The 71,729-nt window shown below is 40.8% G+C and overlaps 2 protein-coding genes and 1 long non-coding RNA gene across 3 annotated transcripts; 1 reads left to right on the plus strand and 2 right to left on the minus strand.

The window, feature by feature from the left end:
* Nucleotides 1–2,704: 2,704 nt before the first annotated feature.
* On the minus strand, nt 2,705–20,265 carry GOT2 (glutamic-oxaloacetic transaminase 2). The gene is made up of 10 exons (XM_031949956.1): nt 20,044–20,265; nt 11,459–11,615; nt 10,751–10,879; nt 8,245–8,304; nt 7,746–7,907; nt 7,361–7,465; nt 5,979–6,129; nt 5,281–5,446; nt 4,331–4,481; nt 2,705–3,872 (listed from the first exon to the last, which is right to left on the minus strand). Exons 1-10 carry the CDS (start codon nt 20,127–20,129, stop codon nt 3,750–3,752), a joined length of 1,290 nt encoding a protein of 429 aa, XP_031805816.1. The 5' UTR covers nt 20,130–20,265; the 3' UTR covers nt 2,705–3,749.
* On the plus strand, nt 20,139–41,196 carry LOC116421276. Its single transcript, XR_004231580.1, has 4 exons — nt 20,139–20,219; nt 25,253–25,319; nt 31,074–31,244; nt 41,070–41,196. It is a non-coding gene; the product is annotated as an uncharacterized LOC116421276 (long non-coding RNA).
* Nucleotides 28,180–56,995, minus strand: CALB2 (calbindin 2). Its single transcript, XM_031949957.1, has 11 exons — nt 56,805–56,995; nt 43,781–43,857; nt 41,614–41,703; nt 39,113–39,193; nt 34,752–34,808; nt 33,909–33,986; nt 33,122–33,177; nt 31,651–31,690; nt 31,421–31,474; nt 30,720–30,791; nt 28,180–28,867 (listed from the first exon to the last, which is right to left on the minus strand). Exons 1-11 carry the CDS (start codon nt 56,893–56,895, stop codon nt 28,751–28,753), a joined length of 813 nt encoding a protein of 270 aa, XP_031805817.1. The 5' UTR covers nt 56,896–56,995; the 3' UTR covers nt 28,180–28,750.
* Nucleotides 56,996–71,729: the final 14,734 nt, after the last annotated feature.

Genomic DNA, 71,729 nt, shown 5'->3' on the forward strand with positions numbered 1-71,729 from the left:
CCGAATTTTATATTTATATTTGTTATATGTTAAATGTTAAATATAACACATATACATAGCAGATAATATATATATTTTGCCATCACTCACAACTGTTCCACTCTCATAATACAGAACCCTATTTTTTCACCTGACTCTAATCTCTTTATTATTCTATTTCTCTCTGCTCCTTATTTCTGTCTACATTCTCAACTTTTTCTTATACCTTATCTCAACTCTTCTTAAACTCTTATATCTTATACCTATCTATAAGACACCTTATATCTTATACCTTTTCTATATACTTTGTATTTTTATACTTTATACTAGTGCTTGGCTCCAGGACATTTTCTATGCTTAGAATGCTCTACCTTCTCTATTACAACTAGTGGCTTCCTTTATTTCCAACTAAAATTCCTGATTGAACTCAGCTCTCTACCCATTACCCGGTACACACTTCCTCTTTTCTTACTTCCCACCCTTGTTTTAATATTTCTTCTTTCTCTTTGGCTCTGATTTTCAGGACATCAAATTCTTTGATAAAATTTACCTATTTTTAAGTAAAAATTTAAATATTCATATTATTTTGGGGGATAAGGTTTATCAATTCCAAATATATTATTCTGGTAGATCTCTGCCATCCTGTCCTTTCATCAACTATTTCGTATTTCCTTGCTTCCCTTCTAGGGATTTTCATAGCCATTGATCAGTCAGATCCTATTCCCTCTAGGATCAAATATAGGCCGTTGTTTTCCACTAAAAGCTCTTCAAAGCTCTTCACAACTTTGCCCCTTTCTGCCTTTTCACTCCCCTTAAGTGCTCATGATAAAAACCAAACTGGCTCTCCTGCCTAGGACACTCTGTACCTGTGCCCTGGCTATGCCCCTCAGCCTGGAACATTGCCCACCTCCTTACCCCCATTTCTTAGAATCTCTCATTTCTTTCAGGGCTCAATTCACATGCTGTGCTTTTAAGTGAAGCCTTTTCTCCTAAAATTACACGTCTCCCATCTTTTTATTGTAAACTCTAGGTAGCTGGTGACTCAGTGGATAGTGCTGAGCCTGGCATCAGGAAGATCTGAGTTATATGTGACCCCAGGGGACATCATTGAATTTCTCATAAGTTTCTTCATCTGTAAAATGGGGCATTTTTCCTCCTGCCTTTCAGGATTGTTGAGGATGAAATGAGATTATTCGTAAAGTGCTTAACAGTACCTGGTCCATAGCAGGAGTTTAATAAATGCTTATTCTTCCCCTGGTATGTAAATGCTTGTTGGTTGAAGGGATAGGATGTGGAAAAATAGGAGGAAGATAGAAAGGTTTGGGCAAAAGCAAGTGCTTTGGGAACATAAAGATACTAAAAGGCCTCTGAAGAACACAAAAGGTCAAGGTCAGTTTGTGAAGGATCTCTTATGTTGGGCAAAAGAATAGACCAACTTTATTTTACAGGCAACAAGAAGCAGGAAAGTGATTTGTGCAAAACAGCATTTTTACAAATATCAATATTTCTATAGCTCCCAGGATTCAAGATGCTTACACAATTTTAAGACCATAAATATTCCTCTGACATTAAGTGCTTCTGTGAAATAGAAGCGAGTATGATCACTGTTTTATAGGTGCCAAAGCTCAGAAATAACAAGGTAAAATCCAGTTGAGTTGGTGTTAGCGTTTCAGACCCAAATCTGAGATTAGTTAACTCCCAGTTAGGGTGCAGTTAGGTCCCAGTCTGAGAAATTAGGGAAGAAAAATCATAAGCAAAGATTCTATCTTCCTGAGAAGTGTAACAAGATCAAAATACCATGTAATTCCTTTCAGAAAACAAGAATGGGCATTAGCCCAAGACGAACACATGTACTTAAAAATAAGTCTCTTGGGGTGGTCAAGTTTCTTGCCAAGTTAGAGTGGCCGGAAGCCAGTTTTCAGCTTACTCCCACCATGGGCCCTAAAAACACTAACTGACCATTCAGAGGAGGGAGGCTAGCTCTCTTAGAGCAATACTTCTTAGACTTTTTCCACTTGTGACCCCTTTTTGCTTGAGAAATTTTTGTGAGTCAGATATGTAAATATATAAAATTGGTATATATATATATATATATCAAACACTGATGATAAACCATATTTTCATTACCTACACATTCATTTATGAGATCCCCTCCTGTTCCCCTATCCCCCTTTCCCCCCGTACAGGATCACAACCCACAGTTTTAAGAAGTTAGGATTTAGAATAAATTTAAGGAAGGAAGAAGGATAGAATAATAAATATTTTTCAAAAACATTCGGGTGAGTCAATCCCCATGAAAGGAAAGTTGGTTTTGTTTTTTTTTAACAACCCAAGAGTAACTGTTCAGCAGCTCAAAGGCAGCAGCAGAGAATTAAAGTTGTATTTTGGTCAAGTTTGAAATCTCGAGGGATGCAGGATCAACACTGGCTTCAAAGGAAAGATATTAGAAGCCTGAAATAAGACAAACCAAGTCTTGTTTCCCCTTGGCTCAGCATCCCCATATAGAATATTATGCACACAATAGGCAGCAGTAATTGCAAGCAGGACAGGGGCACTATGTACAGGCCTAAGGTAGATACCAAAAATATTGGTAGCCACCTTACTTTCCTTTCTTATGGTTAGTCCCCAGAGATCCGGTATCTTTGCAAAAGACAATTTGCATGAGAGGAACACACATAATTTCCCACTTCTACTTCCCCTTAAAAAATAACCTTGGAGACAGTGATCCATCTACAATAATTTTATTGTAACAGAGAAACCAGGCTGCATGAAGTCCTATGTGATTACAGTGGAGGGTATCTTTTCAAGGTTGACATTTGAACTCGGCTAGCAAGACAGAGAAGCTTACAACCACAGCTCAGAATACTCTTCTCCCAGGACTGACTGCCCCATACAGACTTGTCATGAGACAGGCTATTTATTGCACAATCACACTATGAGATCTGGTGGAGCAGAAAGGGGGACAATTAAAAACTTTACAATGATGCTGATATTAAAGTGCTGTCATTTTATCAAATTCAGCTCCTTCACCTTTTGCTGAGAAAGGGGAGGAGAGAACATCATTTCCTAAATTATCTTTGACTTAATTCTTTAAGAATATGCATCCTGATGGGAAGGATCTGAGCGAGGGAGACAAACTAGGGTAGATTTGGATCTTTGGGTCAAAGACCAGCAATAAAAACGGGGGAGGAGAGGAAAGTTAAAAGACTTAGACATCCAATGGTGAGAGCTGCCTCATTTTTCTGCTATTTTTTTGAAGCTGAGAGGCTGCACAACAGCACCTTCTACCAGTCATGGGAGGCTAAGAGGAGGTGGGAGTTAAAACTGGGCAAACCTTCTTTGGAAGCTTTAGCACCACAGAGATTTCTGTTACGTGGGCTAAGGGATGTTTATGACCTAAATTAAAGCTCTTAAACAACACTGTTATGTCAGATGAGCTAAGATCAGGGGAAGGGGAGAGGCGGAGAAATTTTGGTTTCAGGGCAGGATTTTTGGTAGAGTTCCTGTAAACATAAAAAGTTTTAGAAAAGTTGGGTAAGATGGGTTGGGGAGTTTGGATTAGACCCTCAAATCTCCAAACACTAGTTTCAGACGTCTTAGCCTACTCACAGATCCTTTTCTGAGATACTTTCAATGGTTGAGCATTAAGCACTGTGGTTGAAAGAAACTCTCATACCACTCCTCGCTTCGCCAGCCCAATCATCTCTCTGAATCTCAAACAGCAGAGTCTGAAGATGGGAAGTTCATCTCTGCTCCATCTTGCCAGGAAATTATTTGGTTACTTGGTGAATGGCATGGGCAAGGTACCCGACATTGCCCGATGTGACCCCTGCTACAGAAATGCGGCCATCTTTTGTCATATAGACAGAGAACTCCTTAGTCAGCCGTTCCACCTGCAAAGAGAAGAGAAATGGGGCACTTCTTACTGCTTAGGGAAGACTCATCTCTTTCTCAACCAGAATCCACAGTGTTTTTATATCTATGACTTTCTCATATATACCCTCTCTGCAATTTCTAACATCCTATGCTGTTTTAAAATGGCAAAGTATATAATGACCTTGGAGGTAAAAAGGTGAAACCGTACACACTCGTACAGGTTAAAAATACTAAATTTAACATTTAATAGAAAAAAACAGGAAAAAACCTGTTCTTCTTGCACACAATCACTGCTTGTTTAACACTGTTTTTCTAAGGAAAAAGACTCAGTCTTTCTCTATCCTTTCTGTTGTCTCTTTCTCATAAGCACCTTCCTCCCCTTTAACAGAACAGCTAAAAATCTTCCATGAAAATCCCATGTGATTTTGGAAGCAGCCTTTCAGCTTGTGGCGAGTAGCACAAGCTGCCCACTCACCTGCTCGGGTTTCAGGCCTGTGAAACAAAACATGCCAATCTGGTCAGTGATGTGCTGCCAATTGTGGGTGGAGCCCTCTTTCTTGAGGTTGGACACCAGCTGGGTGCGCATGCTAATGATGCGATCTGCCATGCCTTTCACTTCCTGCAGCCTAGGAAAGAGAGTCACCGGCCTCAGAAAGCAGCAAGCGCCCTGCTCCGCCCCTTCCCCCAAGCTTCTTCAGACTTCTGCCAGAAGCCACTGGATTCTAATTCCCGCTGGAGGAGACGGTCTCAGCTTTCTGCTGTGTGGGAAGAACGCTATTTTGATCGAGCAGCTGCAGTAACCAATATAGCCAGTCTAAGGAGGAACCCAAAATGTTCAATGAAGCTAGTGAACTGTTAAGTCCTCCTCTGCTAAGAGAAGCTAGAAAGCTCCAGATCCTAGTTAGTGATGGAGAGAAGGCCCTATCAGGAGAAAGAGCAAATCTACAGGCAGCAGAGAACATTTTGCTCAAGCCATTTACTTCTAACAGTCAGGCCTACTTGGGGTCTAGGTCCTTTGAGAATTTTAGAAGGCACCCTTAGTACAATGTCAATTAAAGGCAATCACAGATGTTATCTAAGGGAAAATGTAAACTTCTTTGCTAGCTGCATTCACTATGTCAATTTGAACATAGAAATGTACAAAGTACACAGAAATGCTATGATTGTCTCTCAGATTTTCATCTCTTCTGAAAGTCACATTATGGGAAGAGGTATCAACTTGACTATCGGGACAAAGTGAGGTAGTGTGGTATATTCAAAAGGGATTTTAATGAGAGGTCCTGGATTCTGCTGCTCTGGGCCTCAGCTCTAACAAGGGGGTTGATTAAATGACCTCTCGCTCTCTAACCAAGGTCTTGGATAACTCCACCTCCCACAAGAACAACCACCCTGGAAGCTGGGAGTGCTAACTGGACATTTATTTACCACTGGCTCCTCAGATCAGGATTATTCAGGATCGTGGAGGCAATTCGGGCCCCATTGAGAGGGGGATTGGAATACATGGGACGAATCAGGATTTTCAGCTGGGATTCTACCCTTTTAGCTTCATCAGCATCTTTACAAACCACGGTAAAGGCTCCCACACGTTCACCTGGAAGAGAAGGCAGGTCACACGAGCCTTTTAACAACTTGACCGGCCAAAGCAGACACTGAATTTGCCCTACAGTTTTCTGCAAACGAAAGCACTCCAAAACAATTTGTCCTCAGGAGAAATGTCATTCTGACCAATGTGACTCAGGCCCTGGATGCCTGGATGATCCTTTTCTGCCTCCCCTCCCCAGTTTTAAGGGTTCAATGGGTTTCTGTAGGACCCAAGGATGAAGATTTTACTCAGTCAAGTTCAATTATGTCACTTGGGCCACTTCAATGAACAAAAGAGGTGGCTGGTTATCTTTACCAGATGAGATACTTGTTCCAAAGTTAAAAGGACACAGGAACAAGGACTTGTCTGACAAAACTGTCAATTAATTCCCCTAGATCTCACGTTATTTCTTCTGGGTAAAACATAATGTGAAAAATAAGGTTAAATCAAAGGCATTGCAAGTCCACCTCTGTAGAATACCTGCCACCCCGATTCTTCCCAGCCTAATGAGGAAACCAACCAATCAAGTGTTCCTGCTTACCATACAGGCCCATGTTCTTGGCATATGACTGACAGAGAGACACATTAATGCCCCGATCAATGAAGTGGCGAACAGCCCAGGCATCCTTGTTGCCATCTCCACTGGCAAAGCCCTGGTATGCCATGTCAAAAAAGGCAAAGAGCTTCCTTTGCTACAAAGAAACAGGAGGGAAAAGTTTTAATTAGTCAATTTGAAGAATACACAAAGAGAAACTGCATCTGAATGCATTTCCCTGAGTGGCATCTGGTAGGTACTCCAAATGTGTGCATTTTACATATTGTTACATTTGGAAATTTAGGTAAACTGAGAGACAATGGTCTGAGCACAATCAAATTATCAGTTAGATCAGCAGTAACTAATAAAACGAGTCAATAATATCTCTTAATGACTAACAGATATTGAGACTGGGTTTCTCAGCCTTAATATAGTTTGGGGGAGCTGGGTAGGTGGGTAAAACAATTCATTTGGTTAAAGGGCAGAGAACATTCTAGGGATGGGGACATGATCAGTTATTTTAAAGAAATCAGGCTAGCACCCACATGGGGCTAGTAAGCAGCTCTCTTTGACGATTAAGGAATGTTAATAATTTTATAGGACCTAGCCTATCTTGCAGATCTTATTGTGGAACTGAGTTAGTGATTCCTTGATGCCTAAAAGAATTTGTTAGGGAGATAAGACCCTCCTTAATTGTATAAGGACTGGCAAGGATGGACAATATACCCTGTGAAAATTTGCCAGATCGGCTTTCAAGACAATGGATGGCAGATAACAGCTTTTCTTTTAATTAGACCTTTAAACTAACTCAAAGGGAAAATGGGGCAGTTATATAGCAAAAGTTCAATTACAGAAGAGAATCAGTTTTAAAATGTTGTGGAATCAATTTAATTTCTTCAGGTTGAGCCAACCCTATGCTTTTAAATAATCATGAGTTATAGAAATGTGAGTTACTAAGATATACAAAGAACCATATAAACATGATAACATTTGGTCCTCATGACAATTATATTAGTGGACACTGTTATCCCACACAGATGAGAGAACCCACCCAGGCTCACATGCCCATATTGTGTATAAGGCAAGATTGGAACTCAGGTTTTCCCAACTCCAATTTCAGGCTCTTTAGCAAGCACTTTGTCACTAGATAAATGATTTTATCGACCCGTCTTCAGGAACTCCTGCCAGACAACACTGAGCTATTACCAGATTCTGCTGGCAGACTTCTTGTGACAGGGAATCAGAAGTGAAGGACCACAACCTGCCTGTGCATTAGAACCATAAGCTAGGCCACTATCACTCTATATATATCCCACGCAGTCTCAACTGTAACCAGTTTATGCCAGGATTCTTTTGCCATGTATTGCTGTTCATCCTGGACAACTCACCTTTACCACAGATGCTATTTCTTTCCACTGCTCAGGACGAGGATCCACTCCAGTGGGGTTGTGAGCACAGGCATGCAAAAGGATGACACTCTGTTCTGGGATTTTCTACAAAGATTAAAAACAAGCATCCCATTAACCTTTAGATTGCTTTACAGTGAATGGGCCGTATTCTATGACCTACAAAAGCCACTAAAATGTGAAGAACATCAGCTCCTTGAAGGCAAAGACTTTATCAATATGTATCTTTGTGTTCTCAGAGTCTTGTACCTAGTAAGCATTTAATATAAAACCTGGCTGAATTGAATGGGGCAGGGTATTCTGTGAAGTATATACCCACTGCATCATTTTTTATGTGCATTTTCCTCTTCCCTGAGGCCACACTTACTGAAATGTCTTCCATAGCTCCGGTGAAGTCAAAGCCACAAGTCTTGGGATCATAGTAGCGATAGCCATTCAGCTGCATGCCAGCATCCCGGAAGATGGGGGTATGGTTGCCCCAGGAGGGTTTCGGAAGATAGACATCCCGGCTGAATTTGAAGAACCTTTGCTAAAAAATATGGTAAGGAATGGGAAAAAGGGAAAATAAAAAGAAAAGAAATATCTATGCATCACAGTTGAAACTTTATTTTCCTTCCCTGAAAAGAATCCCTTCTAATAAGACATAATTTGTCAACTCCAATCCAAGGAATTTGAAGAACCTTTGCTAAAAAATATGGTAAGGAATGGGAAAAAGGGAAAATAAAAAGAAAAGAAATATCTATGCATCACAGTTGAAACTATTTATTTTCCTTCCCTGAAAAGAATCCCTTCTAATAAGACATAATTTGTCAACTCCAATCCAAGGAAAAAAGCATCGTTATCAAACCCAAGAGTTCTAGACTCACCAGAAAACTGGCTCCCACCCTCAATGCTCCAGTTCCAGAAATGGTCTGTACGGTGACATACTAAGAACAAAAGACAAAAAAGCCAGTCAAAGAGAGCCTCTATGTACAGTGCTAATCAACATGACTTAAGTTGAGCAGAATCGTTAGCCAACATTGCCCTTAATACCCCATCTCATTTTAGAAACTGAAATCATGTTCCAAAGTGATTACATGCTGTCTGACTTGGTCACTGGACTAAGCCCTATCGTCAATTCACTTGGCAATGAGATGGGAGGATGAAATAGTCTGTCCTGAGCACAAAACTGGAATTTCAGAAGGCTCTTAAGTTTGTAAAACTTTTATGATATATACAGAGTATAAAGGGTCCAAAATTTTTTCTCTGACCTTCTATACAGAAGGAAATAAAGTACTAAAGAGGAAGTCAACATTGCCTTCTTATTTGAGAGTCCTCCAAGAGTGACCAGCCTGCCTCCCACTTCAAGGCCCCAAATCTAGGCTTAGTCACCTGCCTGCTCCTTTCTTCTGTGGCCCTGGCCTCCTCTTTGCAAAAGATGAGATAATCTTGAAAGCTTCTTTTAGCCCTAAGTCTTAGCTATTTGGAGGGACTATTCTTTCCATATTCCAGGTTGGGAAACTGAAGCTCAGAAAGTTTCAGTGGTCTATTCACATTCACACTTGTTTGCCATGGATCTGTGATGTTATTTGTAGGTCTTCCTCCCAATGATACAGACCCTAATTTTCCTCCAGCTAACTAATGTTACTCTTATGAAAGACCCATCTCCTTACAGCCAACTGGATCCTAACTTCTCTGATACTGCCAGGTAGGGTCCTCGGCTGAAAGAAAGAGACTCTTCATGGACCCACAACCAAAGACTTAACTGCTTGATTGGCCCTTTCAGAGTCTGTGTTCTGCTGCCCATGGCTTTCAGAACATGAAGCAGGATTCAAAGAAACAAAACCAGAAATCTAGCAAATAATTAGCTAAGTACTCAGTGGAATCAGAAATATCTCAGTTCAAATCCAGCCTCAGGCACTTCCCAGCAGCATGACCCATGGTGAGTAACTTAACTACTGTCTGCCTCAGTTTCCTCATCTGTAGAATGGTTTGTTGTAAGGATCAAACAAGACACTATTTTGTAAAATGCTTTACAATTGGGGTGGCTAGGTGGAGCACCAGTCCTGATGTCAGGAGGATCTGAGTTCAAATGTGACCTCAGACACTTATCACTTCCTAGCTGTGTGACCTTGAGCAAGTCACTTAACCCCAATTGCCTTGGAGGGGGGGAAGCTTTGCAACTGCTTCAAGTGCTATATAAATACTAGGTATTATTTTAAAAGATACTATACAAAAATGGAAGAAAATATTCATCCTATTAAACTTGGATTAAATTAAAAACAGAACAGAAATCCCAAACCATGAACCTCTACAATCTTTGGCATACTGGATATTATAAAATCATCATTCAGATCACAAGTTAACTCCAGATGCAGAGACAAAGCAATTTCTCAATTGTGGAAGTCTTAATGAATGTTCCTTGAAGATTCTGTGTCTAACACGAAGAGGGGAAAAACTGGGATAGGCCCAAAGTCAGAGGTATTATGCAAACTGGGACTCAAAAGTACTTAAATGCAGTACCAAGAGTTCTGTGGTTCAGCGCCCACAAATCAGTGTTTTCAGTATTGACTCTGAGGTCAAGGAAGTTATTATTTGCTTTTTTCCTGGGCTTATGAACTCTAACACATATGATCTTATTTCAGTTGGTCTTGCAAACAGGACTTAGATACAGCCAGTAATAATTTACTTTGGCCTTGTGTGTTGCCTTTGTTTATTTTGCATAGTTTTAACTGCTGCCAAGTCGGTTGGGCATACCTGGCTGGCCTCTTTTATTACCCAGCTATATATCCGCCTGTCCATATGTGCCAGGCTTCTGTCAAAGTAGTGACTCTCAGTCTGACTAATGTAATTATGCTTAGTAGGACTTTAAGAAATCTCATCTCTTTCTCCATTTCCCCTTTAGGGAAGGGACAGTGAAGAAGCAAAGTAGGCTGATGCCTTCCATGTGTAACAGTTCAAGCAGCTCCCAAATTCTCTGGAGAGAGAACAGCTGCGAGGAGAAGGTCAGTCTTTTCTTCCTCAGCTCTCAACTTGGCCTGAATAAGGAAGGATAGGACCCATGCTCCTCAAATCCCTTCCTAATCCTTTCTTTATTTAGGATTTGGGGGCTTACGATCTCAGAGGTGCGTATGGTCAGATCCTCAGGTCTAAACTGAGATTTCTTAAGTATATTCTATGTAAAAGTAACAGAAACATAGGTTGAAAGACAGGGAACAAAATTTGTTGATTAGCAAATTCCCTCAACACTCCTATCTCCCAGGCAGGCACTACTCTGAATCTTTGATTGTGACCACTTCTGGAGAATCTCTACAGTCACTGATGAATAAAGTTAATGGGAAAAATCAAAACGAAGGCATGGCATTCAAAGCAGCTTAAGTTCCCTTGACTTACTCGTTTGTTTTTCAGAACCTCATTATCTTCTCCCAGGGCCAACTCTGCTGATGCCTTGCAAAATTCTGCCAGTCCTCCTATGGGAAGGTACTCTTTGTCCATGTTCTTCCCTGCAATTTGAGCCTCTGCCTGCAGCGGAGAAGTGTGAAGGCAACAGACATTTAGCTTAAAGTCTGGTTCCCCTTCTTGTTCCTTGCCCCCCAACATATAAAGTAACATTCAAAAAGTGAGCAGGTAATGTCTGAACCTGCAGAAAGCACTGGACAGCTTTCAAATAATAAGCCACAAGGCTGGACGTTGCTCCTTGCCAAAAGCTCTCCTGTAACTTTTATTCTTCAGTGGCTGCCCCGCCTCTGTCCACTGTCAGGATGCTTCTCATAATGCATCCTAATTGAACAAGTCCAAAAATTCCAAAAATTCCAACTAGATACGGCATAGAGAAATTTACTTTGTGGTTAGGTTACCAGGAAATTAAAAATTTCTGGTGGAAAGCGACACATTAGAGGCACAATTTTCTTGTGTGCCCATGGTACACAAATGCTTTTGTTATAACTCCACTTAGCGACCATTGAGTTCAGTCCTTTTACCTTAAAAGCCCAAAGAGACTAAAGTTAGATTTAGAACTCTACTCTTCTGATTCCTTCAATGATCTGTACCAAAGGGACTCTCTTTAATTTATTCCAGCCCTGTAGCATATGCCAAACTCACCTTACGGACACTTGGAAGAACATAAGGCTTCCCATTATCATCTCTGTAAGCACCAACACCCAGGTTCATCTTCTTGCTGTTGGTGTCCCTCTTAAATGCTTCTGTAACTCCCAAGATGGGATCAGGGGGACCCATCTCTACGTGGGTCCACCAGGAGCTAAAATGAGATATATGGCACATCAGTTAAATTATCCACTCTTCCCCCACTCAAGCTACAGACAGATATTCCACAAAATGGAATATAAGGAACCTAATTTAGTAGCTCAATCTCCAGTGAGAAGGCAATCTCTTTACAAAAAACCTAGGTGTCATCCTTTTGGTCTCGTGACCAATATTCTGGCAAAAAGGGCTTTGTAGAGGCCGAAGTGTCTAGGAAATAAAAATGTTTCAAGGTATAAACCACTATCCTAAAAAAAGTTTACTTCTTTATGAGAAAATCTTTTATACCATTGCATATTCAAGACTTCAATCTTTAAAATTCAGTTGTCTCATGTTTCCAGGTGACTCTAGATAAGAATCTTGGCTTACAGGGCTTTTAGCTACCAAAGGAAAGCAAACATTCAGTAAATGCTTATTAGAGAAGCATAGTTCCAAGGATGCCATCTTATGTTCAACCACATTGGCCAGCCTACTGAATTGTGCTGAGTGAAGTGAGCAGAACCAAGAGGAACAGTGTACACAGTTACAACAAGATTATATGATGATCAACTGTGATGGACTTAACTCTCCTCAACACTGAGGTGACTCAGGCCTATTCCAAAAGACTCGTGGTGGAAAGAGCCATCTGTGTCCAGGGAGGACTATGGGGACTGAATGTGGATCAAAAAGTATTCTCACTTTTTGTTGTTTGTTTACTTGTTTTTTTTTCTTTTTTGTTTTCTGCCTTTTTCATCTGATTTTTCTTGCATACACATTTCTTGGAAATATATTTAGAAGAAATGGACATGTTTAATCTATATTGGATTGCTTCATGTCTTGGGAAAGGAAGGAGGAAATTTTGGAAAATAAGGTTTTGCAAAGGTGAATAAAGCAAAAGTGATGAGAACAAAAGTGAATTTGTTTCTTGGTTTTGGACAGTTTTACTACTCACTCATACCTCCACCATAAAGCAGTCCAAGAAAATGTACCAACAGAAGGAAATAGCTAAACAAACTTATACCATAGAAAATGTAGGAAATGTTTCCCAAGAAAAGCTATGGACTTTTGTTATATTTCTCTATCTTCTATATCACAAAATAGGCATTTACTATCTATTGAAGCCAAGTCCCCCAACTACAACCAAAAGTTGTTTATATTAAATAGCCATAATATATTTAAAAATCAAGAATGTAAGCTATATTCTACACCTAATTTTGTATATTTTCAATGAAATACTCTACACCAGAACCAATTCTTTTGAATTTCATGGTTTCCCTGGCTTCCTTCCTATCCCAGTTAAAAACCTCACTTTTATAAGAAGCTTTTCCCACCAATTCTCACTTTCTCATACCCCTCAAAGCCAATTATCACTGTCTAGATCTTGTTTATACATCATTGTCTCATGCATTAGACTGTAAACTCCTAGAGATAAGGGATTATTTCTTGGCTTTTCTTTGTATCCCTTGCATTTAAAACGTGTGCTACAAAGTAACTGAGTTTCATAAATGCCTGTTGACTTGGTAATACCTGAAAACTACGCTTTCCATTTCTAATTATTACTAAATTACCATTCCAGATTCTTTCCTACATGTTACTTTCAAAATTGCCCTGCTCCTCTGGGCTTCTTTCTGTTTTGTGCATTTAAAAAGGCAGAATGGTCTTTTAAGGATATCCCTATTGTTAATATCAACTGCTTTCTTCATTAATTCAGAATAAGAAGGGGACAATTCTCCCCCTACCCCCACCTAGTGCCAAATGAGCCAAGCAAAGGTACTCAGTAGCTATGTCCAAAGATATGTGCCTCTGTACTTTGTACATTATTACATCTGTGAAATGGGTCTTTAGGAGACACAATTAGTCAGTGCTCAGAGTTCTTCAGTGTCCTGGAATTGTTATCTTTATACTTGGATAAACTGTTCTAGTTCGGCTCCCTTTATTCAACATTCTTCACCATTTAAGGTACAATTAAATATTTTACCCCTCTCCCCCTCAGAAGTTTGTGACCTTTCCAATGTCCCTGGGAATATCCTCCCTTTTAACTATCACTGGCCACCCCAGTTTCCTACTTGAATTGGATATATTTCTACACTAATTTTCGTGTCTGTGTGCACAAGTACACATACTTAGCCTTCTGCTGTCCATTTCACTCCAGAGCGAGGTTCCTATTATCCCCCACTCTCCCCAGCCCTTCTTTCATGAATCCCAAAGATGTGATCATATTCCCCTCCTTTCTTGGTGCATACATACTCATGTATTCCTTGAACTCTTCTTTTCCCCTTCTTCAAACCACAAGAATAAACCAAACCCTCTCCCCTCCATTTATCTCATTAAATTTCCTCAATAAACTGGGAAAATTAAATAACATTTATTTCTTTATTTTATCATAAGGATCTTTTTAATTCTTCAAATAAAAAAATATACTTTTGTTTCTCTGGATGCCAATGTTTTTAAAGAATTTTTCAAAGATAATCTGTGTTGTCTCCTGTTTAGCACCACACTCCCCTTGTAAAAAGCAAAACCCTTTTTAAATACATTGTCATACAAAACAAATCTTGATATGAGCCACGTCCAAAAAATGTCTCAATCTGTACTTCGAGTCCATTGCCTTTTTGTCACAAGGTGGGTAGCATACTTTATCATGAAAAAGTACTTAATAAGATAAGTTAATATTTCAAAATTCAAACTCAGCTTTGGTCTCACCACCAGAACTTTTTAAAGCTCTCTCTTCATTATAGGCCCCTTCTTCTCCCTTGAAGGGTTATACTCAGTTTTACTGGGGAAGCTATTATTGATTGTGATTCTATCTCTTCCTTTTGAAAGTGTATTGCAGAGTTTCCCATCAGTCAGGCCACTTTTGTTAAGGACCTACTAAATGCCAAACAGCTGTGCTAAATGTAGGAGGTGGAAGGAGTAGGGCCTGAGAGGTTCTAGGCCTTCACAAAGAAAGGCAAAAGATTACCCTAGCTTTCAAGTACCTCAAAGTCTGATGGAGGAGATAACAATTAAATGTAGATAAGAGAGGCACACAGAATGATAGCCATCTCAGGAAGGGAAATACCCATGGGCATGGGCAGTGGACAGATGGAGAAAATGCTTGGAGGTATACAAGAATCTCTTGTGAAAGGAAGATCAAAGAAAACAAAGAAAACAGGAAGAACAAAGAAAACTAGATAGCACCATGAGTGAGTGTGTGTGTGTGTGTGTGTGTGTGTGTGTAAAAGTGTAAAGACTGGAATGAGAATCTATCTTAAATGGGGGGCAATATGGTCAGACTTGCATTTAGGAAGGTCTATTTGATAGATGAATGGGGTAATGGTTTGGAGGAGAGAGAACATTTGGCATGGAGGCCAAAAAGCAGGCTATCATTAGGATAGCCTAGAGCCTAATGATCTAAGCTTGAGATAATAAATGCCTACACGCAAATGATGGCACTGCCAGCAGAGAAAGGAATATATCACGATAATGTGGTGAAGAATAAGACTTGACAACCAGTTGGGTAATGGGGTCAAAGTGAGGGGCTGAGGATGACATATATAGGCTGTGAGCCTTGACAGTAAATAAGGAAATGGGGAAGAGGGAGACATTTAAGAGGGAAAGTTAGTAAGTCTAGTTTTGGAGAGCGTGAGTTTAAGAGGTCTGTGGACCATGGAGAGCGTGAGTTTAAGAGGTCTGTGATCTAGTTTGCATTGTCTAACAGGCAATGATGTGACTCCACATGATGTGACTCCTCTAACTGGAGGTTAGAAGAGAAGTTAGGGCTGGATAGGTAGATATGAACATTTGAACAGAGATCATAATTAAAAACACTAACATCAAAAAAATCTGAGATCAACCAAAAGAAATGGGATAAAGGCAGAAGATAAGATGCCCCAAGACAGAACCTTGAGGTAACAAAGTTAGTGGAGTGACTTAGTCATTCTGTCTAATTGGTTGAATTTCATCTATCAGGTAGGTAGCAGAGAAGAGTGTCACAAAAATTTAGGAGAGTATCAGAAAATGGTCAACAACGTCAAAGTCTGCCAGGAGGTGAAGAAGCATGAGGATGGAGAAAAGGTCATTAAATGTGACAATGGCAGAGATTTGGTTGAATCATAAAGTCAGAAGCTGGTCTGCAAAGAGTTGATAGAGGGATATGGAAGTGGAGACAGCCTTCCCAAGAAGTTTAGCCACAAAGGAGTAATAGAAACCTCCAGAAGTCTGTGTAGCTCTCCCTGTAGTCTTTTTGTATTTGAAGTGACTCTTATTGGATGCCTGCTATATTTTTTCTTTAACATGAGAGCCCTGGATTTTGACCAAAAGATAGTCTTGGGGCCTTTTTTTTCTTTTTTTTAAGTTCATCAATGGATTCTATCTATCTTCACTTTGCTTTCTGAATTTCACAGATCTGGGCAGTTTTCTTTCATGATTTATTGAACTACTGTGTCCAGGATTTTTAAAAATCATGGTTTTCATGAAGCCCAGTGAATCTTAAATGATCTCTCCTTGACCCAATTTCCAGGCTGGTTAAAAACAAACAAAATCTAACATCTAGTATGTGTTGTCTTCTTCCCCCCCTTCCCCCACCCCCCATCTTTTTATTTTGTACTAATATTTACTGAGTTCTCACAGAGTCAATGATTTCTGTTTGGAGTATCTTAGTTTTGGGGAAGGGTTCATTCTTGGATAGTTTTTACTCTGCCTCCTGCTGTGTTTTCAGGAGAGGTGGTTGTCCATCTACCATGAATTCTTGTGGGGACTTTAATGTCTCAGGGTGAGGGCCTCCCTGGCTCTTTGAGGTTCACGCTATCTTAGGAGATCTCAGGATAGAATGTTAGAAACCTCAGATATCTGGGTCTGGCCTGAGTCATATGGCACCACACTGGTTGGCACTAATTGATCTTTGAGCTTTCAATTCTTATCCTGAGGCTTTCTCAGGGAGCCTCCCATTCTATATATCTCAATGCAGAATCCCAGAAGTCTGGTCACCTTGGGAGGCACTGATGGAGACACTCTCATATCGCATCTGGCCTTCTGGCTAAATTTTTTATGTAGTTCCAGAGAGGAAATAGTTTCTCATTGGTCTCTTGATTATTATTTAGCCTGGTGAGAACTCGAACATTTTGCCAAATGGATCAATTTCAGAAAGATAACTATCTGCAAAGGTCAAAATAAGTTTTACTGTTTCAAGGGAGTAAACATTCAAATATTTGGAAAATTCAGCCATCTAGAGGCAGCTAGGTGGTACAATGCATGTGTTAGCTCTGGAGAGGGGACCCCATTTCAAATCTAAAAGTGTGACTCACAGAAAAGTCACTTAGCTGCTGCCTGCCTCAGTTTCCTCAATGGCAAAGTGGGGATAAAAACAGCACTCTCCTCTCAAGACTGCTGTGAGGGTCAAATATTTAAAGCTGGCATGTTTAAGTAGTTCAGGACTTAAAAGTTTTCTTTTGGTTTTTTTTTTTTCCCTGTCCCCTGGTGGCTGCTTCCTAAGTGAGCCCAGACTATGCTGTGTTTGAGCAGATGGCCAGGGAAGAACATTAAAACGATCAAAGAATTGTAGAGGCACATTTTATTTGAGATCACAAATACTGAATGCATTGTGCACTACCTATCGAGGACTTGGATTTGGATTTCAGCGTCCTTGCAAGTCAAAATGAAACTAATAGAAAGGCTTCATTTAAATTTCTAAAGTTGACTCTAGGGGTGTCAAACCACCCTCCTCCTGAGGCTATTGTAGAAAATATTCTCCATTAGATGCTGTGCGCTTAAGATCGGCAGAAGGAACTGTGGAAAATTTTTGGTAAATAGCTCCATAGCTAATATGAGAAGATGATTCCCATGAATTCATATCTTAGAATGTTTTAGAAATCCCATTTTTTTTTTTTGTCATGAAACTATGACTTTGTAGTCTTCTCTTCCAACATTATTACCCTCACCCCCATTTTTGGTAAATAGCTCCATAGCTAATATGAGAAGATGATTCCCATGAATTCATATCTTAGAATGTTTTAGAAATCCCATTTTTTTTTTTGTCATGAAACTATGACTTTGTAGTCTTCTCTTCCAACATTATTACCCTCACCCCTTAATTTTATTTCACTTTTTACAGAGAGCTATTTCTGGAAAAAACTCTACTCTCCACATCCAGATTCAATCTGGGAACTTCAATATCCCTAATTCTGTTCTAAGCACAAAATCTAGCTTTTATTTCTCCAGAGTGGATTTCATGGTACACATTAGAGCTGAAAATAAGAAAGTCACACTGGCAAATGAGTTAGCCCTCTGGACTCCAGTTCCTTCATCTATCATATTAGGTTCTTCCAGGATTCTAGTTTATCATTCATCCTTACAGAACAGAAAAATGAATTTTTTAGCTCTAAAGGGGGAAAAAAAATCATATTTAATGAAAAGGAACCACATACAAATAAATTTGGCCACTAGATGAGAATACATTCATTAGCACAGCACTGACAAAAGCAATTTAAATTTCTCTTTTTATTATGCTTCATATACTGTTGTTGTTTTTTTAAATATATATTGTTTTAGAAATTGAAGTTTTGTGGCAATCCTGCCTTCAGCAAACCTACTGGTGCTATTTTTCCAATAGCATGCGCTTACACATATCTTTGCATCACATTTTGGTTATTCTTGCAGTATTTAAAATTTTTTCAATATTAACATGTCTGCTACGGTGATCGGTGTTTTCTGATGTCACTACTGTAATTGTTTAGGGAACTCATGAAAGGTATATAAAATGGTAAACTTAATCTATAAATGTTGGATGTGTTCTGACTACACAACCCAAGTTTGAAATTAGGCCCATTAATACTATGGTCTCTAAGTGTTCAAGTGAAAAGAAGAGCTAATTGACTTGGCAAACTTCATTGATGTTTTACATTACAATTGCCATAGCCTTCAGAAGAATCCTGGTCAATCAACAACCATCAACATGGAAGCAAGACCTCTGACCAGAAAAAGATCACGATTTACTGGAAGGCTCAAGGGATAGCACTTTTTTTTTTGGGGGGGGGGGGGGGCGCAATAAAGATTTTTAAATTAAGTTGTATACATTAAAACAGGGTTTCTTAAACTTTTTCTACTCGTGATCCCTTTAGAAATTTTTATGTATCCCTGGGATATAAATCAAACATTAACTGATCACAAATCACAGTTCTGTGACCCTCCATATTGGGGTAGCAAACTATGGTTTAAGAAGCTGGGCATCAAGATATACTACTACTGCATGTGAATATGATATATTTATATATACACTGGAAAACCAACATTCCTGCGGCTTGCTTTATTGTAATGTTCTGGTATCACATACTCGCCCTAAAAAACTGACTAGGTTGAGATGGGACAGAAATGGGGGGAGGGAAGGGCAGACTGGGAGCACCTCACGGTGTCACTGGATCCATTGTGGATCCACAGATTGGCCTGGATTAGATGGGTCTGTGAATTCGTTTCTTTAAACAAATCTTGGGTCTTCCTGCTTCCTTCGGAAACCTGAGAAACGTATCTTTTATCTACTTTTTAATCTTATGTATCTTGGATCAGATTCACAAGCTGTGGTCTGTGAATGCATTTCTTTAAACGGTCTTTGGTCTTCCGCCTCCCGAGTACTTTATTTATACATTCTTTCTATTTTTTAATCTTGCGTATCTTGCGTTAATCAGAGTGCAAAGGCCGCGGGACAAAGGCGACCCCTGGGCTTCGGAGATAACGCACTACTTGGGGAAGGGCGGCGGGATTCGGAGCGCTGCTTTCCAGGGGCAGGTCTCTAAGCCGGCCTCCCGCAGACCCCCCCTCCCGCGCTGGTCGGGGCTCCGGGGCCCAGGCCGGATGGCGCGGTCTGTAAGCCCGCAGGGTCCTCCCGCAGACACCCCCGCGCTGTCGGGGCTTCCGGGCCCGGGCCGGACGGCGAGGTCTGTAAGCTGACAGGGTTACAGCACGGGCAGAAGCAGCGCCCTCCCCCCCGCCCCCGGCTCTGGCACTTTTTTCTCCCCGCGCCCGGCCCCGCCGGTTCTAGAACCTAGGCTACAGCACGTGTGCGGAGGACGGAGCCCGGGCGCTTCGGAGGTGCCGAGACACCCCTCCCCCCCCTCCCCCGCCTCGGTTTTAAGGCCGCATTAACGGCAGGGGATGCAGGAGGGGCCCAGATCCAGGGGAGCTGGGCCAGCCTCTGGCGGATCCTCCGGGTCGGCCGAGGATATCGGGGGTTTTCTGGGCCTCGGGCCCCGGCACCGCCGCCCTCCAGCGGGCCCTTTCAAGGGCACGCGCACCCCCCAGCTCCGAGTCCCGCCTCCCTAACCCGCCCGAACCAATGGGAGAGCCGTCAGCGCGCCGCCTCGCCGGCCTCGAGCCCGGGCTCCCCAGGCCCGACGTCATCATGGCGGCCGGCAGCCGCAGAAGGACAAACTTCCTCGCGCAGGGGATGGCCCGCGCCCTCGCGCTCCTCGGCTCTTTACCTGGCTCGGGCGGCGGCGGCGGCGCCGAGGCCCGGGTGGAAGGAGGCGGCTCCGGAGAGCAGACGGCAGGAGTGCAGCAGTGCCATGGCGCGCGGGGAGACGGAGAGCAGAGCAGCTGCTGGCGAGAGGGCGGGCGGACACGGGCACACAGGAGCTCCTCGGCCGGTCAGCTGAAGGTAAAGATAAAGCCCGCCCCGGGCTCTCCGCAAGAGGCACCGCCCCGGAAGCGCTCGCTCCGGCGCTGCAGCGCCCTCTGGGCACCAGGAGGAGCCGGCTCAGGTCCCCGCGCCTCGCTCCCCCGGGCGGCGAGGCGGGGCCAAGCCAGCCCCTCTCGGGGGCCGGGGGACCCCCGCAGGCCTCCCTCTGCTCCCGCAGGTGGTGATGGCGGTGTTCCTTGTGGCTGTGCCTGCCAAGGGGCACGGTCGGCTCTCCTCTCCCGCCCTGGCGGCCCTCCCATGCCGCGGGGCCCTCCCGGATACCCCTGCAGCATCCCTCGGGCACCCCTTGCCTCGCACGTGGCCAGGCATCCGGTCCCGCTGTCCCCGCCCTGCGCGGCCGCCGGCTCCTTCTCTTCGCCTGTTTCACGGGAACGTTGTCCGCGCCCTCCATTTAACGGAGGTGGGGCGCTCGGACTTTGTTTTGTGTCTGGGTGGTAGGACCTAGGAAGGCTCCTGCTGCACGGGTGCCTGTGGTCTTTACAGCAAGTTCTATGGATTGAGCCCGCTATAGAGGCTGCCATTTTCATCATAAAGCCACTAGGAGAGGCCGTTGCTACATGAATGAAATCTTCATGGGGTGTGTGTGTGGGGGGGGTCTTCTTTGGCTAGGTTTTCATGGGAACCAAACCACTGCAAAGGAGCTGGTTCCGTTTTTCTGCTTTTTTGCACCCATCTAGAAGTCAAATTAAATCCCTCTTTTAGGTAGCTCTCAGACATGAAAAGCAAACTCCTTGCAAAGGGCTCCAGGGTTATTGTCACCTAAAAGACTTGGTGAAACAGAAAATGTTAAAAACAATATTGCTTTTTCTACCCAGTCTTAAAAGTATTTCTCAATTCACTCTTAGCTTAAAATTTTTTTTTTTTTTTTTTTTTTTTTTTTTGGTTTTGTTCTGTCACTATTCTTTCTCTCTGTATTTCCTCAGTCCTTCTCTTTTTCCATACCTTTGGCTTCTTACCACTTTTCGTTTTCTTTTAAACTAATGTTTGTCGATGATCTTTTTGACAAGTCACTTTGAAATGCTCCTTCCTCCCTCCAAATCTTCCTTGATAGCAAGTTATAAGTATAGGCAAACAAGAAAAATCAACACATTGACCATGTCTGAAAATATGTGCCTCATTTCACACTTACTGTATTCTACCTCTTTATCAAAAGATAAACTATCTACTACAGTTCTCTTGGTTACGCTCTTGGTTCTGCTTACTTTGCCCTGTATCAATTTTTTCAAATATTTTTATTTAACTTCCCGAGTTACTCTGAATTTTTCATATTTGTCATTTCTTATGGCATAATAATATTCTGTTATATCCATAGACCATAATTTGTTCAGTCATTTTACAGTTGATGGGCCAGTACCTATATTATGCCAAAGTTCCCTTTCAATGTTGTAACCCAGTTCCTCCAATTGTCCTTTTCGTTATTCTGCCTTAGGTTGTAACCTTTCCCTCTTAACGTTTGAGATAAAGGTTTTATAGACATTCCTTCTTAATGTTTGGCAAGATAAAGGTTTATCCATTTTAGATATCATTAGAATATCAGTAACCTCCCTCCATTAGGTTATCCCCACCTAGGTCCCTCCATTGTTTTTGTTATTCCATAAAAAGCTCCCTGCCTGATACTCGGGGCTAGACTCTTTGAGATGATAATCTCCTCTAGCCCTGGGATCAACATGGATCCATTGGTCCCAGTATTTCTCTCCATTTAATAAACTATTGAATTGGTCTCTAATCTCCGCTCTTGTTCTGTAATGCTCTTCGGCATTATACCTAACCTCCCAGTTCTTTGTTAATACAAAAAGGGTTTATGTACATATTTTTTTAAAAATAGGACTTTCAATTTTGGTGGGCAAAGAGTTTGTACAGTTTATTGTACAGTTTTCTTCTTAAGAAAACATGAGCAACAACCTAAGATTTCCTTCATTTTGCACTTCTATTTATTATTAGTTTTTGGAACATTCTTTCATTTGGTTTTTGATAGTTCATATTTCTTCTTTTGAAAATTCCTCGTCTGTCCTTTGACTACTTCCGTTGGAGAATGGCTTTTGTTCTTACAAAATTTATTTTTATATCCATTCCCTATATCTTGGATATCATACTTTTGTCATTTAAATGTTTCCTTTATTATTCTTATTTTCCTCTCTCATTCTCTTCCTTTCCCTATTCTACTTTGTCCCAACTTTCTGTTCCATAGATCCCAGACTTAACTAACCTCTTGATTTGAATTTATGGAATTCATTGTCATAATATACCCCAGTAATACTTGGAAGCTGTTCAGATTAGGCTGATTCCTAGAGAAAAATAAAAAATTCCCTGGGGGATTCTGAACTAGGGATTTTTTTTTTCCCTTGGGGAAATAAAAGAGCACTAATTTGAAGCTGTTGGACATAGTTCAGTTCAACAAAGATCCAGGAAGCAGGCTTGACTCGAGGGATTTTGTGTATCTCAATCTTGTGTTCCCCCCTCTTGAAGGAAGTTGGTAGATGCAAAAAATAGTTAAGCAGCTTGCCTCAAGACTTACTGCTGCCTTCACTTCAGCTGAATTTAACAAATTCTTTTCAAGGAATGTACCGAAACCCCTTTTTTCCTTTTCTTTTTACAATTTTATTATTTAATTTTTTCAATAATAGCTTAAATTTTTTTTTCAAAATATGCAAAGATAGTTTTCAACATTCACCCTTGCAAAACCTTGTGTTTCAAATTTTTTCTCCTGCCCTTCCCCTGACTCCTCCCCTAGGCAGCAATTAATTCAATATATGTCAGTTCTTGCACACATATTTCCATGTTTATCATAGTGCACAAGAAAAATTAGATCAAAAAAGGGAAAAAATGAGAAATAAAACAAAAATCAAGTTTATAACAACAAAAAGGGTGAAAATACTATGTCATGATGCACATTCAGTCCCCACAAGCTTCTCTCTGGAGGCAGATGGCTTTCTCCATTGCCAGTCTTTTAGAATTGGCCTGAATCACTTCATTGTTGAAAAGGGTCACATCCATTAGAATCGATCATCATGTAATCTTGTTGCTGTGTACAGTGTTCTCCTGGTTTTATTCACTTTACTCAGCATACTATAATCTTTTAATGTCTGAACTTTAATGACTGAACTCTCATTTCCTTTTCACCCAAGAAATTTTTACATGACCTCGGGTATATAGGTATACAAATCAAACATTTCCTGATAATAAATCATAATTTCATGACCCCATGTTCAGTGATGAGATCCCATATGGGATTGGGAACCACAGTTTAAAAAGTTGGGGATGACCTTTCACATTCTGTGGTTCTTTGACTCTGAAAGCATGGCTAAAATTGATGTGATAATATTAGTTACAACAATTAATATCAATTAATAATTTCTTGCAGTCCCCTAACTTGAAAAGTGCAGAAAAAGTTCATAGGTAGAACAAACTTGTGGTAGGATTTTCCTAAGCCATTTGTTTGGAGTTGCAAAGAGTGAAACCACCTGTTCATTCACTCTTAATGATTTGGTGAGCCCAAATGTAGGTAGCTCTTTAACTGGTATTCAGGGAGAGGAAGAAAAGGGTAAAATCCAAATTCACCCCATGGTCCTTGTCAGCTTTATTCCAAATAGCTTTTCTCCAGCCTCCTAACATTTGAAAGAACTTTAAGAAACCACACAATGTTCCTATCAGTTGTCTACAGGACTGCTATCATCTTTCTCTTCAGCCAGATGAACAAAGATACCGGCTTTCAGAAAGGGCTAAAAGGGATCATTAAAAGAAAAAAATCATGTTTTTGCTGGAGACCAAGTTCCCCAGGCTCCTCTGATATGACAGGAAGACAGCAAAGGGATCTTAACAAACCAGGTTCTGGGAAGCACTAATGAGATGGAGCCGGGCCAAGCTGTGCCTCCACAAATATCCAGAAACACAGCCACCCCAGCCTGGCCAGCTGCTGACATTAGGACGTCTTGGCATAAGATGTGGGATAGTAAACATTTTAGAAAGGGCAGTGGTGACAGAAAGGACTGAGGAGGAAGGATAGCCAAGGCTGACCTAGTTAGCTGGAGACCAGAAGGCAAATCACTTTTCTTGGTCTCTGAATTTGCCACACAGCCAATGATGGACTCAGTCACCAAGAGGACATTGGCCAGATTTGACCAAATGGTTCTACTATACTGCCCAGATGTATTTAACGACCAATCACATAATATTTAGTTGACTTGTGATGTCTCTTGAATTGTTTGTTTCTGAAGTTATTGTATCTTTTTATAGGCTTTTATTTTATGTCTTATCTTCCTAAAACTGTAAATCCCTTGAAGGCAAAAGTCCTACTTTAAACATCTGTGGAGGCCCTTTAGTGCCTCGGGAAAGTGCTTTCTTTGCACAGAGAAGAAACACTCAGTTCATTGAATTTCATCTTGTGGCAATATTGACAATGCTTCTGTTTGTAATATACTTTCACAACCAAAATACCATCGGTAAACCGATGAAGGAGGGAGATAAAGGGGAAAAATGACTAGCTGGACTTGAGTCAATAAGGTCCAGAACTTTGGGGAGCTAATGCAGTCTGACAGCAAAAGTCAGAGCTTTTTTTGGGGGGGGGGGAGGGGAGTATTTGTTTCCTGTTGTAGTAAAGAATGATCTTTACTAGGTCTAAAGTTCACAAAAACACTTCAGCCCTCTTGGTGGTCTATAAATATAAGTTGATCCCTGACCCCTTTCCTGTAACACGATGCAAATTATTCTCTTCTTTTTGGAGATAGGCACTTCCAAGGTTTGGTCTGGGAAAGCTAACAGAAATCTATGAAAAGCAGGGCTCTTTATATTTGTGTGGAGCCATTTATGATTACAAAGTGTTTTTATAAATTTAATCCTCACAACAGTATTGTGAAGTATGTGGTACAAATTCCTCCCCCCTCTCTTTTACAGATAAGGAAACTGAGGCTCAAGGAAGTGAGGGGACTTGCCTAAGATTGTACAGCTAGTAAGTAGCACAACCAGGAATCAAATCCAATTCTCTTGTTTTTCAGACCTCCAGTGGAAGCTTTTGACGGGATGTGATCAGCCACAGTTGGACATATTGTATCTTTTTTAAAAGTAATTATAACTTTTTATTGACAGAACCCAAGCCTGGGTAATTGTTTACAACATTATTCCTTGCACTCACTTCTGTTCCGACTTTTCCCCTCCCTTCCTCCCTCCACCCCCTCTCCCAGATGACAAGCAGTCCTATACATGTTAAATAGGACACATTGTATCTTGACCCCAACATAATGATGCTATTTGGGTCCTCTTCCAGCATGAAGGGCAACAATCTGCCAATACCTGAAGCACCCCCACAGTGTGCCAAAACGCCATGCTCAGCCCTTGAGATATAAGGACAAAAATAGCCTCTGCCCTCAAGCAGCTTACATTCTCTTTGGGGAGACAGTATGTTATTAGGTAAATTTTAAGGGGGCAGAAAAGACTTTGTATAGAAGATAGTTTGAATGGCACTTTTAAGGAAATAAGGGATTCTGAGAGGTAAAAAGGAGAGAGTATATTTTAGCATGGGGCATAATCCAAGCAAAGACTGGGAATGACAGGTGGAGTTCCACAATGGGAAGACCAGTGTAGCTGGAGTACGAGGAGGATGTATTACAAAATTAGAAAGGTATATTGGAGTCAAGTTATTAAGGCCTTTAAGAGGCCTGCACAGGGTCCCCCAGTCCCCAAAAGGAGTTAATGTTTGATCCCAAAGGAAATAATTGAAGATTAGTTATAAGCTGATGAAATAATTTTATTTAGGGAAATCATTTTAGCAGCTGGGTAGAGAATGGATTGAAACAGAACGAGACATAAGGCAAGGAGACCACTGAGGAGGCTATTGCCTTATAATTGTCCAGGAGAGAGATGATGAAGGTCTGAACTAGGTTGGTGGCTATGGGGATAAATAAAAAGGGACAGATGTCATGGGGGGCATAAATACTAAGATTTGGCAAATGGTTGAATATATGTGGTTGGGGAGAGTGAGGAGTGGATGATAAAGCATGTTTTAACTATTTCCTATATACCAGCTAGAGTGCTAAGCACTATGGATACGAGACAACTGCCAGCACAACAAAATCAAGATGGTTTTTATGGATCTATATACCAACAGAGGAATTATTTTTCCTTTTTAACGAATATTTGTTGATGGTGTTTTTGATACCATTTACTTTGAAATGCTCCCCCACCTCCAGTCTCCCTTAATAACAGATAATAGGTATTGTCAAGCCCCTGCCTGTTGTTGTGAGAATCAAATGAGTTATTTGTCAAATGCTTAGCCTAGTGCCTGACACATAGTAAGCCCTTAATAAATTCTTATTCCCTCGGGTTTTCAGGTCTATAGTATTTCTAGTCAATAGAGATTTTGGACTGAGACTGGGTCTTCTTTTCTTAACCCTATACACAGAGACCAATGATGGTGGGGAGTGATGGCTTCAAACATATAACTCATCTGAAGCTGAGTCCTTTAGAACTATCAATGTTGGAATTAGGGGCAAAGGACTGTTTGCTTGTCTGTTGCTTGTCTGACCAGATTGGGGCAAAGGTACAACTGTTGCTTGTCTGACCGGATTGGGGCAAAGCAACTTTGTACCCCATCTTTTCTTCCTCTTGCACACCTCCATAGCAAGTAGCATGGATGCATAGGAGGTACCCAATCAATACTATTGATTAGCAAGAGGTTTGGTCATTTTGGGTTTCCTACTTTTGGTGAAGAGGAAAAAATGGTAGAGTGGTAGGGAAGAAGGTTATATACTTAGAGTTTGTGCCAGTTAATTTGGGAAGAAAATTTGAGGTAAGATGGGGAGGAAGTGGTACTTATCAGAACCAATGCAGAGGGCAGAATTCTTGGATGGTTCTCTGTTTGGGTTTAATGTCAGTGCCCACTTTGCTTCCTACATATGGAGGAATAACTAGGACAAGATCTCCAAAGTAGGGGCCCCTCTCTACCTTTTCAGTAGTCAGGGCATATCCCATATAACTACATTACCACTTTCAATGCTCCCCTGCTTTCTCATCTATTATTGATCAAATGAGGGTCCCTCGGGACAATTAAAGCTTTATGACCCAGCCCCCCACCTTCCCATCCATCCATCCTGTGCTCTTTTTCATCTTTTGGCTGATATTAGTGCCTTTCAAAAGCTAGCTTTTTGCTCCAGGGCAGTACACAGTGACTAATCCTTCCCTCCCTTGCCTTCTGTCTATCCTACTTCCTTCTTACTTTTCATGGTTTCATGGGAAAGAGGGAGCAGCAGAGCATGTACAGGCATGGATAAGGCAAAATTGCATTACCTTTCTTTCCAGATTACTCTTTCCCCAAAGTTCCAAGTTTCCACTAATCACCATGGTTCTAGTCTCCTAGGTTTTAATCCCTTCATTACCCTTGATTCCTCACTCAATTGAATCTGCTCCCCTTTCCCCCCTTTCCCTCCAAGTCATCAGTGATCTCTTAAATGCCAGATCTGGTGGCATTTTCTCAATCCTTATCCTTGATACTTCTGCTGTCTTGGATACTGACAACCACTCTCCTAGATATCATGACCCTCTCTCCTCTGGATGTCATGACCCTATTTTTTTCTTGTTTTTTTTTTTTTTTCCTTGCTTCTCTCCTTTATTATTCTCCAATGGTTGGTATAAGCCAAAACTGGCCCTTTTCCTTCTTCATCCTCTCTCTTGATAGTTTCCTTATTATCTCTAGTCAGATGGTTTCTAAGTGGATCTATCTAGCCCCAACATCTCTCCTGAATTCCCAGGATGCAGGACTGTATCTTCCTGAATGAGTCTGTCTTCTTGGGTGGCAGTGTGCCACTGACAAGGCATTCCCATGGCTATTTCCCAATTTCTTTGTGTTAAAGGAAGCAGAGCTACCTCCTTAAGCCTGTTTAGAGTTAGGGTTGCTAATGAGAAAGAAAGAGTACAGGTTGTAAGCCAGTAGGTGGGCTTGAGTAGCAGAACTTTTCCATTTTATTGTCTGTAAACTCTTCTTTGGTAAATAATAAGACAAGAAACTGAAGTGGAAAAAAGGGAAAAACCAAATTGGAAAAGGCAAGGCAGGTCACGTTCTCGCCACAGTCGGAAACTGGAAGAAATGAACAACACACCACCAGCTAGAGGGATCAGAGGAGACTTGGGGAGCCAGGGTAGAGGAGGGACACTGGGGAGCAAGATAGACTGTCACCCTATTGGACGCAGTAGCCTAAATCATACAACAGATGAGCTCATGCATCACAGCAAAGAGAATTAGGGCCCCTCTCCCCTAATCTGAGTCACAAGCAGAGCAGCAAGGCTAGTCTGGGGTGGGGTGGAAGTGATGTGGGACAGAAGGCCCTATGGACGTCCATCAGCAGCTGCTGCTCCCTTCCTCTCCTGCTTTCTGAATGTTTAATGCTGGGTTGCAGGGGATGTTCGGGGCCTCAAATCTCTAGGTCTTGGTGGAAGCGGCAGGGCAGAGGAAGGGAAAAGAGAATTGGGAGGAGAGAAGAGGAACAGGTCCCCATCTCTTTTTACATGGGGGGCTCACTGCAGAGCACAATCTCCAGGTCCTTGCGGTAGAGCTTCCCAGCTTCAGCCAGAGACATCACGCTCTTTCTGTAGCTTGTGAGGTTCTGGATATTCATCTCCTGGGAGACCAGATGAGAGAAAGAGAATGGGAGAAGGATCGGTACAGGTGGCCACTTAGAAATGCAAAACTGAGACCTCACTCCCCTTCTCTACACACAGCAGAGCCATTTGGAATTGGAACCACTCCAGAGGGATACAAAAGGCTTAACTGAATACCACGTGAATACATACGAAACTCAGGAATTTAAATCTGTGCTTGGACTCTGTTCCGTGTTCTAATCCTAGCCTTATATCTTGATCTTCAGATAAATTCCCCTCACCCTACTTCCTCCTGCAGTCAACAGTACATATCCTGAAGGTGATCAACATGCTGTGTGGGAAGGTGTTGAAATCTCTGATAGAGTTATGCTAACACAAACCCATTATCTCCTTCCAAAGGACTCTGCTGAAGGAAGCCATGTTAGTTTTCCTGGCTTCCTTCAACTTCAGGTTAAAATTCTACCTTCTCTGGGAAGACTTTCTGAATCCCTCTTAATTCTAGTTCCTTTGTCAACCAACAAATAGACATTGTCTTTTGCCTCTCTTTATATCACTAGCTCTTAGTATAGTGCCTGGCACATAGGAAACACTTAAATGTTCACTGATTAACTAACAAAATTCTAAGAGTTCCTACAAAAATGATCCATGTCTTTGAAGTACCAGGATCCTCTCCCCAAATCAGGTTTTTGCTATAGAAAGGGACCCTATTAATTTGTATCATCTTCTCCCTTTAAGTGATTAAAAACCAAGCCTGCAGGGTGGTTTACGTGAGCTAGTGGCAATATATCTTGTGCTTCCTAATCCTGAACCCAAAATCAAATGTTCCTTGGGAACTGGATGGAATCACCTCCTTGAAACAGTTCAGGAGCTCTGGGATGTGTTTCTTGTTCTTCACCAAAGCTCAGAAGTGAAGCCTACATGAAGTTTTACACACCTGACTCTAAACCTTCCAGCTAGTTTTCCTCCATACAGCTACAGCTTACACTAGTATTGCACTTTGTGGGGATTTGGGGCATTGCTAGGCCCACTCCCATGAGCAATTTCTCACCCCTGTTCAGATCTTACAGCCACCTTTGCAGTTTCATTCTCTTTTTCAAGATAAAAGAATTTGTTGACATCTTAACTTTTTCTACATTCATACCTGAACCAAATCTATGGTTTTCCCCATCACTTCTCAAAGATGTTCTTTGTTCATCCTGAGAGGTGATCCTCTTGTTCATATCAAGGTCAGCTTATACTAAGCTTTGTAAATCTCTTCTTTCTGGATGTTCTTTCTGCTCTTGTTACTTCATTGGGTCCCAAAGGCTGCCATAGATCTGGGTTTCTCTGGCAGTGATTTTAATTGCTTTATTTCCTTGCTTAATGATTTTTTGATCGGCAAGCCCATCTTTATATTTATTACCTTAAGAATCTCCCTCTCTTCTTCCCAGTGCTACCTAGAAGCCTGCCAGATTACCATAAAGAATGCTATCTGGAGAGATGCATTCTTGGTAACTTCAGTTCTCTAGGTTTCAGCCTATGAACCCAGTTTAAAGCTATGAAGGGAGTTAATTTGAAAGACAACATAATCACAGGAGAGGCACATTTGAATTTAAGAATTCTCATCTCTCCCAGGAAAACAAAACTTACTTGTGACCCCTTTTTCTCACTCACTCTGCCTTTCTTCTCTGGGTCTGTTCTATTGTCTAATAATTTCCCACCTCACATCTGCTCTTTCCTTCCACCATTTCCTTCACATAGGAAGCCTACTTGGATTAATTAATTTGATTGGTGTAAAATAAATCCTTCTCAGATTTCCATGGGATGGGCCAAGACAGAATTGTTGTTCCCAATCAGAGCCATTTTAGAAGGTTCTTCCAAAGATGTCCTCACCTTCTTGTTTTTCTCATACAGGTCCTTCAAAAGGGCATCCAGTTCATGCTCATCAATGTAGCCACTCCCATCCTGTGAATTAAGTACAAACATTTGTCAGGGAATTTCTAGTAATTCCCTCACTCTTCTCCAGCAACCTCACCTTCCATCACTCGGCATGCTGTTGAAGGGCATTGAGGTTTGGTATATATAATGTTAAACTAACTGGCCAATCTAGTGAATTTAGTCAAATAACTATTTTAATGGAGAGAAAAAAAATCATTCAGTTATTTGAATTGGCTAGGGAAAAAACCAAAATAGTTGTTCTGATAACTGATGCATGGATTACTTTATTTCCTTGTTATTATTCCCTAGAAATGAACAGATCTCCATAGAGGAAAAAAGCATCTAGACAACTTCCTGGATCCCACTCCTGAGATGAGATTTTAAGAGGAAGTTAGAGAGTCTGGGGCACATGTCCAGCTTCTAAGACAGATGTTAAAGGCTGATACCACCATGTCCCAAGAAGGATGTCCTTGTCTAAAGGTGAGCATTGGTGAGCCACTGGGAGGCTAGAAGTGGCCGAGACGGCCTAATCTGGACTAGATATTTCTGATCAATTTTTTTTTTCCTGCTGTGAGGTTTCAGATTCCCTATTTCTGGCCTTACCCCTTAGAAATACACCCTTGATTTCCTTTGTGCATGCTGGTCTTTCATTTTACCTTGTCATAAAATGTGAAGATAGCATTGAACTCCTCTGAAGTCAGCTTCATGCCCTGTAAGGATCGAGTATGAATGAATGAATAAAAATAAATTAAAAAGGGGTGTGTGTGTGTGTGTGTGTGTGTGTGTGTGTGTGTGTATGTGTGTGTGTTGGGGGAAGGAAGAAGCAAAGTTCATGAAGAAAAGGAAAGAAGACACAGACTAGAGAAAGAAAAAAGAACTATTTTACCTGAAATTTAAGGAGAAAATTTTCCTGTACAGGCAACAGTCTGGAAGGAAAATGTTAAGAGTGTAGATTAGACAGTAGACAAGAGGAACTGAAGCAGGGCAAAGGATTCTTGGAGAGGGTTAGTATCTACAAAGAAGATTGAAAAGTCCCAATATAGGAAAAAAAAAAAAAAAACAAGTAAAATGAGTCTTTGGGGATCATGTAGTACTATTTAGTTTTCTCATTTCCAGGAGATCTCATCCATTCTTGTGGCTTCCTTTATTGTTTAGATTAAGGTCAAATTTATATCCCAAGAAAAATTATTTTCCTAAATTTTAATTCTGCATTTCTAATTCCATTCACTTTGGAAACATTTCAGATTGACCACATCCAAAGCAGAACTTTTTTATTAAATTTTCTCTTATTTTCTCTCTTTCTTGTGATGCTATTGCTAATCCCATAGTCACATAGGCTCAAAACCTTAGCATCACCCTTGATTCTCTCCTCTCCCTCACCCCAAACATTCAGTCAGTTGTCAAGTGCTATTGATTCCACTTCTGAAATATCTCTATTCTGAACATTCTCCTTTCTAGTTCATACTTATCGCTCTTATTTCAAGTCTGTGTCAACTCTCTCCTGAATTATTAATAAGGCCACCTAATTACCACCTGTCATCATTTTTCCCCCTTTCTTTTTCATAGTGCTACCAAAGTAGTCTTCCTAGTGCACATGTCACATTTCAAAGAAGAAAGCTTCAGTGATTTCTCATGGCCAGCAGGATAAAATAGAAATGTCTTAGGCATTTGAGTCCCTCTGGGTTTAATTTATCCTTTTAACCTTATTTTATGGCATTCCCATTCCTGTTCTTTATGGTCCAGCAGAAGTGGATCACATATGATCTGATCAGCACATTCAAATACTATATATTGACCCTGACGTAGAGACGCCTTTTTGGTCCTTTTCTAGAATGAAGGACAACAACCCTGATCCTTAATCTCATCCTGCTCTCCCCTATCTCTGAGTCTTTGAGCACAATATCTCCTTGTGCCATGGTCTTTATTCCTCTTTCCATCCTTCCCCTTGTCAAGGTCTACTTCAGGAGACACCTTATTCATGAAATCTTCCCTGATCTTCTCAGCTAGAAAATATCCCTCCTTCCAAGAACCATTCAGACAATTCCTGATTTTTCTTATGTACATTATAATTTTCTAATTTGTTTACAGTAATTTGTATATCTGTCTCTTCCTTCCACCTGTTTTCTCAGAACTGAAAGCTCCTTGAGAGTAGAGACTTATTTTTCATTTTCTGTTATTAGCACATAGCACAGTTCCTTGAACATTAATTAATACTTAATGAATGTTTGTTGAATTCAGTTGAAGGATCCTTCTTTTTGTTTGTCCAGAGGTGATGGAATTATAGCCACAGACAGCAGAGCTGAAAACCAGTAGAATATATCATAATAATGACTTCAGAAGTGTGAGGGGGCTCTTACCGGGACATTTCCGAGAGACCCAATTTACCATCTCCATTCAAATCAAACATCCGCAGCTATTGGGATAAAGAAATACATTTGGGTTATTGGTCAGCAAGACAACTATCTGCTTCGCGCATCAGGCTGAGTTTGGCAAAGGCTGATGAGGCTCTAAATTCTTGGACCCTTGGCCATTTTTCTGCTATTTTCTATTTACTAACTATTCTCTAGGCTTTGTTGGAAAAGTTCAGAAAGAAGATAATGTGCAGGGACACCCTGAGGTTGCTTATTTTCCTCTGAGACTATGTGGAGGTCAGGAGTCAACATTACTTAGAGATGTCACCCCAAGTAATAGCAGGGAGCTTACACAAACTTCCTCTTCTCCCTTCTCCCTATAGTAGAGGAGCTAGAAATCCTGTTTCTCATTTCTCACTGAGCTATAATTGGCTTATTTTCAGTCTTGCCTAGCTGTCTTCCCTCATCGCTTCCTTGCTGGAGCAGCAGAGGTTGCCATGGAAATGGTCAGTCCCCAAGTCTCCTGCTGGCTTAGGGGTTAAGGCAGACTCAGAATCTCAGCTAGTTCTTGAAAGGATGGAACATGGAGGGTGAGGAGCAGGAAGTGGGGAAGGGCCCTGAGAATGACACTGACATAGTTAAAATAAGGGCTTCTGGCCAGTTAGCATAAGTCTGGCTTGGATTTGAGATAATTGGTGTTCACAGGTCCTCTAGGGTTCAGAGCCTCTCAGCCCGGGATAAAGGTTGTGTTCCAGTCCAATTCTCTTCTCCTAAGGGGCACCTTTCTACTTACTATGGTCTGTGTGTACTCTTGGAGCTTGGGCTCATCATAGGGGCGATTTGCTTTCTTCAGCAGGTCTGAGAGGAATCCCTGAAAACACAGAAGGAACCAATGACCCAGTAATCCCACAGCAACATCAGTGGGATTTAAGTCATAGTCCTAAAGATAACTGGCTGCTTTGAGACATAGATACTTGAGAAGGAAGAAAGGAGAAAAAAGGTCAGGGAGGACAGGGATGGATGGAGGAGGTAGTGGGAGCCTCCCAATGCCTCCCTCACTTTGTCCATCCATCCCTGGGGTGGTTCTTGAGCCAATCAGCAACCCCTGAATATCTGCACCTGGTCTGAAGGGAAGGGATGCCTGGTTGGGCTGCATTCACAGCGTCTTAACTTCCCCCAGTATCCAAGTGATGCAGGGGCAAGTTTCTCCCCTCCTTGTTACCTTAAATTCGGTACCTAATCACTGCACTTGGAAACGGGGAACCACAGCTCAGAAAAGCCCCCATCCCAGAAGAGCCTCCTCCTCCAAGGCACACCAAAGGTGCGACCCAGTCACCGGGAGGCTGCTTCATCTCACACCTAGCTCTGCGGCTGGCCTAGAACTGAGAAAATCGAGAGATACCAGGGCTTTCCAGGCAGCAAGTTTCCAATTTCCCTTTTTACAAGATGTGCCAGGGAGGGATTGAACCTGCTTATATTCTTTCCCCATCTTGTCCCTCTCTCTTCCTGCCCTCTCCCCACAAGCAGCCTTCTGGCCAGGGACCTCTCTCGCAATACACCCCAGGAATATGGTTATGTGACCCAAGCACACTCAGGCTTGCAATGGCTTTATTTCCATTTTTTCATGGCAACTTACCTTGAGCTCATTGGCTTCAATGTAACCACTTCTGTCCGTGTCATATTTTCGCCATGCCTGAAAGGGAATTTTTGAAGGGTTGGCAAAGAGTCCCCTGTGGCCATTGATGCACCTGTCTCTGTGGTGTTTGGGAAGGGCATCTTATCATACATTATCAGGGTAAGCAGAGAGATCCCATCTCAGTCAGCACTCTGGACTTGGTTATCCTTTTCTCCCTTCCCCTCACACTCAGGTCTGGATACATGGATTTCCAGGAAACTTGGGGGAGAGGATCATAGTAGATATTGAGGCCTGTTGATGAGCCCTCAGCCATCTTCAGCAATCTGGGCAAGGAAACCTATTTTATCTTTTTTTTTTTTTTTATATAATCTTTCATGGTCTAACTTGCTATAAATTCCAGTGAAGAATTTGATATTGGCAGCCACTTTGTCAACTGAACTGACTCAAGCTGGTTTTGTTTATAGGATGAGGTCCCATAAAATGATAATAAAGACCTCAAAAGCAGGAAGGTAAGGACATTACTAGAATTCTGGCATTACTAGGATTGTTCACATATGATCTGATCAGCACATTCAGATACTATATATTGACCCTGACGTAGAGACGCCTTTTTGGTCCTTTTCTAGAATGAAGGACAACAACCCTGATCCTTAATTTCATCCTGCTCTCCCCTATCTCTGAGTCTTTGAGCACAATATCTCCTTGTGCCATGGTCTTTATTCCTCTTTCCATCCTTCCCCATGTCAAGGTCTACTTCAGGAGACACCTTATTCATTCTCTGATCTTCTCAGCTAGAAAATATCCCTCCTTCCATGAACCATTCAGACCATTCCTGACTATATATATATATATATTTTTTTTTTTTACTGACTATATATATATATATATATATTTTTTTTTACTGACTATATGGTTTTTGACAGAGAAATTAATAATGTATTTGATCTTGTGACTTGACCAAGTTCATACAGCTAGTATCAAGTATATGAGGCTAGATTTAAACTCCAGAGCCAGTGGTCATACAGAACAGTACCTCCTGCTTCTGCATTTGATCTTAACAATATTCCTGTCACCAAGCAGGTTTAGAATTCAGAAGTATGCATACATACACACATTTAGGTATATGAGTTAGTTCTCTACCTACAGGTAGTACTTGAATCCATAGGAGCATATGAGATCATCAAGGGAGAGAATGTGGAGAGGGAAGAAAAGAAGGGCAGAGCTTAGGTGATGAGCCAAAAAGGAGATTAAGAAGGATCATGGAGCAGAGTAATGGATGAGGTAACCAAGTGGCAAAAGCTGTGGAAAGATGGCGAGGGTTGGGTAAGTGAGTGGGTAGTGAGGAAGGAGAGCCAGTAAGGAGACTTAAATCTTCCATGGAGTTTAACAAGAACATGGAGACAAGAAATAAGATAATATTTAGAGGGATGGCAGAGTTTTTTAAGGCCTTCAGAGAACTGAGTATGCTTGGAGACCATGGGAAAGGAGTCTAGCCTTAGGAAGAGATTGGAGATGAGAAGGAGAGGAAGAATATGGGATAGGTTCTCTGAGGAGATAGGAGAGTGGGAGCAAGAACAAAAGGAAAGGATCATAACCCTGAGAAGGCTATTTCTTTGTTAGGCCCTTTATTTTCCCCATATATTTAAGGTAGCAAAGCACTTTCTTTATAGCAACTCTGTAAATTAAAAAAACAACAAGTTGTTGTTTGAGACTCTGCTTGGGTTTTTCTTGGCAAAGATAGTGGAGTGGTATGCCATTTCCTTGTCCAGCTCATTTTACAGAGGAGGAAACTGAGGCAAACAGACTTGCCTCTGACACAAGTGGTATCTGAGGAAGATATGACCTCTTGACTCTAGGTCCAGTTATCCAATGTACCACCTAGCTTAGTAAATGGCTCCAGTCCCGTGTTATAGATCAGTTGGTTGGGGAATATCTAATGATGAGAGCGTCTCCTTTTCTTCAAGAAAAACCTTCATACTTAATGCCATCAAATAATTCTTTGACTGAGGATAAATGGATAAATGCCTTCTTTAGGGAGGAGGAACCCACATTTTCACATAGTCCAGTTGGGCTAAATTTTTTCCTGTGAGAGAAGACAATGACTTAAGGAGTGACATAATCTGAACCAGATTTCAAAATGAGATCATTCCAAGGCCAAAGTTTTCTTTCCCTTCCTTCCGCCCAGGCTCTTCTGCTTTTTGCTTCGGTTAGCTCTCCTCCTTTAGCATAATGCATTCTGCCATTGGATCATTATTCTTTTCTCATTCAAGACAAAGAATTAAAGAGACTTGGGTTTTTTGAAATTCCAAAAGAGTCCTGAGGTTGGCTAAAATTAGAGAGAGACTCTGGCGCAAGCAGGTGGGATTCATGTTCTCGGAGAGCACAAACCTTTCTGTGCTGCTGAGAAGCCCATTTCATGTTTCTGGCTGATAGAAACTGCACAGGGGAGAGACTCAGGAGGGGCGGGGATCTGGGCTATTATGCTGGGACATCTACTTTTTCAGCTATTGTGGTGCTCAGGAGGACTGAGCCAGAGATGGATTCCAAATCATTTCAGCTACAGAGAGAGGGCCGATGATCACAGATACTTGGCCTCTTTTCAGTTCTTTTTTAATCTGTCTCTGTGCTCTGCTCCAATTAATCTCATTCTGGTTCTGTATAGAAGGGGAAACTTAGGACTGTTCTTTACCCCATTCTTCCCTTCTCCTTTGTTGTTGAGTTCCTTCACTGGACTCTATTTGGGGTTTTCTTGGCAAAGATATTGGAGTAGTTTGCCATTTCCTTCTCTAGCTCATTTTACAGATGAGGAAACTGAGAAGATTTAAGGGATTTGCCTGGGATCATGCAGTTAAGAGGCTGGATTTGAACTCATGGAGGTGAGTCTGCCTGACTCTATTCCCTGAGCCACTTACTGACCTCCATTTCATTTCACAGAACCTTTCATTTACTCTGGGTATCTCTTATCTCTCCTGAAAGAATGTCTCATCCCTGAAGGCAATGACCACTTTAGCCTTTCTAAAAACTTAGAAACTTAGCACAATGCCTGGCCCCTAGTCAGCATTTAATATAAAAGCTTGTTGACTGACTGACATGCTTATGAGGAAAGGAAGGGGCTAGGTATAAAAAAATAAATGATGTTAGATCAGTTCAAGAGGTAATTAGTATATTTGGGTGTGAGCCACCCTGAGATGTTCCAACTGGCTAGTCAGGTGAATAACCAAGCATAGAACACTAATCTATGTGCCAACTATAAGAAAAAGCTATTTACAAATGTTTTTAGTGTCATAGTAGACAAAGGAGATTATCAGTGTGTTGGATTCTCTCCGAGCTGGCATTACCATTTGATAATACTCCCATTTGAATATGAATGCCAACATATGGTGCCAGGGAATGTTGGGATTTTAAAAATGTGTCCCCCACCCCGAGAAATTGTTAGTTCCTAGCCAATGTGTATTGCACATGGGGATTTCATTGAAAGGTTTTTGTTTCTTGTGTTCGCTTTCTATTCATTTTTGGCAGTGAATTTTGGTGGTAGGCCTATTAAATGGATATTGATTTAAAACATATAAAACAGCAACATGAATTCCAGTTTTGAAAATCCTATTTTTAAAACTCTGTTTGTTTGCCAGAGTAAAGAGAATGTGTATGTGGTGGGCACGGTTTGATTTTGGCTTTGAGACTGATCAGGAGCAGAGCAGTGTTAGAGTAAGCAGATTATTAGTTAATAATTACCAGTCTGTTTGAGTCATGGCCATTTCCGTCATATTTCTCTTAGGGATACAAAGAATACTGTAAAATCCTTAAATTCTGAGGTCATTTTTTTTAACATATAGAGAATGGAAAACTTTTTGAATCAAATGTTTAACAATTATCTATTTTAAAAAAGGAAAGTGGCGGTATATAAGGAAGAAATGATTTCTATAGTCACACAATGAATCTGAAGTAGAATTAAGAGTAGATTCCAGAATATTTCCTTTTCCTGGACCTCAGTTTTTCTATCTTTAGTTAAAAAATACATTATCCACTTTTTCCTTTCTTTCCTCAGGAAGTTATAGTGAAGGGGAACAATACCTGCAAAGTATTTTGAGCTCCTTGAAGAAAGCTGTTGAATCAGATCAACTGATTATTAGTATGTTGAGCTATGGGCCAACATCTGGGCCTCTCATGTCCTAGAGGAAACCTAAGAGCTAGGGTTTCCTGACTTGTCCTGTTCTTCCTAAAACATAACTCTGGGCTGTTTCTCCAAATGACGGGCTATCTCAAGAAGAGTCTTTCCTGACTTTGGGTTCTGAAAGGGATGGTTCTGTCTTACAAGATGAGGAGCAGCAGATATGGGCCACCTAGAACATCTCAGAACTTACCTCCATGAACTCTGCACTGGAGCCCACGTGTTGCCTGAAGCACAGTAGAAAGTTTTCTTCTGTAGGCAGGATCTGGGCCAACTGAAGGGAAGTAAGAGAGACTAGTGAGGATCTATCTGTCCCTACCCTTCATACATGACTAGTCTGAGGTCAATAAGCAACCTTGCCAGTGTGACACCTCTTTTTGCTTATTCCCTTCAAAGCAGGAGAGGAGATGGGAATAGCTATTTCCTACCACTCATTCCTAACTCCCCTACAAATGTTGCATATGAAGCATTTATTGTAAGGGAAACCGGGGGAGACTAGTAACTCTTTAAAATGTAATTAACCATTGATCCAGCAGTGCAGCTACTGGGCTTATTTCCCAAAGAGATTTTAAAGAAGGGAAAGGGACCTGTATGTGCATGAATGTTTGTGGCAGCCCTTTTTGTAATGGCCAGAAATTGGAAACTGAGTGGTTGCCCATTAATTGGAGAATGGCTGAATAAATTGTGGTATATGAATGTTATGGAATATTATTGTTCTATAAGAAATGACCAGCGATGATTTCAGAAAGGCCTAGAGAGACTTACATGAACTGATGCTGAGTGAAATGCACAGAACCAGGAGATCATTATATACTTCAACAACAATACTATATGATGATCAATTCTGATGGACCTGGCCCTCTTCAACAAGGAGATGAACAAATTAGTTCAAATAGAGCAGTAATGAACTGAACCAGCTACACCCAGAGAAAGAACTCTGGGAGATGAGTGTGAACCCCTACATAGAATTCCCAATCCCTCTATTTTTGTCCGCCTGCATTTTTGATTTCCTTCACAGGTTAATTGTACACTATTTCAAAGTCTGATTCTTTTTGTACAGCAAAATAATTGTATGGACATGTTTACTAATATTGTATTTAATTTATACTTTAACATATTTAACATGTATTGGTCAAGCTGCCATCTGGTGGAAGAGCTGGGGGGAAGCAGGGGAAAAATTGGAATAAAAGATTTGGCAATTGTCAATGTTGAAAAATTACCCATGCCTATATCTTGTAAATAAAAAGCTATAATAAAAAAAGAAAGAGACTTAATTCAGATTAAATGTTGCCACAAATGTTAAAAATAAAATAAAATAAAATGTAACTAACCCTCCCAGAGAAGAGCTAAAATTCAGTGAGTGATAACAGTTTTTGAATGAACATTTTAGTGAGAACTGACCTCTTAGATCTTAGAGCTACAAGGGACTTCATAGATCTTATGGACAAAAAAACTTAGATCAGAAATGTTAAGTTCTTGGCCTGAGGTTACATAATGATCCAAGCAGAGCCAAGAATAAAACCCAGATTCTCTGACACCAAACCTGAGTTATTAACAAGGAAGCAATCTTAGATAGGCATCTGGGACGTGGGTAATGAGGTGGGAGAAGTCCATAGGATAGGCAAGGTAAGAGAAAACTATGTAATAATAGCTATAGTTTCCAAAGTGCTATACACGTTATCCCATTTGATCCTATCTTAGGCCCAATTTCTTGACTTTGGTATTTTATCTGGGGCTGTTTCTAATGCCTATTATTTAAAATTAACTTATATGTGTAACCTTTGGCATACACGATGCTGCCAGTCCTGTATCCCAATATATCCAAGGAGCCCTCATTATACCTCGGGCTCCTTCCCTGCTGTATATGAGGGGAAAAGAGAGAGAGAGAGACAAATTCTCCTAACAGACTAGTCAGGATCTCCTAGAGGGGGATAGCCTCCCCCCCAAAAAAATGGGGTAACTTCATGATGTTGAGCTGAGGGGTGCAGCAAGCATGTTAGGTCATTGCTGTTCTCTCCCTTTCCAGAGGGTAAAAGAAGGGGATGAGTAATAATAGCTTACATTTATATAATACTTGGGAGGTTTTCAAAATAGTTTACCTGTGTTATCTTACTAAATCCTCACAAAGATCTCCTTCTATTCTTTTACAGATAAAGAAACTTGCTCAGGATGACATAGCTAATTAATGACAGAGCTGGAATTCAAACCCCAGGTTCAGTTGTTCCAATCCTGTCCAACTCTTCCTCGACCCCATTTGGAGTTTTCTTGGCAAACTGGAGTGGCTGGCCCTTTCTTTCTCCAGCTTATTTACAGATGAGGAAACAAAGCAAAAAGGATTAAGTGGCTTGTCCAGGGTTCCCCAGCTAATAAGTGTCTAAGTCAGATTTGAACTCAGCAAGATAACTCTTCCTGATTCCAGGCCTGGTGCTCTGTGCATTATGGCATCTCCGGTGGTTTTCTTACTTCATTTCTATGGTGCCATTTCTCAGGAAGCAAATAGAAATTTCCCAGTCCCCTTTAGGTCCAGCCCAAGCTGTGCTTTCTCTGAATTTAAACCCAAGTCTTTGAAGGCAGCCCCAGATTCTACACCCATGAGGATGAATGAGAGAAACAGTGGGGAAGGGCTGGTAGGTAGTTCTCCCCTCCAGCCATACCCCTCCGGCTCTGGGGCTTTATCAGGACAGCAGAACTCACCTCTGCCATCTCGATTTTTCCATCTGCATTCTTGTCATACTTCTGCATGAACTCCTTCATCTTCTCCGCAAAGCTGCCAGTCTTTGTTTCCTTCAGAAAGACAAGGAAGGGCAATACTAGGGGATCTTTTCCTTTGGACCCCTAGGATTCCCCCTTGAACTTCCCTCTGACATAATAGTGGGTGGGAAGAGTTTCTACTTAGTTGTTCACTGGCAACCCTCTCCAAAATGGGCTAATCTTAAGTTGGCTCATCTAGTTTGAGTTCCTTTCACATTTTTTTAAAAATTATGATTTCATAAGTAATAGGGACCTTCTGGTGTGAAACTCCCTCTACTGGTACACTTAGAGAAAGGTTAGGGACGTTTGCCCAAGGCCTCCTAGTCATTATCTGTCCTAGGCCAGGTCCAATACAGGTCTTCCTTACTTCAAGACCAGCGCTCCTTCTAAGGAGCTTCCCCTGCTCTAATTTCACCATTTCTAAAGAAAGGTACAATGCCTCAGCATGCCCTGCTGAATGTAGGGAACTGTACTCCACCCTATACTAAAAGGAGTGTTCTTGGCATTCTCTGGTTCCCACAGACATTATGCTAACATTGAGTTATTTAGTCATCATTCTGACTAGGGGTCATCAAATCCACCACAGGTAAGGCTGCAGTTAACATCTCTAAGGTGACCAGATAGATGGGGATCCGATCTTCCTTTCGGAGAAGCAGAAACTGAGGCACAAAAAGGGACAATGTTATGTATCATGTGATTTGGTGTGGCAACCATCAAGTCATTTCTTTTGCTTAGAACAGTCATCTTTCTTGATCCTAATCCCCATATTAATGTGGCTTTTGAACTATTAGAAGTTGGTTATTTAATAGACTTGAAAGTGTGCCTTTTATATATTAAAAAATCAAATCTATCCACAGATGAATCAGTAAGGAGCAGTCTAAACCAACTTTTTAATATCATAAATCATTTTTTTTGGGAAAGGCTTGAGAGAATTCATAGAATCTCGAAGGTGGAAGGAACCTCAGTTTGTACCTAAAATTGTATCTGGGGAAAATCATTCATGGCCTGGACTACAGTGTTTTTCTCCAGGAAAAGTCTTTCCTTAGGCCCTAGTGACCACTTTTTAAGGGATGAGCTTTTGTTGGCCCCACCACTCCCCCAATCTCCTACTACTAACTGGAATAGGATAGCAATCATCTCATTTCCATTCTAAGTGACTTGGAAGTAACTTTGAATTTATTTTAGGCAAGTTAGATCAATAGTAAACTGAGCTACTCGATGAGAGTCTGACCCCTAGTGTCCACACAATATATAGCTCTTGATGCCCAGGTAAGAGATACCTTGAGTTGCGTGTAATGTGCCTGGTCCTGATGAGCACGTGTAGGGGCTTCTGGTGCCATTCCCCACACAGAACAAGCTGAGGAGCCTACTTCGGGGAGAGCTCTTAGATCATAGGCCAGTTCTGTCTAATGCTGTTGGTTCAAAGACATTTTCAGCTTTCTCTCTGACTCATTCTGTAGGCTCCCAAATAGCAGTAACTGAATGTAGAGTTGGAACTTGGAACTAACTCTGTAGCTGTACAGCTGAGGAATTACTGCTCAGTATTATTTAAGCAGTTATTTCCTGGAAATTAAAAACTCAGCCATGTATGGGGGAGTGCAAAAGTAATTCCTGATCCAGGGGAGGCCAAAGCTGATGGATTGTTGACCCTATCTCCAGCACCAATATGAGGAACCCTCAATAACAGGAAGCCACCACACTGCCTGAGGAGGAATGAATGGACTCAGGTACGAAACTGTATGGATCAGCCACAGGTCAGATACATTCTTTCAGTCTGAGTGAGACAGGGAGGCCAGGAAGAAAGAGAATGAAAGAAAAGAAGGAAGGAAGGAAGAAAAGAAGAAAGGGAAGCAGGGAGGAGGGAAGATAAAGAAAAAATTGGAAAGAAGGAAGATACAACTAAAAAAAAGAGAAGCAAGGAAGAAAAGAAGGAAGGAAAGAGAAAGAAGTCATTTGGGGCAGGTAGTTACTAACTCTTTTTACTTTTAAACAAAGCCAAACAAGCCTTAGGCAGGGATTCTTTATCTGACTATGGCCTAGCTTCTAGCTATAGGTGGGAAAGGTTCAGCAAAGGGAGCCAAAGGAGAATTTGAACACCAATATTCCTTACCATGCCAGCTCCTTTTCTTGCACTTTCCAATTCTTGGAAGAAATTTTCTAGTTCTTTTCCTTCAATGTATCCATTTCCTACAGGATAAGAAAAACAAAACACCAGCCATCAACTCTGAGGGGAAAAGGCTGGGGAATAAAATTGATGGAAGGTTGAAAGGGCGAGGGGGCTGTGTGAGTAACTAGAAGGCTGGTACTCTCATTGTGCAGGAAATCAGATAATATCATCATCATCATCATCATTATTGTCATCATCATCATCAACCAAACCCAGATTTGCTGTATGTTTACTGCTGGGAAACCAAACCCAGCAGCTAGGGTTCACACACACACACTCAAAAATACAAAATAACACAAGACACAATGAAAGGTCCTTCTGCACAGGTAAAACTTATAGAAGGTGGAATATGAGAGAAGGCTTCATGGAGGAGCAAAGTGAGCCACAAAGTGAGACCCTAGGGGTTATCCCATCCAGTTCCTTCATTTTCATTTTTACAATTTAGTTTTTATTGTTCATCTTCTATGGATACAACAGATAATCGACCGAACCCCAAACAGCATCTCCTCTCAAAACCTGTTTTCTGGAAAGAGCCAAGCCCATGGAGCTCAGTGTTGACTTTTGCCTTGAATGCTATGCCATGTATGGGGGAGTGCAAAAATAATACCTGATCTTGGAGATCAGGGGGTTGTCTTTACATTGCTGTAGTCATGACTATTGTTCTTTATTCTTATTTATTCTGTGTCCTTTCATTCACACCTTCCCAGATTTCTGAATTCTTCCCAATCTTTGTTCCATAGGGTACAAGAATATATTCATCTACCACAATCTGTCCAACATCCCCCATAGCTGGGCTCATATTTTATTACAAGCTATTTTGTTACTTTGAATATTTTTCTACCTATGGATTTTGTCACTAACCTCTTTAGGGCATCAGACCAATAGTGTCTTCTCTGAATCAGAGCATAATTGACTAACTTTTCTTGGATAATTCCAAATTTTTTTTAAATTTAGCCATCAGGACTCTCATTTTACATTTTTTACATTTTAATATATGTATATATTTTACAATTTTTCTTATGTTACATAGAGGGAAACTGAGTCCCAAAGTAGTTGAGGGGCTTGCCTAAGAGAATGCAGTGTTATGATCTGTAACCAGAGTATCCTGATTGGAATGTGCCTCCTCAGAGGCAGCTAGGTGATACAGGGAGAGAATTCTGCAGGTAGGAAGATTTGAATTCAAATTTAGCTTTGTACACTTCCTAGTTAAGATGGCTCTTAATATCTGTCTCGGTTTCTTCAGTGTGGATGATAATAATATCACCTACCTCCTCGAATGATTATGAGGATTAAATGAGGAAATATATATAAAGTGCTTAGTACAATATCTAGCATATAGTAAGTGCTTAATAAATGCTTGTTTCTTTCCTTTCTTCCTCTCTAGGATTTCTTCTCTTGGCCTCTTGAGAATTTTACTTCTCAGTTTGCTTTTTGCATATCAACTAAGAGACCTTACTTTTAGACAGAATCCTTGAGCTAGACCTCCATGTGTCGAGCACATTATTAATCAAACACTAAATATTGACCGTGTATAGAAATAAGTAATATAAATTATGGATGCTGTCTGCAAGTCAGGGATAAAAATGTGAGTAGGAAAGTAAGAGAGGGGTAGTTTTTCCTTGGCATTGTGTGGTTGATGGGAAGAAGGGAAAGAGAATGAGGGAAAATGTGTCACATCTCTTCTGATTAGTCCTAGGAGACTTCTGGAGGAGGTAGAATTTGAGACGTTCTTAAGTGTCAGAGCAAATTAGTTGGAAAGAACTTGGCACACCATTGTTGGTACCTACTGGAATGCACTTAGAGCTTCTCTTATGGCAGCACCAACCTATCACTCAAAGACTACTGATACACGGCTTCAACAGGTTGGCACCATGCTTATGCCCCTTCAGGATAAAAAAGCAGATATTTGATTTCACTTCCAAGTAGCATTTGCAGGGCTTCTGCCTGCTAGGTAAGTCCCACACTAGCGGGCTTGGAGAAGGATGTGGTTACCATGGTTACTGGTTTTTCCTAACCTTTTAGCAAATCTGTTTCCCATGAACAGCAGTGAGAAAGGGGAGCTAGTCTGGGAACCTAAAGATCCTGGGTCCTATTTCTGACTTTATACCTGCTATAATGAGTTATGTTTAAGTCAATTCATTTGTCTCTCTGTATCCCCTCTGCAAAATGTCTGACAATCTTTTTCACTCTCTATGATCACAGACATTTAGTGCTTCTTGGCTGATAGATGCAATTAAAAAAATTAAATCAATTTTTATTGATATCTTTTGTTTTATCATCTTCATTTCCCAACATGGGTCCCTCAAATAATAACAAATAAGAGGAGAAAATCTCCCAGCCCTGTAAAACTAGCAAACAGAAAAAAATCTTGACATTATTTGAACTCTCCACATCCATAGTTTCCCCATCTCTGCCAAGAAAGAAAATATTTATTAATATTATTTTGTCAATAATATCAAGGTTTAAATTTCATAGCATTCAGTTGCAAATGTTTTGTGGTTGTTCTTTCCACTTACATTGTTGTAGTCATTGTTTTTCTGCTTCTGCTCACTGTATTTTGCATCACTTCATAAACATCTTTCAGTATTTCTCTGGGTTCATTTTATTCATTGTTTCTTAGACCAGTAATATTCTTTTACACTCCTACACTTGTTTAGCCATTTCCCAATGGATGGGCTCAATGCATTATCAGTGCCAGAGCACCCTGCTACACAAACAGAGAAAGGTACTTCTTTGCATCTCTGTGAGAATTGCATTTACAAATATTGTTAGAATAAATGACATATTCCAGGCTTAAAATATCAGTTACAACATGGATGGAAATCTCTATAGTCCTGTCAAGTCAACAGGCATTGACTAAATAGCAACTATATCCTAGACACGGTGGTAAATGCTAGGGAAACAAAGAAAATAAATTTAAACTTCATTTGTTATCTCTTGGAGGAGCGAGCACTCCAAAGGAGGGAATTGGATCTCAGTTTGAAATGAGAATAAAATGGAAAGGGAAGTGAAGCTTGAGTAGTTAAAAGACAATAACAATAATAAATAAACAAGAGTATATGGATCTTATCTTCTTCTCATTTCATATGAGATAAGACCACAGGATAGAAGCAATTGGGTACAGAAAAGAGAGGGTCTAGACTTTATACTGAGCCAGGGAGCTTTAGTTAAAAGGCATTTAAAAATGATCAGAATTACCTGTGATCACATTCCTCCCTAAGTCTTCTGTTCTGTTGGCTAAACATCACCAGATCCTTGTATGATAGTGTCTGGGATTCTCCCCAACTACTCTGGTCATTGATTTTTGGATGCGTTCTACTTTGTCAGTGCTCTTCCTAACATCTGGCACCCAAAGCAGAAATGGTCTGCCAGAGTGAGGGGGTAGGGTGCTGTAGATTCACTACCTCTCATTCTTTCCCCTCTGCTTCTTCTAGCTTTTCCATGTTTTCATTTATTTATTTTTTTTGGGGGGGTTCCCTGTTGACTCACTTAGAGCTTGCCATCCATGAAAATCTCCAAATCTTAGCACATGAATAAGAAGCAAAGGAATACATTGGGAGTGCTCTTGTGATTTCCTTGGTGAGGAAGCTCCCTGTACCAATGCAGATTCCACCCCGTTGATGGTTCAAGGAACACCTGAAGTCTCCTCTCTTCCACAAACCCTCCCCTCACTCTTCCAGCCCAAGCATAGAGTTTTCATGTCTGAATTCCTTGAGCGTTTATAATCTGTAACGTAGAACCCATCACTTATGTGGCATTATATTTTGCTTTAATTTTTATATGTACATCCCATGCCCTGTCTTAATCCCATTAAGCTTATGTTCTTGATCTGGAATCCATGAACTTTAAGAAATGTATATTTTGATAATTATATTTTACTATTAATTCGTTTCCTTTGTCATCCTTTGGATTTTATCTCCTATGTTTAAAACCGTTATTCTGACAAAGGGATCCAGGCTTTGCTGGACATAGCACAGAAAATGTTAAAAGCCCTTGACTTAGGGGTTTGGACATCTACTTCCCCAGAACCCCAGGGATAACAGGATCATAGATTCAGGGCTGGAAGGGACCTCAGAGGCCATCTAGGGTCCATAAAAAATGCTGCATTACTTCCTGTTGTCCTCTCCCTGTTGCTTGCTGGTGCCATAGCTCAAGTAACTCAACCCTCCTGAAGGATGGGTTAGTCATTGCCAACCTGCAGGCCACAGTAGTATTTTTGCAAATTTAAACCCAGACATGCTTTCTACAGACTGAATAAATGCCACATACATTTACATATGACTACTTTTTGAATGTCTTTTGATGAATTAAGATGCAAATTCATTAAAGAGCAAGAATTAAAAATAGAATGATCAGAAATAATCCAAAGACACACTTTTTTTTTCCCTCTAGGAGGAAAGAAGTCCATAAACTATCACCTTTTTTTTTTTTTTTTTTTTTTAAGGGAATTTACATGATTCAAAGCCTCTACTTTGTCCCAATCATCTCAGGATCTAAAGATGTTTGGTCATCCTGGGCTGTCCATTTAATCATAAATCTCAGGGATGCAGACCAATGTTAGATCATCACCTTCATTCAGAGGGATGGGAGACATCCACATAAAGGCGGCTAAAGTGTTTAATGGATCTCTATAAGGGCAGGCCAAAAGTCCAAAGGGATTCAATCAACAACTTGTGTTTAGATTTCTCTTCAGCTGTAAAATGGGGATAATAGCATTATTAACAGAATCATTGTCAGGTTAGAATGAAATAACATATTAAGTTCTTTGCAAGCCATACAGATTCTGGCTATTATTATTATTACTCGAGTATGTATAAGAAGCTGTAGTTCCCTTTTTGTAACTCATAAATATGTATGGCCCCTAGAATCTGTCAGCCGCCTGGCAGTGGGCTCTTGTTTTCTGGAGGGAGCCAACTTTTTGGGAGCAGTTACATATGCAGCCTCATTTTCCTGAGCCAGACAAAGATGGGAAGCCAGTGGGTGTCTGGGAGGTGGACCAAAGATGTTCACGTCTTCTTGTATCCTCCTTGTATGTCTTTGTTCATTTAGTTTGTATCTCATTCAATGAAGATTGTAGTTGGAGTAACTGAATGTGAAGCTTTATCTATATTCCTTGAAATCCCAAACCTGACCAGAAATACTGGGTTTTCTCTTCTACCATAATACCTGACAAAGGGAGTCAAATGAATTTCTTGACCACTTGAATTTTAAACTCATGTGCTGCAAGAACTCAAATGGAACGGAGGCAGTTGAATATAGCTTTAATACTTTCTTTGGACCGATACCTGGGACTAGGGAATGGGAGGGGGCAGAGGGTTAGAGCAGATGGACTAAGAGAGAAGGGGGACATGCTAAAATGCCATGAGGAGGGAGGGGGAGAAAGACGAAGCCAAGAGGTGGGGATAGAAATGAGAAATGTGTGAGGAAAAATGATGCAATACATCATTTGAGAGAGACTGAGCCTGCCGGGGTATTGCTGTTCTTGAAGTACTCCAAACTTGAACTGCTATAAATTGATGCTCCTTGGGGGCTGGGACCAATTTCTCAAGGGCTCCTTCAGTCCTGAAAACCTCTCAGGGGGAGGAGTTGGAATAATCGTTTGAGTCTGGAGGAGTAAACAAGGTGTGCTGGGCAGGGATACTGGCATAGGCCCCTGCTCCCTAATTCTCACCAGCACCCGCAGGCAAGCCCAGGGAACCTTGTTTATTTAAAAAAATCAAACTCCATTTGGCCAGAATGGGATGAGAAGAGAAATCAAAGATCGGATTAGCTTTCAGAAATAAACAAAGCCTTCCTAAACTATTGTTGCTTCCATCTAAGAAAGGGAAGGGTCTTAGCAATGAGTCAGTCCTGGAGATTGGAGGGAACCTGTTTCTGCCTGTGGTTTCCAGAAGGGGTGAGTTGAGAGAAAAACCCACCTTGGTTCCCTAACGCCCTATTTACCGTGGCCTTGAATTGTGGGCATGGCATAGCCTATCGTATGAGCTGAGCGGGGGTCAGGGGAAAAGGGATGAGACCCAAGTTGGTTAGGAGGCGGCATCTGAGCTCCCTTTCTCTTTTCCAACCCTCTCCCCAACTTCCTAAAATCTAATAGTGCTTGAGTCCTCCACAGCCTGAAATCAAGGATCCCAGTGTATTTGGCAAAATGAACTGTGGTTCTGAAGGCTTTGTCGTCCCCTACCATCTGAAGGTGGACAAAGTGCCAGGACCAAAGCAGTCAGAGACAGCATTTCCAAGGCCTTAGGACATGGGGGGGAAGTGGACCAAAGGGCTGGATGTGCTCAGATCCATGGCTTTGAGACCATGGACAAATCAATTTAATTTCTGTCTGTCTATCTGTCTGTCTGTCTGTCTCAGTTTTGTCATTTGTAACATGGAGATGATAACTTGACAGGCTGCTAATTGGCACAGTAGCTAGATGTAGAGGCAGAAAACCCGAGTTCAAATCCTGTCTCAAATCCTTTACTATCTGTGGGACTTAACCTCTGTTTGGTTTAGTTTCCTCATCTGTAAAATGAACAGAATAATAAAACCTTAAAAATAACTAAGATATTTTAAAAGAATAAAAATGAAAAATTTGCAGGGTTATTTTGAGGGCAAAATGAAAGCATATTTGTAAAGTGCTTTGCAAATCTTAAAGTGCTATACAAATGTTATCTATTATTTAATATTATTCTCTCAATTCTAAGCCCAATTGACTCTGAGAGAATATTCTTTAGTCAGTGGGTCAATCAACAAACAGTCAATAAACATTTATTAGGCACCTGCTGTATACCAGACACATGCTAAGTACCAGGGACACAAAGAAAGCCAAGTCAGTCCCTGCCCTCGGGGAGCTCACAATGGTTGGGCTCTCCCTGTTATGTCATAAACGTGTTATTCTCAAACAGATTCTCAAATTCATTAGCTATGTAACTCTGGGGCAGGACTCTTTGCCTTTCTGTGACTCAGTGTTGGATAAGATGGCCTCTCCAGCTCTAACTCAGTCCCCCCTTGGTTCTCTATCATCTCATTAAAGAGATGAGACTTGTGGTTTCTTTCACAAGCTTCCAGATGAGTGCTGCACAGAGTTGCCTGGAAGAGAGCATTTGACTTAGCTTATTTGCCAGGTCTTCTCTCCACATTGCCTCTAGTGTGAGAACACTGAGTAAAAGTAATGGGTCAGGATATTCTGAGTTTCTTTCCCTATGACTGCTAGTCCAGCCAGTATAATTGTACTCTCAAAAGCAGGATAAAGGTACTGCCTTCAGAACATTTGATGCCCATTTGGCCGTGAGACAGGGAACATGATGGATGCCAGTTTGACTTTCTTGATGATGTGCTGGGTTTTATAGGGTAAGAAGAAGGGGCCATGTGCCTGTGACCTGACATCAGCAAATTCTGGCACATAACGACAATATCATTACATGCATACATATAATAATGATGATGATAATGATAATTAAAAATAATGATCATGATAGCCACTATCATTGATAGAACACTTTAAGTTTTATAAAACACTGTACATATGTCATTGCATTTGATTTTCATGTTAAGGGAGGCAGGTTCTATTATTATCTCTACTTACAGATGAGGAAACTGAGTGTGAGAGAGGTTGAAGTGGGAGCTTGTCCAGGGCATCTAGCTCATAAAGTTCATGAAGTAGGATTTGAACACAGGCCTTCCTGCCTCCACATCCAGGCTCTAAATATTGCTCCTCTGAGCTACCTTAATATAGCCCCTTTCAGAGCAGTGACATCTTCACACTGAATCCCACCTTCTTATAGGAAGGAGAGCAAGGGTTGACAAACAATGGCACAGATGCTTGTAATGTCTTGGGAGATGCTCTTCAGGAGCATTGCTGGTGGTTGCTTCCACTCCCTCTTCTTCTGACCCACGTTTGCCAGGCTGAGCTTTGTTCCCACACCTAGCATCATGAAAGGGTGAACGTCTGAACAGAAGTTGTCACAAATGAAGGGTTGCTACAGTAGGATATATGGCAGGAATTCTTAACCTTTTTTGTGTTCTGGATCCTTTTGGTGATAGTCTAATGAAGCCTCTGATGCATCCCTTCTCAGAATAAGGTTTTTAAGTGCATAAAATAAAATAGGTGTTGTAGTGCCTAGAGCACCGGGTTTATAACCAGGAAGACTCATCTTCCTGAGTTACAATCTGGCCTCAGATACTTACTAGCTGTGTTATGCTGGGCAAGTCACTTAACCTATTTGCCTCAGTTTCCTCATTTGTAAAATGAGCTGGAAAGGGAGCCAAGAAAATTCTAAATGGAGTCAGGAAGAGTCAGATGTGACAAGAATGACTGAACAACAACAAATAAAATACAGAGGATGACAAAGGAACCAATTCTGTTGAAATAGAACTATCTATTTATCTGTCTCTCTTCTCCTTCCCTCCCTCCCTCTTTCCCTCCCTTCCTACCTTTCTCCTTTCTTTCCTTCCTTCCTTCTTATTTATCTATCTGTAATATGTTTATATATATGTCCATACACAAAGACAAGTTCCGAGGCTTCAGATTAGACTCATGGAATGGACTTGGAGACTGGACAGTGGATCTCTGCTACTTGCTTGCTGTGTGGCAAGTGCAAGACACCTTCCCTACCTGAGCCTCAGATTTCTGTTCTTGAAAAGGAGAATAAAAATATTCTCAACTGCAAAATGTTGGTGAGAGTTGGTGAAATTAATATCTGTAAATATATCGCAGCTCCTTGGACAAGGGTATTAATATGATACACTCATCTTCTAGTAAAAGACTGTTTTTTTTATCTTTCTAATAAGGAGACTGTCTTATTCCCAAGGTTTTAGAAGGGAAGCCAGACATAAGATATACTGCTATCTCAGTTTCCAGCTTTTACTCTATATCTATCGTTCCATTTGTTTACTGGGTGTGGATAGCCTGACAGAATGGGGAGTCAGTGTCCCTCACAGGTGGTAGGGAGTTGTTAATTGGCCTCTAGTGAGCCCCAGGTGCCCCTAGGAGAGCCAGGGGAGGCTTTCTTGGAATGTCTCTGAGGGTTTGAATGGCAGTGGGAATGTTAGAGGTCGGGGCTGAAAACAAAATAAACAAAAAAAAATCAAAGCTTAGGAGAGAGATCAGGGAGAAGGTAGGTGCGGTGGAAAGAGGAAAAGGCAGAAAATCAATGGATAGAGAGAGGAGAACAACAGAAATTGTATAGTGTGGGGGCCTAAGTACCTGGCACAGGCTCCATTGAATTCCAGGCAGTTGTACCCATTGGTTTTCCTCCCAAAGTCATTTTTCATTTCTGAAAAGTTGTCCTAGGATTTTAATCTGTTCCTTCCAACTTGTTAAATTCACATCCACCGAATCTCAGTATAAAGTAGGAAGGATGCCAGAGGTCATCCAGAAAATTAAAAAAGGAATTTCTCCATTGCATTCCTGACAAATATTTATTCAACTTCAGCTCAAAATGACTTCAGTAATGGATAATCATTGCCTCTTCCTCTTTTGGACAGCTCCAATTGTTAGGACTCTCTTTTTTTTTTTTCCATGGAGCCTAAATCTGCTCCTGCAACTTTTATATCTGTCCTCTGAGACCCTAACAAAACAAATCTAAGCCCTCTTTCCCTCTGGACATCATAATGCCCCTAGTAGTTACCTCTTATGGTTGTTGTGAAGCTCAAATGAGATCATATGTTGTGAGCATCAAATTAGTACCTTGTGACTGTTCGACAAAAGGCAGGATTGGTGTGTATAGCATTTTTACAAACCTAGAGGCACTATGCAAATATCAGTGTTTGTTTTTCTTATTTCACATGATAATCATGTTATCCATCCTCCACCCTTTCATCCACCAGTCCTCTCTAGTTTCTCTTGCTGGTTCTCACAAGGTATGGTTTCCAAACTTTCACCATCCTTGTCATCCTCCTTGAGGGTCATCTCCAGTCATCCTGATCTATATCTGGCCATTGGACCCAGATGGCTTTGGAGGAGAAAATGAGGTGATCTTGTACAACACTTCCTCACTTAAAACCAATTCACTTACATGTCATGGCATTACCTCCCTGATACTATAGTCATCTTCAAGAATGAAGGACAAGCAACAACATCCTCCTTGGTATGAACCCAATGTAATCAATGTCTTTCCTAAATTATAGCTTCCAGATCTTGACATAAGACCCTAAGTGTGGCCTGAGCAGGGTATAATTTAATAAAATTATCACCATTTTTGTTCTGGATGTGATGGCTCTTTTAATTCTTGTTTTGGGGACAGTAACATCACACTGTTGAGTTACTGAAATTGCAATCAGCTAAAACCCACATATCTTCATAAAACTCTTATCTAGCTAGCCATATTTCAGTTATCTTGTACTTGTAAAAATGTGTTTTCTAAGTGAAAGAATTTAGATTTCTGTGCTCTCTATTTACATTTCCTCTTGGTAGATTTATTCCATCATTCTAGCCTGTCAAGCTTTTCCTTTGTATCTTGATTCTGACATCCAAAATGGTAGCCACTTTTCCCAGCTCTGTGCCCTCTCAAATGTGCTTCCCACCAAGTAACTGATGAAAATGTTTAATAATAGCACAAAGATTTCTAGGATACTTACTCCATTGGGGATTCTTTCCAAGTTGGCATCAGCCCATTAATGATCACCCTTTGGGTCTGGTCATTCAACCAGTTTGAAAGCTAATTATCTGTATGACCATTTTGTCCATATTTTTCAACTATGTTCATGAAGACAACAGAAAAGATTATCAAATCATTTGTTCAGAGACCTCCTGAGGAGCTGTCACTTCTGCAGCGTCTGTCTTGCAGAGAGATATTAGATGAAGAAGTACTTTTACTAGAGTGCAAGGATTAGAGTCAAGAAGACCTGAGTTCAAATCCAGCTACAGACACTTACTAGCTTTGAAACTCTAAGCAAGTTATATAATCTCTCTTGGTCTGTTTATCTGTCAAACAGAGACACAAACAGCACATGCCTCTGAGGATTGTTGTGAAGCTCAAATAGTTAAATATATGTAAAGTGCTTTCCAAACTTTAAAGCAGTTTATTAGTTATTATTTATTAAACTAGGGCTTTTGGGGTGGAGAGGTGTGGCCTTTGAGGGCTAGTTTTAAGTCGGCCATTCTCAAGATCCTTCTCTGGGATGATTCATCCCCAAGGAATAAAAACAACCATTCTAGGGCTGAGCCTCGGGGATCCTATATAAGAAAAAATTACTGAGGTATCTTATTTATTACTCTTGGAAAGCTACTTTCCTGAAGATGTGCCAAATGTCATAAAGAAAAGTAGCCTAAAGACAGGACCTTTGGGTTCCAGTCCTAGGAATTGAGCCCACAATTTATTCTATATCTTGGGAAGTTTTTCACAGTCCCTGAATTTCCTCAACTGTAAAATAGGAAAAATCAACGTGATCTTGTGTAGACTTGGAGGGGAGTGTATGTGGATATTAAGGATGTGACAGTGCTTCTAAACAAATGTCATTATATAATTAAATAGGTAATTATATGTTTCCTATAAAATTCAAGAGGGGAATCTAGGCAGTTTGTTCATAGTCATTTGACAAAAGAAAGGGTTGGCATAATCTTGGCTACTTGTTAACTTTCATTCAACCACACACAGATCTTTGGAGCAGAGAACTGAAAAAAAGGATCCTTAAGGAAGGCATATATAACCTGGAGGATAATTAGTCTTCATTTCTGAAGTCCCTTAACCTAGGAGACTCTATGGACATATGCTTTTTGAAAAGATAGATCTCCCTTCTGCTTTCCTATCACTCCCAATTTGTCCAATTGAGAAACTAAGGCATAAGAGAAACAACTTGCAATTATTTTGAGGCAGAGCAAAAGACTGAACTTAGATTCTTTGGAATTAAATCCCTTTTGCTTTTTCTGGCTTCTTTCTCTCATTGTGCTCTGTCACCAAAAGCAGGGGAAAACCAGAACTGGCTTCATCCATTTAAGTTCCCTTATGTTCTATCTGCCTCTTGCTAAGGGATATGTTACTTAAGTGGGACTTCTTTTCTCCTAAAAGGATTTTGGGTGCTCCCTTCAGCTAGGACCTCTGAGCAGCTTGACTGTTTTGGACAGATGGGGAGATTTCCCTTAGCCATGCAAAGGCCATAACAAGAAGCTTTCATGCATGACTAAATCAGGGCTCTGCAGAATCCTGGAGATGGAATAAACCTCAAGAGTTCATCTTAACTAGCTGGGAGCCTTTAAATAGAAGAATGTTTCTAGACCACCTCGCACTTATGGCCACCTTTCCCATTCTGATGGATCTTCAAGGAAAGAGGTTTCATAGCTTCACCCTGGCTGGTATGCCCTGCCCAACACTTGGGGTGCCACACCCTTCTCTGTGTCAGCTTGGGAAGAGAAAAGTGCCCCTTTGAAGGACTCCCCATTCTAAACGGGCTTTGGATGGAGGTCACAGCAGCTGGCACACAGAGACAAAAGTTGGGGGGCAGGTTGTAAATTTCCTGAAGAATCCCTTCCCCAATTCTGCCATGGTCACAGGACCACCAATATCAGTAGGTACAGCTGGTGCACGATTATTAAACCATAGGCAGAATCTGGAGGAAAAAAGGTGTGAGGATTTTTAGGGTGTGGTTTTCATTTTGGAAGTGGAGGGGAGAGAAGTCCCGAGCCTCGGGGCAGTGACCTTAGGGACAGAGTGGCCACAGCCAGCCAATTAGCATTCTCCCGGGGAGTGGTGCTTGGGTGCTCCCACCCTCTCCATCTCTCTAGGAATGTTCCAACTCACCCGCAGTGGAAAGGAGAAAGCTAGACACAGGCACCCCTGAACTGCCTTGGGAGGAAAAAGTTGTTTGGCAGTTGTCAACAAGAACAGACGGACTTTGTTCCAAATCCAGACCAGGTGTGGAGCCCCAGCATATCCGGGACGGGGGCTGACACGCACCTGTCCTGACCCAGAATCCCCCGAGCCCCCATCCCCTGCCACCTTCGCCACCACCACCAGAAGCAAAAGAAAGTTGAGTTCTTACTGACCGTCAGCATCAAAGTGCTTCCAAATGTCCAAGAACTGGGACGCCGACAGCTCGGCCAGGTGCAGGTAAGGAGGCTGCTGCTGTCCAGCCATGGTGGATGGGCAGGTCGGGCCGATGCTCAGCTCTGCGCTTTCCCTGCGGCTCCCGGACTCCCGCTCCCCAGTTCTGCGTCCAGTCCTGGCGCCTCTCTGCCTTTATATAGAGAGCCTCGGGAGAGGGCGCACGGGGAGCGGCGTCCACTAGAGGGCGCACGGATGCAGCGAACTAGTCTCCGGGATCCAGAGGGAGGCACAGGTGGGGGGAGCATCTGGAGCAAAGGGATGCTTTGGACGGGACTGGGCGGCGTTGATGCTTAGGAGGGGATGTCATGATGAGGGGATGGGATGAACCTCGAACCTAGGGCTTTCTGGTTACTTATCCCACCCTTCTCTATCCCCTGTGGGGGAACCATCCTGGTGAGCAGCACCTACCTCATGATCTGGAACCAGAGGGACCAGCCAGAGGGCAAGGGGATGAACTGTCCCAATAGCTACTCGTTCCTCCCTTGTCTCCATCCTGCCCTTTCCCATCCTATTCGATTTGTAGAAGGAGCAACTGGGCTTTCTGAGGTCAGCAATCATGGCACTCTGGGTCCTTAGGGCTGGAAGGGACCAAAGTGACTAGCTAGCTCAAGTTGACTTTCTGGGGATTGGCCAAGAGATTGCCCAGCCTTGAGCCAGGGTACTTCTGAACTGCCTCCTGGAGAAACCAAACATCTTTAGTGCCAGTGCTTCCTGGATGGGGATGCTGGGGTTGCCCTCGTCCCTTGGGCTGTAGAGGCTGAGCCCAGTACTCTGCCATCAGGAAGCCACAACTTGGTGGATGCCTGCCTTTTACTGCAGCTTCTTGGCAGCTTTGTGCCCCCTCCTTGCTTCCACCTGCTCCATCACTAGGAGCAGCAGAGATGTGAATTAATGCTCATTAACATGTGTTAATGAGTGTTAGCTGAACAGTCTTCAGAAAAGAGGAGGGAAGAGAGAAAGGAAAAGGAGGTGAATCAGGTCAGTAGGAGAGAGGAGAAAGGGGAGATGAGATCTCAGAAGGGAGAGATTATCTGTTAAGTGGAAGGAAGTGGCTGGGTCATCTCTGTGGGTGTTGTCGCCAGGGCAAATTACATCATGCCCTTCTTCCCAACATTTTTTTTTTTTTTATGATTGAGAAGCACATGAAGAGCAGCCGTGAAGTGGGAAATAAAAGCTACAATCTGGATCTCAGTTTTCCTATCTCTAAAAGATGGGGAGTTGGACTCTGTTCTATGAGAAGCAGTACTAGTTTGCATTCAACTTACAAAGTGCTTTCTTTCCTCTAACAACTTTGGGAGATAGCTAATGCAAGATCTATAATCCCCATTTTATAGAATCATTATCAGAGAAGTGCCCAATGTCACAGAGTACTGGGCTTCTCGCACTTCAGAGATTTCTTCACGATTCTCCCTCTGTAAATGACAAAAGGCATCAGGACTAGGGGATTGTTGCTTCTTGTAGGATCCAAAAGAGAGAGTGGCTTAGCTTATTGATGAAAATTATGGGGTGATTGGTCTAGATGAGTTTTTAAGACTTTTTAATAAAATGCCAGATGACGTGAGTCATTCTTTCTTTCCCATCTGATGTCTCCCTGACTCTGCTAATCCACATGATTCATTGTATCCATACTAGTTGAATGAGAGACATGATAATTACCTTTATTTGCTGTGCCTGAAGAATAGAAATGGGAAGAGGAAACTGAAATGATGTCCTTTTATTTTTTAATAGCCTTTTATTTACAGGTTATATGTATGGGTAACTTTACAGCATTAACAATTGCCAAACCTCTTGTTCCAATTTTTCACCTCTTACCCTCACCCCCTCCCCCAGATGGCAGGATGACCAGTAGATGTTAAATATATTAAAATATAAATTAGATACACAATAAGTATACATGACCAAACTGTTATTTTGCTGTACAAAAAGAATCAATCAGACTCTGAAATATTGTACAATTAGCTTGTGAAGGAAATAAAAAATGCAGGTGGGCATAAATATAGGGATTGGGAATTCAATGTAATGGTTTTTAGTCATCTCCCAGAGTTCTTTCTCTGGGCATAGCTGGTTCAGTTCATTACTGCTCCATTGGAAATGATTTGGTTGATCTCATTGCTGAGGATGGCCAGGTCCATCAGAACTGGTCATGATGTCCTCTTTTAAGAGATTAAAGACTATGTTGCTTATGCTCACACTCAGCCAACCCTAACCACTGATGCCCCATGCAAGGGGAAATAGAATCCGCCCTCTTGCTTTGGCTGGAGTAAGCTCTAAGAGATTCCCTGATTAGCCCCATCCTGAAAACACAGTGCATCTTAGAGGGTGTAACCCCAAAGGAGGGCAATCTCTTGCAGGGAACATAGGGTGGATAGATGGTATTTCTGAGTTATCAGGTGACAAATTTCCTCCTCATCAAAGGCTAACGACCAATAACTTCTCATTTCTCTTATAAGAAATGGAGAAAATGCTATCTTTTTCCGACTGCATACAAAGTGGTACAAACTGAACAGATAATGTCTAGAGAGATGTTGTAACAGTAGGATTAAGATAACATTTAAACCTGCTCTTGCAGCACTTATGAATGCTTACTTTGAATGTCTTGGGACATGACCAGCTTTTCTGGGAAGTCTCACTTTTGGATCTCCCTAGGTCCTAAAATGAAGAAGTTTAAGTCTTTAAAGTTCCCCATTTTTATTTGAATTATTCCCTGTTTTTATTTATTGAAGTTCCTTATTTTTACACCCAAGGGATAGGTGCTGGAGGGCAGTGATGTTCTCTGACTGGGGAAGGTCAAGGAGAGGAAGCCCAGATTATGTGTGTGAAGGTCTCATGTGCATGTTGGCCATTTATCCAAGTCTCTAGACTTTATTGGGGATGGAGGATAGATGTAAGGTAAAGATGTCAAACTCAAATATAAATCGGGACTACTAAACCATATTTAACAATCCTTGTTGGTCACACATCAACTTAGAAAACTACATATTATCTGTATTCTATTCTATTTTTATTTATTTTGTTAAATATTTCCCAATTATGTTTCAGTCTGTTCTAGCCCCATTTATTTGTGTTTGACATCTCTTGGTATAAATGTTATTATTCCCATTTACAGATGAGGAAGCTGAGACCTAGAGTGAATAAATGAGTTCATTAAGGTCACCATGATAATAAGTCTCAGAGCCAGGTAAGCTCTTCTTAATTTCCTCTGCTACTTTCCAGTGGCAATACTCAGGTTTCTGCGGGACAGCTGAAAGGACTTTCAAGTCAATTAGACAATGTCCTCAAGGTTAGGCCCTCCCTGTGATACCAGTGTTTCTAGGGGCTGGACCACATGACTATCCTAGAAAAGGTAATTGAGGCTGATGCACTCCATGTCGGATCCTTCTCTCCCCTATGGAGGCTTCTCCTCCCTCTGTTAATCTTCTCTTATGACTCCCACAACATAGAGACTCCCTATTATGATGGACAGTGAGACCAAAGGCTGTGTATTTACCTGGCTGGGGTTTGAACCTCTGGTGGTATTTTGGTTTCATCAGAGAAAAAAATATTCAGAATGCAGACCTGCATCTCTTGTTTTGCCTCTAAATATTCTTTCTATCCTTAGCCTTTTGCTTTTGGACACTTTTTCTTTGGTTCCGTTTCTGGTCTTTTTTGACAGGTTAAAAAGGTCAGGCCTGGCTTCTGAGAGTGCCAGCAGAGCCAGCCTTGCCTCCCAGACTTTCAGATGAAAGGGATGCAGGAACACAGTGGTTTCCATAGAAACAGGTGTGTGTGTGTGTGTGTGTGTGTGTGTGTGTGTGTGTGTGTGATAGAGAGAGGCTGAATGGTACCTAGAGGAAAGAACAATACCTATTAGGTTAGGGGATGAGGTTGTGAGGCCCCCAAATCTTAATTGGCAAGCAAATCTATGAGCATGTCATTCTAGCACTGAAGGGGTTCTGGAATCACCCCGATAAGGGCAGAAGGTTCCCTGTTAGAAGACCCATGAGAGTAAAGATGCTGCCCTGGTTGCTGAAGTATTAAGAAGCAGGTTTTTGGTACCCCTCTTGCCCTTTGCTGGTACATTCTATTACTGACTGCCAGGAGCCATTTTAGCTCCTCCTTGAATGTAGTCTGTTGGACTGGGAATAGCTATAATCTGAATTCCCCAGGGAAGTTTTAGGTGATCCAAGAACTGTGGAAGTAGGAAGGTAAGAGGGATGACAAGGCAAGTTTACTGTAAACATGGAGGAAAGCCCAATTTCTTGACCAGTGAAGTTCAGCTATGAATTGAAAGCCAGAAGACAGAGGGTCCTGGCCCCTTGATTTCTGGGCTGGAACCAAATAAACTGGGTTCCCATCCTTTTGCCACCATGCGCTCATTTTATGATCTTAGATGGGTCCCATTATTCTTCTAGGTCCAATCTATAAAATGGACCTACTGGTTCAAGCCCTCCCTACAGTACAGTGTAATATAATGCAACCCAACACAACATAACCTGCATCATTAAGTGTCTATAATGTGGAAAGCATTGTACCTCAAGGTTGTTGGAAAGCTTATATAAAGTGAGAACAGCAAAAGCTTTTGGGAGAAAAAGTATGTGGAATTATGAAATAAGGAGAGAGGGAAGCATTCTTTTCCCGTGGCAGCAGAGGAGTCCAAACTTAGCAGGGACCTGATAGCAAACTGCTGGGCTTGGCCTGTGTTTGAAGGGCCTGGCAGTGTGTCCTACCTGGGCACTGTTAGCAAACAGATCTGTCCCATTTCCTGGCTAAATAGGACTTCCCGGTGATGGGGAAACTGGGATTATCATCAAAAACAAAACAAAAACAGAAACAAACCAAAAAAATCCCTCCCTTTCCCACCTCATCCCAAAGAGACAGATGGATCTCTGGAAATGGTCAGTCCCTAGGACGTCTCAGGTTGCTGGGAGGGCTTTGATTGCTCTGAATGTCTCAGACTGAATGGACAGTTACTTTCTATAGCTCCTGGGGCCCACTGCCATTCAGGAGAATAGGGAAACTTTACAGCCTCTGAAAAGTCATCCTCACACCCCATCTTCATTAATTCAAGTGACACAATCCCATTAGCCTTGGAAAAGAAGCAACTTGAGTGAAGGTTTGAGCCACCATAGTACTCAAATAATCAATAAAGCTGAACCCCAAGAGAGAAGCTGTGGCCAGGTCTAGCTCCCTTCAGGAGTTTTTCAAAGTGTTTGATGAAGTATCTTGTTGCCTCTGGGCTGTCGGTAAAGGCAGCTACATATTTTTTTATTCTAATTTATTAAATTTTTAATACACACTGCTTTATGAATCATATTGGGAGAGAAAAATCAGAGTGAAAGGGAAAAACCATGGGAGAGGAAAAAAACAACAGGAAAAAAAAGTGAACATAGCATATATTGATTTTCATTCAGTCTCCTTACTTCTTTTTCTGGATGCAGATGGCATTTTCTGTCCAAAGTCTATTGGGATTGCTTTGGATCACTGAACCACTGAGAAGAACCAAGTCTGTCACAGTTGATCATCGCACATTTTTGCTGTTACTATATACAATGTATTCCTGGTTCTGCTTATTCTGCTTAGCATCAGGTCAGGTAAATCTTTCCAGATCTTTCTAAAATCAACTTATTCATCCTTTTTAATAGAACAGTAAATATTCTATTCCTTTCATATACCACAACTTGTTCAGCCATTCCCCAATTGATGGGCATCTACTTATTTTCCAATTCTTTGCTAGGGGGCTGCATATTCTGCCTCCCACTGTGCCCCCAGACTTGTATTAGGCTTGCTAATTTATCTTTGGCAAATAGAGTAATCTGCACATAAAGTACTGAGGAAGGAATAAGAATTCTTTCAATTCCAAATTCTCCACTCAATAAGGACTAAATGACTTCAGACACAACTAGTTTGGGGAGAGGCCTAGAGAACTCAGGGTGTAGATAAGTAGAACCAGAATAGTGAGGACAGCAAGCAGATGTGGGCCAAATCCTTTTCTAGGCACTGTAGGGCAAGGGTTCTTAATCTGGGGTCTGTTAAATTAGCTTGTAAAAAAGATTTTGTATTTCAACATAATTGTTTTACTTGGTCATGCTACGTATTTCATTTTATGCATTTAAAAACATTATTCTGAGAAGGGCTTCATTGGATTGTCAAAGGAGTCCATGTCACACAAAAAAGTCTTGCTCTAGGATCAGGTAGAAGACAGAAGTAATGATGATGATGATGGTGATGGTAGCTAGCATTTTATGTAGCATTTGAAGTTTTATAAAGCACTTAACCTATGCTAGCTCATTTGAGCCCCTCATAGAATCCTGTGAAGTAAGTAAGTACTCTTTAAATCCTCACTTTATAGATGAAGAAACTGAGGCAGAGAGGGGTCATGACCAGGCTAGGATCCTGCAGCTTCTAAGTGTCTAAGTTGGGATTCAAGATCTGGTCACTCTAATTCTACCTAATGTTCTAGAACTGTATTAGCTAGTCAAATCAAGTTAAATCAGTTAGTATTTCTGAATTGTCCACTCTTTGTCAGGCATTATGCTAAATGCTGGGGATATAAAGAATGGGGAAAATGGTCCTGCCCTTCAAAGAGCTAATAGGAGAGATAGTATGCAAACAATCGTGTACAAATGACTTATATAGAATAAATTGGAGATAGTCTCATAGGGAAGTCTCACACTAATGGGGGCATCAGGAAAAGCTTCCTGCAGAAGGTGGGATTTTAGCTGAGACCTGAAAGAAGTCAGGGAAACCAGAAGGCCCCGTGGAGGAAGGGGAGAATTCCAGGCATGGGAGACACCCAGTGAAAACGTCCTGAGAGGAGATGGAGGATCTTGGTCTAGGAAGGGCAAAGAGGCCAATGTGTCTGGATATAATTATCTAGAAGAAATTTTTATCTTTAAGGAGTTTCTAATATAGATAGAGATTCATCTTCCATAATTTATAAACTCAAATCAACTTCATAGCAAGAATAGATCAAGGGGAAAGGATAGTGCAGTGGATAGAACACTGGACTTGTAGTCAGGAGAACTTAGTCTGAGTTCAAATACAGCCTCAGACACTTAATACCTACTAACTGTGTGACTCTGAGCAAGTCATTTAATCCCAATTATTTTGCCAAAAAAAAAAAAAAAAAAAGGAATACATCAACATAGGGAGAATGGTATAGGAGAAGTGGAGTAGGGAGATATGAGTTCAAATTCAGGCCCTGATACTTAATATACAAATTACAAATGCAAATATATTGACTTTCTCATTATAAAATTAGGATAATGATTCTTATACTATTTATGATTTCATTTTGTTTTGAAGAAAGCATTATGAACCTTAATGTTTTCTTAAAAATGTAAACACTGGAGGCTCTGCTCACTGCTGCTGGGCATTTATCTGAATCTATTCTCAACACCAGAGATCTGCCAGGAGCAATCCCATGCATACTTGACAATTATGTAATGAACCCCAAACCAAAAAGTGCTCAGGCTGCTAAGCTCCCTATAATTTCCAAGAATTGATGCTATTTATTTCCTTGTTCTGTCCCTTTGGTGAGTGACAGTACTCTTCTCATTGGTCTAGGGATATGGTCTTAAAAATTTTTTTTTTGAATGATTTTATTGAATTTGTTTTTTTTTGATTTTTTTGAATAATTTTGTTGAATAATATGGAAGAAGAAGAAGGAGGAGGAGAAGGAGGAGGAGGAAAAGGGGGAGAGAGGGAGAAAAGGAACAAGGAAAATCCTTCCATCCAAAGGAAGGAAGAAAGGAAAGTAGAAAGGAAGAAAGGAAGGAAGAAAGAAATTAGATAGGAAAGGAAGAAAGGGAGGGAAGGAGAGAGGGAAGAAGGAAGGAAGGAAGAAAGGAAATTAGGTGGCAAAGGAAGGAAGGGAGAGAGAAAGGGAGGAAGAAAGGAAGGAAGGAAGAAAAGGTGGAAGGATGGAAGGAAGGAAAGATAGAAGAAAGAAAGAAAGGAAGGAGAAAAGAGGAGGAGGAGGCTAGCAGCAGCTTAATGTATATTTCAATTTGTAGTCTTCGAAAAATGCTTTGGGAATCTTCAAACAGAGATGTCATAGAGATGATGAGTTGTTTTTTTGTTTTGTTTTTTAAAGGCCAGATCTGTGATTTCACTGGTATAGAAAACTTTCAGTAAAGAAACTACTGCTACAAGTGCAGCTCAGTACTTGCTTAGGGCTCTTCACTTTATATATATATATTTTAGTGTTTTGAGTTTTTTACTAGTTAGTTTGGTGGAATCTTTTAGGAAGTTTTTTTTTAAAGATTTAAAAAAGATCAGCATTGAAGGACATGCTACATTTTATTTGGAGGCTAGTCACAGAATCAATATATGACAGAGGCAAACTCATAATTGAGTGGCTTTCTGGGAAGGGAAAAATTTCAGAACAGAGAGAGCAAGAAAGGGAGAGTTAGGCTACTGTTGCTTTCATAGAAGATGCTAAAGCATCTAGTTCAGGTATCACAATCCACTAAGAATAATTAGCTGGGTGCTTTATAGCCACTTTATCCTCGGGTGAGAGTGGATAGTAAGAGTTTGCACCCAAAGAAGACAAAAGCTAATTAATTGTCTCCTATGAATTTGTTTACATTATTTAACATTCTGTAAGAGTTACATCACTAGCATTTTAATTCATTAATTAAATTCAAATTCAAATTAATTCAAAGCTAGCCACAGTCAAATATTGGGATGGAGGAAGGAGAGAGGGAAAGAAAGAAATGAGATGTGAGGATCAGATATTGGGCACTGCAGACAGGTTTATAGGATCACAAGATATATCTATAACCCAGGAACAGTGCTAATAATCCTTCCAAAGCTGCTGCTAAGTGCTGTTCCAAAGCTGTTCAGTACTTCTAGGGTCTTCTGTGAACGTCAAGTATTACAAAGATTTTAAAAATAGTAATAGATTTAAATTTTTTTTTATTTTTTAAAAATTATACATGTACATTCATTTTTTATATATTTACGAGTTGTATTGGGAAAAAATCAAAACAAAAGGGAAAAACCATGGAAAAAAAGGTGAAAATGGCGTGTGTTGATCCACATTCAGTTTCCATAATTCTTTCTCTGGATGAGGATGGCATTTTCCATCCAACTTTTACTGGAATTGCCTGGGATCGCTGAGTTGCTGAGAAGAACTAAGTTTTTCATAGTTGATCATCACACAATCTTGTTGCTATATACAATATTTTTCTGATTCTTCTCGCTTCACTCAGCATTGGTTCATCTTTCTAGACATTTCTAAAATCAGTCCATTGATCATTTTTTATAGAACAATAATATTTCATGTAATAGATATTTCAATAAGAGTATGCTAATTATTATGGAGTAGTTAGAGGACAGAGTAACTAACAGGTCTGGAGTCAGTTCAAATCTAGCCATTTCCTTCCCTAAACAGCTTTCAGACATTTACTAACTAGGTGACCCTGGACAGGATACCTCACTCTACCTTTCCTCATCTGAAGAAGAAAATGGCAAACCGTTCCAGTTTCTTTGAGAAGAAAACCCCAAACTGGATTTCAAAGAGTCAGATGTGACTGAAAAATGATTTAACAACAGCAAAATGCTAATTGTTCTTAGTGGATTATGATACCCTGGACCAGGTGCTGTAACATGTTCTGTGAAAGCAACATAAGCAGTTGGTACAGCAGTTAGAGCACCAGTCCTGAAGTCAGGAGGACCTGAGTTCAAATTTGACCTCAGATACTTAACACTTCCTAGCTGTCACACAGCTGTGTGTGACCCTGGGCAAGTCACTTAACCCCAATTGCCTCAGGAAAAAAAAAATGAAAGTAACGTACTAACTCTCCCTTTCCTGCCCTCTCTGTCCTGAAATTTTTCCCTTTCCAGAGAATTACCTCTTATAACAGAATTTTTTTAAAAAGAAGGAAAAGAAAAAAGTTTAGCAAAAGTATTCCACACCTGTATGTAATCCCTCTACCTCTACAAAGTGGAAAACAGGGAGGTACCTCCCCCCAATTCTTCTTTAGGGACAAACTCTATTATTATAGCTTCATAGCATTCAATTTCAATTGTTCAGTTGTTCCCTCATTTTACATTATTGCAATCTTTGTGTCTAACTTTTTTTTTCTTCTGTCCTACTTCATGTTGCATCAGTTCATATAAGACTTCCATACTTCTCTGTTTTTTAAAAAATAATATTCAGTATTTCTTATAACACAGTAATATTCTATTATATTCTTACACAGAATTTGTCAAGTCATTCTAGAATTGATGGACATCAATTTTTATTTCCATTTTTTCTGCTACTAAAAAAGTGCTGCTATAAATATTAGGGTGTATGTAGCAACATTTTATTTTCATTTCAGAATATCTGGAATAAGTCGAAGGACATGAGTATTTTTGGTCACTTTCTTTGCATAATTTCCAATTGCATTCCAGAATGGTGGGACCAATTTGCAGCTCCATAAGAGTGCATTAATATTGGACAAATAATTTCATTCCACTCTCAGCTTTTCTTTTTTAATCTTTTTTTTTCTTTTTTAAGTGAGAGCATGTTTTAAGTAATCTCCAAGATCCTTCCTTCCAGCCCTATAGTTCTCTAAATTTGTCTGTGGTACCCAACTGTTCCTCTTCCCATCTCTCATCTCTTTTCTCTCTTTTTCTCTCTCCCCCAACTCCCTCTCCCATCCCCTCCTCACTCTTCATACCTGACTATGGCTAACTTTCAACTAATCCCCATTGAAACACTGGCATTACCTCTCTACTTGTGCTTTAAGGTTTTACCTTATTTATCTTTATATTTTATTTTCCCTACTAGAGCATCAGCTCCCTGAGGGCATATATAGTATTGTCCTGAGCTTTGTCCAAGAGCAGATAAAGTTCTAGGCTTGGAGTTAGGAATAGCTGACTCCAGATCCAATCCAAATTCTACCTTAGACACCATGTGACCCTGGGCACTTTAGTCTTTGCTTTCATCTTTTTTTTTTCCTGGGTTCAAATCCTACCTCTGATATTTATTTTTCCCACTTAATAATATTTTATTTTTTCCAATTACATGTAAAGGTAGTGTCTCAGTTCTTTAACTGTAAAATGGAGATCAGAATAGTACTTACTTCCCAAGGCTATTGTGAGGATGAAGTGAGATATTTATAAAGTGCTTAGCATAGTGCCTGGTACATACTAGCCATTTACTAGAGATTTATTCCCCTTTCTCCCTCATCTCCCAGAGTGCCTCAGCTTATACATTATATATGCTTAATATTAATTAGATCCTATTAATTCTTTAAGAGTAATCTAGTTGCATCTGTATTATAGATTTACTAAGCATACTCAGTTGACCCCTTTTCCTTGATCTGTAAAATGGGCTCATCCCCTTTCCTCTACTTAGCATTTAAGAGTTTTGATATCCTCAGGGAACATGGCTCTAAAACATAATGAGGTGTCATTTATTTACCTGTTTGTAGGTTTCCCAAGAGGAGGATGTTAGATAACCTCAAAGGAGAAAAACCCAGGCCAACCTCAGAGCCAGTTGCAGATTGCCATAGTCCAGTCAGCCCTGGAGGGCTCTTCAGCCTCCTGCTTTTTCCTGAGCTATTGCTGTTGTCAATGACCTGAGCATTGGTGCAAAAAACATTGCAATGAGTTGGATAATCCAATTATGGGCAACTGACTGCGCCAGCCCACTGGCAGGACTGCAGTGAGCCAGGCACATGGGGAGAGATGGGGGTGGGCAGGAGGAGCTGCTGCCGGTCCCTAGCACTGTCAGCCTGGCCTCGGTTTTTAAAGGAAACATCCTCTTATTTTAAGGAGTCAACTGGTAACTGAGATCTCTTCATAGAATGTGGTTGCCAGCATGGCCACCAGGCCGCTTCCAACTCAGATCCTTCTGGGGCCCAGGGATAGTGCCAGGGTTTTATTGGTCCTGGTCTGAAAGGAAAAAAAAATAATATCATATATCAGTATAGCACTATGTACACATCCCTGATCTTTCTGGCTCCTCACAACAATCATATGAAAAGGCTAGAACAGGGATTATTGTGGCACACATAACAATGAGGAATCCAGGGAAGAAAGAGACTGGTAGCTGGTGCTTTAGGGGAGATGATAATACTCCTGTTATGTATAATACCTGCTTCTTTCCCCCAGGAACCCTGGCCTCCTGTCTGTGTCATAAACAAGATCCTGCATCTCTCAGCTCTGGGCATCCTTCCCCATGTCTGGAATTCTCTGGTTGGACTTCTGATCTCCCTGATTAAGCCCCAACTAAAATCCTGTCTCCTATAGAAAGCCTTCCCAACCCTTCTTAATTCCAGTAGCTTTCATCTCTTAATTGTTTCCTATTTATTTTATTTTTCTTATTTTCCTGATGTCATGATACTTTTTGAGAATGGAAGACAAATAACAATTTATCCTGTAGATAGTTTTTTTGAAAAATTTCTTTGCATGTTGTCTCTACCATTAATTGTAAGCTCCTTGAGGACAGGAACTGGAGCCATCTTTTGTCTCTTTTTATATCCCCAAAGTTAGCACAGTGCCTGTTCCTGAGAAGATGCTTAATAAGCTTTTATTGAATTGAATTTATTGTGAAGGGATATGTGTAAAATATAGCAAGACCTGAGTTCAAACCCAGCCTCGGACACCTCCTCGTTGTGTGATCCTAGGCAAGTCACTTAATTTCTATCTTTTCTCCCTCTAAAATGGAAAGAATTATATCGCCTACCTCCTAAAGTTATTTCAACGGTCAAGTTAGATAATATTTGTAAAGTGCTTTGTAAAGTCCTGAGCTATGTTAAAGGGTTACAGATGCAAGTCCTGAGCTATATTAAAGGGCTATATAAATGCTAGCTATTATTGCTACATGTTACCTTACAAGAAAGTGTTTGCTAAATATTTTATGTGTATACATTATATATTATATACATTGTATACATATATATGCACATTATATATATAATATATACAAAGACACACACACGTTCAGAAAGGCTGAGTTACATTCCCAATCTTACACAGTTAAGGTCTGAGAGAGAGGCTTTGAATTTAGATCTTCCTAATGCCCAGTCTGGGCGGTTAAGTGGTGCAGTGAATAGAGTGCCTGGTCTAGAATTAGAAAGGCTCATGTTTCTAAATTCAAATATGGCCGTGTGACTCTGGGCAAATCACTTAATCCTGTTTGTCTCAGTTTCCTCTTTTGGCAATGAGTTGGAGAAGGAAATGGCCACCCACTCCAGTATCTTTGCCAAGAAAACTCTATTGGATTGCAGAGAGTTGGATATGACTGAAAAATAACTGAACAAAAAAATCAATCGATTATTCTCTCTATTGCTCTAGGTGGTTTCTTTAAAGAACACACTATAAATTCACAATAATGACAAAGACAAGAGTCCAAGTTTGCCACTTCTACCCCAGGGATTTTTCCCCCTTACCACACTTCCTGCCATGCTTTTTGGCTTCTGGGCTTCCAGGGAAGTGTTTGTTGATAAGAAGAATGATGGAGTATTCTAGACATTTTCCCCACAATGATCTAAGAAACTGTCACAGATAATCCCCAGAAGGAAGGAAGCCCTGGAATGTGACCTGAATTTAGTCCTGATTCTATCATATTAGCTGTGTGTCTTTGAGGACCTCCCTGCTCCTCTTTGAGACTCAGTTTCCCTATCTCTAAAATGGAGTTAGATTCAATAAGCTCTATGGTTCCTTTCACCATTAAGATTTTATGTTCTAGCAATCTATATTCTAGCATTCCTTCCAACTTTAATTTTGAAGTCCTGGTCACCTTTGACTCTCTGTGTTCTTAGATACCTTCCAGCTAGAACAGCCTGTTTTCTTTTCTTTTAAAAATTTTTTAAATAGTATTTTATTTTTCCAAATATATGCAAAGATAGTTTTCAAAATTCACCTTTTCAAAACCTTGTATTCCAAATTTTTCTCCCTTTCTCCTCCCTTTTCCCTGTCCAAGACAGCAAGCAACATGATATAGATTAAACATGCAATTCTTCTAAATGCATTTCCATATTTGTCATGGTATGGAAAAAAAATCAGACCAAAGGGAAACAAATAGAAGGGAAAAAAAACCAAGCAAACAAACAACAACAATAAAAAGGTGAAAATACTGTGCTTTGATCCACATTCAGTCTCCATAGTTATCTCTCTGCAAGCAGATGATACTTTCCATCACCAGTCCATTGGAATTATCTTGAATTACCTCATTGCTGAAAAGGGCCAGTCAGCCTGTTTTCTAAAGTCCCTTTTACTCTACGTTCGGTATTCTCTGGCATTCTCCATTCGGCCCCTAAAGTGATTTTCTTAAATTGAAGGTCTGATCATGTTACCCCCCTACTCAGGAAATTCCAGTGATTCTATAATTGCTTCTAGGATCAAATAAAATGTTCTCACTTTAGCATTCAAAGCATTTTTTATAACCTAGCTCCCTCATACCTCTCCAGTCTTCTTACTCTTTACATCCTGATATGTTCTATTCAATCTAGAGTCACTGGCCTCTTGGCTGTTCCATGAATAAGACTCCATCTCTCGGCTCCAGGAATTTTTTCTGTCTATCCCCCAAACTTGCAATGCTCTCTCCTCTGCTTTGACTATGAATCTGCCTAGTTGTCTTTAAGGCCCAACTAAAATCCCACCTTCTACAGGAAGCCTTCCCCAACCCTTCTTAATTATTTCTTTAATTATTTAATTTCCCTCTTTAATTATTTCCTATTGATCATCGTTCTCTGCATATTTGTCTACATGTTGTTTTCTCCATTAGATTGTAAGCGCCTCAAGGAACTTTTTTTTTAAATTTTTTTTTTTTACCTCTTTTTGTATCTCTAGTGCTTAGCACAGTGACTCATACATAGTAGGAGCTTAATAAATGTTTACTGAATTAAAAGAATGAATATACTAAGTAAGATCTCTTCTCAGTGAAT

Source organism: Sarcophilus harrisii, chromosome 2 (genome assembly GCF_902635505.1).
Source record: "Sarcophilus harrisii chromosome 2, mSarHar1.11, whole genome shotgun sequence".
Classification (NCBI taxonomy): Eukaryota; Metazoa; Chordata; class Mammalia; order Dasyuromorphia; family Dasyuridae; genus Sarcophilus; species Sarcophilus harrisii.

Coding starts and splice junctions, on each gene's coding strand:
- GOT2 (XM_031949956.1), bottom strand. CDS start 20,129: ATGGCACTGCTGCACTCCTGCCGTCTGCTCTCCGGAGCCGCCTCCTTC. Junction 10,880..11,458: donor TTCTTCCAAGTGTCCGTAAG/GTGAGTTTGGCA, acceptor TCTCCGCTGCAG/GCAGAGGCTCAAATTGCAGG. Junction 3,873..4,330: donor CAGGCCTGAAACCCGAGCAG/GTGAGTGGGCAG, acceptor TTCTCTTTGCAG/GTGGAACGGCTGACTAAGGA.
- CALB2 (XM_031949957.1), bottom strand. CDS start 56,895: ATGGCTGGACAGCAGCAGCCTCCTTACCTGCACCTGGCCGAGCTGTCG. Junction 43,858..56,804: donor GAAGCACTTTGATGCTGACG/GTCAGTAAGAAC, acceptor CTTATCCTGTAG/GAAATGGATACATTGAAGGA. Junction 31,691..33,121: donor GGTCTCTCGGAAATGTCCCG/GTAAGAGCCCCC, acceptor TTTTCCTTCCAG/ACTGTTGCCTGTACAGGAAA.